Raw genomic sequence first — 71,957 nt, 5'->3', positions numbered from 1 at the left:
CAGTACAGTGTGAGACAATTGAGGACAGCCATAAACATCTGGGCTCTGTGCTGTGAAACAAATTCAACATACTCAGAATAACTTTCAGTTACCTGGATTTATGGCTTTACCCTACCCTAACATCATCAGTCAGACAAAGAGGCCATAAGAAAGTAGGTATCAACATTAAGTTAAACCAGGTTGGTCTAGGTACAAGTGCTGTAAAATGACAAGGGTGGCTTTGGCAGCATGTGACCAATTTGTAACATGGAATGAGTGTAGAAGCAGCAGAGAGACTGATTTTGCAAAGAGAGAAAAAACAATATGAAAGAAAGAGAGACATCTAACAACTATGCTGACTACAAGTAAAAAGATCTCTAAAGAACTCTATCATTAATGCACAGGAGAATCTGATGAATTCTAATCAACAGTGTTAGTTGTTTCAGCTGCAGCCCTGATAGTGTTTAAAAGTCTGAGAGTAAAGGTTAGAAAGAATTCAAAACTGAAAACTGAGAATTACCCTGAAGTTAAGTTGCTTTTGGAACTGTGTCTTCATTCCACCTATTTCACATACCAGGGTCAGTTCTACAGGCAGAAACATGGGTGTGCCATGGGTTCACCAGTTCCACCCATCGTGGCAAATTTGTACATGGAAGAAGTGGAAAAGAGGGCTTTGCTATCCTACCATGGAACTCCACAAAGTCATTGGTTCAGGTATGTGGATGACACCTGGGTGAAAATCAAATCTCAGGACGTACCATAATTCACGGATCACATTAACTCGGTGGACCGACACGTCAAATTCACCAAGGAGAATATGAAAAGTGGCAGGTTAGCCTTCTTAGACTGTGAGATTTCCATCAGTAATGGGGGACATTTAAAAGCTGATGTGTACCGGAAACCTACGCATACAGATCAGTATTTGAGGTTTGACTCTCATTATCCACTGGAGCACAAACTGGGTGTCATCAGGACGTTACAACACAGAGCGAACACCATCCCCACTGACACAGTGGCCAGGAAAGCAGAAGGACATCACATCAAGAAGGCCCTGAGTAAATGTGATTATCCCAGCTGGACTTTTGTCAAAGCTGGGAAGGTGCCAAAAGAAAGCTCCAGCCAACTGAGGAGAGAAGGACAACTGCCACCTAGGCGAAAACCTGTAGTGATCACGTATGTGTCAGGAGTATGGAAACAGTTGAGACGCATTTTTTTCTAAACACCGGGTCTCTGTGGCTTTTAAACCCCAAAACACACTGCACCAAAAACTGGTCCACCCCAAGGATCGGGTCCCCCGACACAAGCAGAGTAGCATAGTGTACGCTGTTAAGTGCCAGGAGGATTGCCAGGATTTATACATCGAGGAAACCAAACAACCTCTAGCGAAGCGGATGGCACAACACAGAAGAGTTACCTCATCAGGCCAGGACTCTGCAGTCCAGGGGCGATTCTAGGATCAGAGCTTTGGGGGTGCTGAGCACCCAGAGAGCTGTCCAGCCAGGCAAAATAAACTTTACACGTCACGATGAGACTTCTTCCCTGTCTCTGTTAGTCCCTGCATCCTTAAATGTCTCCAGTTGTCCCGAGTTCCCTCTGACTGTCTCCTTGGTGCATTTAAACCCCTGTTCCTCCCTGTCCTCATCGTCTGTTGTCTTCATCTCCATTATCAGTCATCATAATTTTACCATCTCTGTGCAAGTCTGCAAATTTCTTTATTAAATCATAAGATTCTTAAATTCATCAAGTCTCTCTGTGCCTGTTCCTCGTCACAAAATATGACATCACTGTTTTGTACATTTTAACACAATTTAATCCTCACATTTGTGAAAGAAAAGCAAAACACTTTTGAAAAGTCTGTAACAAAATCATCAAATCTGATGAAGTTTATTTAAATGCTGCAAAAGAAGAATGGATTGGAATATAAAAAAAATACATATCCTAACCTTAATTACTGGGGGAGAATAATGAATGATGCTCATAGTGAGTAAAAAGTAAACTGAGTGCATTTTTTGGACAGAGATTCACTTTTAATGTGTATGTATAATATAATACAGATACATAAAAAATACTCCCAAAACAGAATAAATTATTACAAAATATTAATAAAAAAATATAAAAATGGAGGCAACTTTGCCTGTGGTACAGTGTATACAATGTATGTAAAAATCTTTACTGCAGATACTAATTTGACTAATTTAATAATACTAATTTTGTGTTGTAAGATTTATGAGTTTCATGCTTTCATAGTGGTACTTGGGAGAGCTTGACATTTTCCCAATGGTACACACTGTAAAAAGTTTGAGAAACTCTGATAAGTGTACAGTATGTGTGCTTTTGGAAAACATTTAAAGCTGCTGTACAGAATCTTTGAAACAAGCTTAAAACAGTTTTAGAATATAAACAGAGCACTCTGCTTCTCTTTACAGCTCCTCACTCCACCAGGGCTGTTTGGCACTTTCTGATTCAGTGCGCAAATGTGGTGCACGTACTGCAGTCATACAGACAACTGGACGGTCCAAAAGTTGGCCTACCTCTCCCCAATCAATGATAATGTTATGTTGTTAAAGAAGGTCAAAAATGTTTCAACCCAGTTTGTTTTGCAGATTCTGTATAGCAGCTTTAATATAGGGAGAACGCAACTTCCTGATTGTGTGAGTGAAATCAGGTTTTTCCTCTTTGTCAGTTTAACAGTTTCTGTTTTGCCTGTCACTGTTCCCTGTCTGTTTTCTTACCTGGTTCTTCCTGACCTTGTACTTTCTCCTCACGTTCCCTCTTTCCTCTCTCCTTCTTTGGACTGACAATCATACACAAATAGATTGTATTCAATTAGATGAAAAAATTACATTAATATGAAAAAAATACTATTAAGATCACTAATGAAAAGTCCTCTCTCAGTGTACTTTCAACCAAAAGGCAAATAACCAAACCACATGAACATCTAATAAAAGATATAAATATTGAAACACTGATCCAACATTATCCTTTATTGACGGATCATTTGATCTTACACTTTTACCTGAATGTTGCACCTTTTTTTGAAAAAAAACTTCCTAATATCCATTATGAACCTGGCTGTCTCTCTGTACACACACACACACACACACACACACACACCACACAACAGGAGTTATAAGGTTAATGGGCATTCAGTCAGTTAGCTAGTTAGTATCCATTTACAAAAACAGGACAGTGGTAACAACAGAAGCTACGGACAATTTTAAGTTTTAGATTTTAAATAGGCTGTATACATTTCAAAGGGAACAACAGGACGGTCAAATGTCGCTGATTTTACTACAGAGCAGGACGGATTGTAGGGTAGCAAACATCGTCGGAAAACAAGTTTTCAACACTGCAGGTTACCTGGGTGTAATGTTTTTCAGCTAAAAAGAAACATGGTCTGACTCCTACCTAAGTATATAAAGAATAACTGCAGGTTAAATGTAGCTAATATGTCCTGTTTTCAGCCAGTCACTTACACCTCCGCTCCGCTGCATCTCAGAGTAGGGGAGAGGCGAGCTGGAACAAACAATTTTGGGAGGGGGGGGGGTTATCTATACTTTTGTTGTTAAAATGTTCCGTCTCAATTAAGTACTGTATCCTTTTTATATTTTTAGTAGTGTGTCACAAAAACAGCAAATATTGTCAAAAAAAGTAAGAAATCTTTGGGGGTGCTTTGATTCATTTTGGGGGGTGCTGATCGATCTCTCTTCAAAGTTCTTTTCAACTTTCCCTTACGGTACTTGTCGTCTATCGGTCTCGTGCGATTTTAGCCCCCAAAATGGGCTAAAATCGCCCCTGCTGCAGTCTATTTACATCTACAGGCCAGTGGACACTCTTTCAATGATGAGGATGTACACATCCTGGACAGGGAGGAACGCTGGTTTGAGCGCGGAGTCAAGGAGGCCATTTACGTGAAAAGGGAAGGACCATCTCTGAATTGAGGAGGGGGCCTAATGGTGCATCTTTCACCATCTTACAATGCTGTGATTGCAGCCATTCCCCAGCTCTCTGTGAAAGGTACTCATGGCCATTGATCAGTGTTCTTTGATCAATGAGCTTTGATCACTGGTCATGAGAATTTGCATAATTATGTTGAAGGAACTGACCTCCCAGCCCATTGTTCCTTCAGTGGTGCTAGTTTCAGTTATTATGCAAATGTACTATTTATAAGGTTGGGGAAACCTGCAGTCAGCTGAGACTGAAGAAGTCACTTGGATGAGTGACGAAACGTTTCTCCCACTGAAAACGCTACGTCCAGATGAACAGAATCAACTTTTTGGGACTTGGAGTTGATGTTCTTCGCTTTTGCCTAATAATGATTTAAATTTCAGGTGTAAGAGAGGTTGATCCGAACATGGAAGCTTTTTTGTTCCATTTAACTCGGAGCAGTGGGCAGCCACCAGCATGGCCAGTATTAGTGGTCATTACTTTATTGAATGTTTTCTCTGTACATTTGAATCCTGGGTTAAATTGTCCTAAAACAAAATTCCCCTACTGAATAAACTTGTAAACTGGCTCTAAATTATTAGGTGGGTGTCAAATGTAAAGCTCGAGGCTCACAGTCGGCTCATAAATGTTAGATTTTAACTGTATTTTCATAAGTTTTACCACTTGTCCCGCTGATAAAGACCTCCCCCATGTGCATTCATACCACACTAAAGTAATTAAGTAATAGATAAAAAGTTCAATGACAGAAAAGTTGCATTTTCTCTGTGTACTATAGAAATCTCTCTGTTATTTATTTATTTATTTAACAATGGGCTCACAATAAAAAAAAAGGTAGAGGACAGTGAGCTACCAGGACGTTTTACAAAATGATTGTTTAAAGGTTAAACCCAAAGAGTCGCGCTGACAGATTTCTTTCATAACTACATCAGCATTTCTCTATCATGTAGAAAAAAAAGACATACGATTGTAGCAACACTTCTTTTTCACCTATTAAGATATCTCATGGATTGCAGTTAAACTTCTGTACAGTGACAAAAAGGGGGGTTTCACCGGTCAGGCCCACTTAAAGGCAAAGTGGGCAGTGCATGGTCCATGATGTAAAATGAGTTTGACATCACTGCTGTACAGTATTATGATGTTTCTATTATTTTGACCTGTTTTTGATGAACACATGTTACCTTTACCTTCACCGCTGATGACTGTAATTCCTTGGTCGCAGTTTTACAATAAAAACAAAAATGACATTAAAAGTTTGCAGATACTGAGATTTACCAGTGGCACTTCAGGTTTCACACTGTGCACCTTCCCTACAGTAAATCACACCATATTTATTAATTTAGCACCTTTTACGAAGGTGGACTGCAGTTCAAAGTCCTTTATAGGTAACTTATGAGCAAAGACAGTCGATACAGGAACTTTTTCCTGAAAAAAACGTGCAGTAAAACAATCATGTGTTATATGATCTGGTGGCTCATTGTGAAGCAGAATAATTCAGCTGAATGCTTTCATGCAGACTCACAGAGTGGCGTCTTTAGAATATGTAAACTTTTATCTGATCTGCAGCAGCTCATCATCATGAACGGCTGGGTTTGGCTCGTTTTCGCTCTGGGTAAGAAAAACTGAATTTCTGTGATTGTTGCTGGCATTTCTAGAGCTGTTAGTGACACACAGTGTGACCTAAGTCACATCATATGACATCATAAAACACAATTACTACTATATTTTTTTCTTGACAACAATAACTATTATTTTAGTCATCACTGAAATCTCATCTAAGTCAAACTTGATTTTTCTTAATTTTAGATAAATAAGGTTTAACTAATGTTTACAGTATGAACAGATAAGTTATGCATGCAATATATACAATTATTTATATAATTTGTCTATGGTTTTTTTTTTTTTTTTTTGCTTTTCTCAGACTTAACCTAACAGTTAAAAAAATCTCAGCAACAGAATGGAAAAAAAAATGTCATTTAATTGTTTTGGTTAATTTTCTTTGTCATTCCCCAAAAGTTGATTCTGTTCATCTGGACGTAGCGTTTTCAGTGGGCAAAACATTTCACCACTCATCCAAGTGACTTATTTAGTCTCAGGTGACTGCTGGATTACCCAGCCTTATAAACAGTACATTTGCACAATGACTGAAACCAGCCCACTGAATGAACAATGGGCTGAGAGGTCAGGTCCTTGATCATGAATATAAAAATTGTGAGACTGAAGAAGTCACTTTGATGAGTGTCGTTTCTTCCACTAAAAATGCTACATCCAGATGAACAGAATCAACTTTTTGGGATTTCCTTACCTGAGCATGTATCAAGACTTCTCTTTGTCATTATCTTTATAACTAGCAAACTCGGTGATACACGCAGGAGACGGGAAATATACATATGCAATGCTATTATACATTATGTTGTGACCAACAATATAACTATATAACTAAATATAACAATATAATTATCATATATATATATATATATATATATATATATATATATATATATATATATTATATATATATATATATATATATGTATGTGTGTATGTATATATATATATATATATATATATATATATATGTGTGTGTATATGTATATATATATATATATATATATATATATATGTATGTGTGTATGTATATATATATATATATATATATATATATATATGTATGTGTGTATGTATATATATATATATATATATATATATATATATATATATATATATATGTGTGTGTGTATATATATATATATATATATATATATATACACATATATATATATGTGTGTGTATATATATATATATACACAAGTGCAGAATTTGTATTAATTATTTTTCTACATCATATAGATGTTGATGCTCACAGTGATCTATGCAGTGTCTGTTAAACACTTTTTTTCCCTATTTTTTATGTCACTGCTCCAGATTAATTGTTTGCAAAACTATGACTGTTATGTGTGTCTTCCTGTCTGCAGAGGTCTTTAATGTGTTAATCATATCCAGGTATAACCCTTTTCTGGTACAGGAATGAGAGATAATATTGACTTATTTCAGTCATCACAACTGAGGTAGTATCAAGCCCTTCCCATAGCCATAATCAGCAGTGCCCAGCTATAAAACATAACAGTTCATCATAAAACAGCCCAGATTTACTCTGGGGATCAAGCCTAGGCATCATTATCAAGTAAAGAGTTATTAATTGGTTGGAATACTAGATTTTAGACTTGTACCTAATTGACACAGTGGAGATCACTGGTGTTTTTCTTAAACAAGTAGAAAGTGGAAGTGTTACACAATAAATCGTTCACTATTACCTTTCAGGAGCTCCATACTAATACACTTCAGTACTGAATACATTTTAGTCATTCAGAGTTTTATTTCAGACTGAAAATAACATTACTGGATATCAGGGTTCAGATGTTCATGTCCCCTCAGGGTGAAATTGAATGACCTGAGTAGTCCTGATTCTACCTGCACTGCTATCATCAGATCAACATTTTAATGTGCAGTACCTGTAAAACTATCTGAATCAGCCTAAGCTGTGCATTGTGTTTAATAGACACACTAGGGTCATGGTAAGCACAGGAAATACTCTACATTTAATTTGTAGTGCTTTTATAGTATTTTTTATATATATCACTACTGCTGACTATCACTAATTACAAACCATGTTAACATTGCTAATGTCAAACTGATCATTGTAATGCTGATGTGTTTTCCACAGCTGTTCCTTTAGCCTCCTCCACAGCTGGAGCAGAGTTCGCTGCAATAAGAGACATCCCTGATACTGCAACTACTGCACTCCTGCCTACTGCTCTTCCTGATCATTCTACTACCTCACAAAATATTACTACTACACCAAGCTTCACCGCTTCACAAAGCATTACTACTGTATCAAGCATTACTACTACACAAAACATTACTACAACTACACAAAACATTACTACTGCACCACACATTACTACCACTACGCAAAACATTACTACTACACCACACATTACTACTGCTACACAAAACATTACTACTGCACCACACATTACTACCACTACGCAAAACATTACTACTACACCAAGCATTACTACCGCTACACAAAACATTACTACTGCACCACACATTACTACCACTACGCAAAACATTACTACTACACCAAGCATTACTACCACTACGCAAAACATTACTACTGCACCACACATTACTACCACTACACAAAACATTACTACTACACCAAGCATTACTACCACTACGCAAAACATTACTACTGCACCACACATTACTACCACTACACAAAACATTACTACTACACCACACATTACTACCACTACGCAAAACATTACTACTACACCAAGCATTACTACCACTACGCAAAACATTACTACTACACCAAGCATTACTACCACTACGCAAAACATTACTACTACACAAAACATTACTACCACTACGCAAAACATTACTACTACACCAAGCATTACTACCACTACGCAAAAAATTACTACTACACCAAGCATTACTACCACTACGCAAAACATTACTACTGCACCACACATTACTACCACTACGCAAAACATTACTACTACACCACACATTACTACCACTACGCAAAACATTACTACTACACCAAGCATTACTACCACTACGCAAAACATTACTACTACACAAAACATTACTACCACTACGCAAAACATTACTACTACACCAAGCATTACTACCACTACGCAAAACATTACTACTACACAAAACATTACTACCACTACGCAAAACATTACTACTACACCAAGCATTACTACCACTACGCAAAACATTACTACTACACAAAACATTACTACCACTACGCAAAACATTACTACTACACCACACATTACTACCACTACGCAAAACATTACTACTACACCAAGCATTACTACCACTACGCAAAACATTACTACTACACAAAACATTACTACCACTACGCAAAACATTACTACTGCACCAAGTATTACTACAGCTACACAAAACATTACTACTGCACACAACATTACTGGTGCTACACAAAACATTACTACTGCACCAAGTATTACTACCACTACGCAAAACATTACTACTACATCAAGCATCACTACTGCTACACAAAACATTACTACTACACCAAACATTACTAGTACTCCAAGCACTACTGCTAATACTACACAAAAAATTACTGCAACTACACAAAACATTACTACTGCAGTGAACATTACAACTGCTACACCAAACATTACAACTAGTGCACAAAACTTTACTACTTCCCCAACAATTCCTATTACTACATCTAAAACTTACACTACACCTCCTACTTCTACTAGTACTACATCTCCAACTTCAGTTACCCCGCCTACCACCACTGCCCTGAAATGTGATAATGGAGGGGAAAACGTGAACGGTGTCTGCCTCTGTCCTGATGAATGGACTGGAGAGACATGTTCAGAAGGTAAGAACAAACAAACAAACAAAGAAGATTGAATTTTTTGTTCACTTTATAAGATTAGCAGAAAACAGCAACTATGTGATGCTATTAGCCGCAAGCTGGCGTTTTGTGTCAGTAATTTACTTTTATATTTGCTGTTTCATTAAAGTTTACAGGAATTACTTTTTTCTGTGATATAAAGATGTAGGAAACCACAGCCAGACCGTTAACTGGAATAGATACCTAACCAACACTGTGAGCAGTCATTACATGTCCAAACTTAAGATCTTCAGGGCTTTACTTTACTGTGTGATCCAGCTTTTAAACTACAAAAATCCTGTCTCAGTTATAAAAAAACAATAAGTGATGGTTATGCAAATGCCATTTTAAAAGAAAATGCCACTGGAGTCCGCTCAAATGTGATTGGTCAACAGTCAACAGCATTCAGATTGTAAATAATCACTGAAACTCAATTTCTTTCTCTGAGCATGGATCATTGATTTGTTTTTCACTTTTGTATTTTTATATGAATAACTAATTATATATTTTTTCTGCCTATATTTTAATACCTTTGTCTTCTTAGTAAATTTCTGCGCAGCCCAACGATTTGAAGGATTCAGGTTCCCCCGTACACCCATTGGTTGGTTTGCATATTCTGTTGAAATATGTGAAGTGGGGACAAGTGGCGGTAAGTCATCCCTTCAGTCCAACATCACTTTGTCAGGTACACCCCAATGTAGTGATATTTCTCTTTCTATCAACATCCCCACTCAGCTGGTAAACCTCAGGCTTCAACCAGATGCTTGTTCATGAGCGAATCACCAGGTTTCAACACTCTACAGATCTTCCAGTGTAACCTGACACTCAGTGACATACAACAAAATGTAAGAACTGTTTTTATTCTTCTGAAGACTGATGACTTGATGGTCTTATACAGTTGCAGCTTGAAATGAGTATTTTATGTAATCCGGTAAAAAGGCAGCAAGACATGCACAGGATTACACATTCATTTAAGGACCACAAAAAAAAGAAAAAATGTATTTCTTCCACTCAGCTGACAAGTCCAGCTGATTTAGAGATGCTGGCAACCAGCACTCAGATTCTGACATCCAACCCAGAAGAGCTGACGGCCGAAAATGTTACAGCAGCAGCTGAGATCGCCAACACACTGCTGCTGTCTGCAAACGCCACAGAGGTACAAACATTCAACAAATCTTAATAAAAAAAAGAAATGAAGATTTAAATCAGTGTTAACAAGGGTTTGGTCATCATTTAACAGATCATTTAATGAATGCAAACATTAATACATTAATTATTCACTCTTTATTTTATACCCTGCTGTAGCATCAGTAGTTACTGACTGTAGCATCCTGGTTCATGTTTGTGTGGCAGAGTGTCAGAGTGGCAGCAGTAGCAACGGTCAGTCAGCTGCTGAACACCACTGTATCAGATGACACAGAGGAAAACAACACAACTCTGGGGTGAAGTACTAAGAATAAAATATGAATCTATTAACTCACATGAAGTCTTCGATTGTGTTTAGCTTAAATTAGCCACTTTTCCTGGTTCAAAGCAACTATACTCACTAGGTACTTCATTAAATACACATTGATTGCTGCAGGTTGGACTGATGCTCTTTTAACTTCAGAACTGCATAGATTCAACAACGTGCTGGAAATATTCCTCAAATTTTGGTCCATATTGTCATGATAGCATCGCACAATTGCTATAGATTTTTTGGTTGCACACCCATGAACCCTTTTTCAGGCTGTTTTCTGTAAACTCTACATTTACAGAGAACACCCGTTTTGAGCAATCCCAGCAGATCATCAGTTTCCAAAATACTCAGACCAGCCCATCTGACACCAAAAAACTACATTCAAAGTCTCAACCTGTCCCCATTCTAATGATCAGTTTGAAATTCAAGATGGTCATCTTGACTATGTCTATACCAGGGGTCGGCAACCCGCGGCTCTGAAGCCGCAGGCGGCTCTTTAGTCCTTATAGTTCGGCTCCGCGTGGTTTGGGAAAATAAATTAGAAGTATTTAGCTGAAGTGTATTTTATTTATGTTAATTCTTTTTTAACTTGTAGTTCTAAATTGGAAGATTATTTTGATATTGAAATATAAAAATAAAATTATATTCTATTATTTTTTCATCGCTCAAAATAAGCGTCACACTCGCGGAAGCCGGTGTACCCGCCGAAACGCCGTGCATTTATCGAGACTTTCAACCCCAGGTAGGCCAATTATGGATCTTCGGATCCACATTATGTCAGCAGCTATTCTCCAATGTGAACTATGTTAAAAACAAACACCGCTTATGCCTCACAGATGACAGCTTACAGTCCTGCGTAAAGATAAAAGTGACTTCGTACAGCCCCGATTTGCAGACGCTGTGTGCAGAGTATCAGGAGCAGAAGTCTCATTGTAAACACATCACGGCAGACCCGACGATGTTTCCATGAACACGCTTTTCAGCATCTCTTTATTGACCACTTTTCACACACGGTTGCTGTACGCATACAGCCGGCTGTAGCTTTTCAGCTCACAGCCCAACGTATACCAACAACAACACAACAGCATAGATGGCACAGACGTTAAGACGGCCAGGCGTGATTGCGGGTGTCGCTCAGGTGCGTCCGCCTCCCCTGCAGCGGCGCTGAAGACCACGCCCCGGCACACACATTAACCAGGTAAAATACATATTTAGGCAGAATTTTGCAAATATCTATTTTTCATTTTTCAGCAGCATAGAGCTTTTTTTCCAATTATTTTTTAAAAGTCAGGTCAAGGCTCCAACAGGCCAAAGGCGATATAAGGGTGGCGGCTCACAACAGTTTTTGTTTGCTACATGGATCATTTTAGTTCAGCTGGGTGTCTTTCCTTTTGTTATATTTCTTTAAGAGTTCAAAATGTGTTGATTACATAAATAAAATGTAATTTTCTCTGTAGCACTTCATGTATTTCATAAGCAACACACCTTAGTTGTTCACACAAAGCATAAAGGTAAAGAACAATATATACAGTGTTATCTTCATTTTAGATGTCAAAAAATATTTGCGGCTCCCAGTGTTTTCTTTTGCGTGGAAACCGGGTCCAAATGGCTCTTTGGGTCTACAAGGTTGCTGACCCCTGGTCTATATGCATGCATGTACTGAGTCACTGCCATGTGATTCGCTAATTAGATAATTTCATTAATGAGCAATTTTGTAAATGTGTCTAACAGACCAGTGAGTGTAAGACAGCCTGTTTTGTGGTTGCTTTTTGTTTATGTCCAGGCTGACGGTGACTCTGGACCAGCTCTCTGTGAACCTCAGCCTCAGTCTCAATGCATCTCAATCCCAGGTGGTTCAGCCAAACCTGGTGGTCCAGTCAGCACAGATTTCTGCTGCACAGACTCAGGGAGTCCAGTTCACTTCTCTTAGAGGTCAGTGAGAAACTGTGTTATAGAACAGTAATCCTCCATTTTATTGCTTTTTCATCCCTTACATACAGTTTGGGTCAAATTTGACTAAATTTGACAATAATAAAAATACGCTAATAAATCTTTTTACATTCAAGGCGTATCTGTTCAGATAGATATTAGATCCACCGGTGTGCGTCAAATCAAGAAATATTGTGGTTTTAGGGAATCTTTAAACTGTAAAACTGTGTTGAAGTGGGGACAGTTAACAGAACTGTTTGTGTTCCCACCACAGTTGCCCAGGTTCTTGCATAGACAGGCACCTGCAGGTCTCCTTTCAGAATATCATGATGTAGTGGAACAATTTCAATATTTGTAGCTTTAAGATTAAAGATCCAGTGGTAAGGTTCTGCATTTTTTATTATGTGATCACAAACAGCTCACTTCTTTTGCTGCTACAGGGACGTCTGGCAGTTTTGTAGCTGACAGAATTCAGCTGAACACAAACGCAACACAGGTTGTGGTGGAAAGTGGTTTCATAGCTGATGCCCTCATTTACGTACGATTCCCTCAAGGTGAGTTTTCTGGACTTACTCAAACTGACATTCCTGGGAGGGAACAACAGAACTTGTTAAGATGCTTAAGGTGTCACTAAGAGGTATTTAAGAGAGCTGTTTTAGTTTGTTATTAATAAAAATGGAGCACTTGTGTTTCAGACATTGTCAGTTCTTGTTACTCCCACACAAAAGTTTACCAACTGCAGTGTATTTCTTTCTCTCATGTCAGCTGAAGGTGCCAAAGGTCGTCAGACAGACTCAAACATCTCCCTGGGTTTCGTTCTCTATCAGAACGATCGTTTCTTCCGTTCAAAACTCTACACGAGGCGACGGGCCACCATCAGGGTCCTGTCAGCAAGCGTCAGAGGGCGGGAACCCAACGTGGTGCCACAACATGTGGAGATGATATTCAGGCCAAGAGTAAGAAATCCAGCATTTCTATGATAATTAAAGTCAATTTTGATATTTGTTGACCTCTTTTAAGTCATTTTTATCTTCAAGATTTCAGATAATGGTGACCACTGGACAGCTTTTCCTTCGATAACTTGTGATCTCACCTCACAATGTATCTATAATTATATTTGACCTTTATCTGTAGGTTTAGGGCACACAGATACTGATGTTTATGTTGTTTATGACACAGATAAATGAATAAACTTGCAGTAGCTGTAGCAGCTGTGATAACGGTGTAAAAATAGAACAATACCAATATACACATCACAAAGTAAAATATTCATACCTTACTTTTAACCAGTTTTGTTTTTATTGTTAAAATGGTTCCGTGTTATTTTCAAAGAACTGCATATGTACTATAAACTCTAAAAATATGAAACATACCATCTGCTTTTGAAAGCAATATTTTATGTTTAAATGTAAATCAAAGTTGTGGATTTCTGAGTAAGGCTGTGTGTTTCTGTTTCAGAACATCAGTGGGACGTCTCTGTACGACTTCTCCTGTGTTTTCTGGAACTACAGTCAGAAGGACTGGAGCACCAGTGGCTGCTCTAAAGGAAACACTTCAGATGGACTCATGAGATGTTTCTGTAACCACACCACCAACTTTGCTGCTCTCTGGGTGAGTGTCACAACTTTGCACGGCAATAGATGAGGCTACAGTGTTGGGTCGCAAATTTTGAAGCCTATATGATAACCTTCAGATCCAATTAAAACCAAAACACTCAGAAAGATCTTCTGGAAAAGAGTAGAATTCTTGGAACAGAGTTTATTAAACAGTGTCATATGAAGAGCAGAACAGTACATTTACAGCCAAATTACACATGGAAAGCGAGCAAAGCGAACCCTGGGGTGTAGAGCCTTAAAGCACAAACAGCAACAACACACAAAATGACAGAAAGGAAAAAAGCAGCAGTCCGGGGCATATTGACCTTCCTCTTACATAGGATCAGTGACCCCTCCTCCTGCTGTTGGGTAAATTTCCACCCTTTGTTCGTTCTTGGTCTATTCTTCTCAACTCTACAAATGTCAATATTATCTCAATTATCGATACTTTTCCCCAATCCATTGTTAATCATACTTGCACCTCGCTCCTTTCTTTTAATCTTACACGTATGTTACATACCTTTCTGACCCTACCCCATAGCTTACCAAGCACCAGTCTTACATCCATCATTTTGAAATGTGTCCCTTTGTCAGTTTTATGGCCAAAGTGATGCCAAAAGTTTGCAAAACGGCAGTTAACAGTTAATCAATTTGACAATTTTGTCGGGTGCACTTGTCAGAGGTAAACTGGTATCTATGCTAAAAAAGGGTTTTTCTCGCCTTCTGGCGGCTGATGCGAGAAACAGAATTCAACTGGTAATGAAAGGGCTGGACACAACATGGGCAAAAAAAGATGAGTGCAGAGAAAAGGGGTCCCAGGTGCATGCTTTAGCAGTGCCAAGTTTAATTAAACCTATGTGTGGCCATAACACAATCAATCGTAATTAGGATCACAATCATGATCCTAATTACTACATTTTCAAACAGTATTGATCAACATGTGTTCATACAACAAGTGGCACAAACTTCATTAATATAATTGGAGATAATATTTTACCTAAATATGTGGGTCTTGTGATTTTGAACATGTAGGTTAAATGCACAGTGATTTCATTATATAAAATACTCCAGTGTAGGTATATATATATATAGTGTATATGAGTATATATGATTACATAGTATATATGTGAGTATATGTCCAGTGTATACAGGTATATATGTCATATATATCATAAAAAAATCCTCAACAACAGCTTGTTAAAACTTGGTCATGACATAGCTCCAAATGTAAATCTAACTCATCACAGATATTTTATGAGTTTAAATTTGAATCCTGTTTGTTTTTCAGTCATACAGAGAGAACTACGAGTATGCAGAAGCTCTGGGTGTGATCTCCATTGTGGGACTTTCTCTTTCTATTCTGGGTTTGGTTGTGACGATCATTTATCACATTAAAGAAAAGTAAGTGTGGGTTACTTCAGATTAGAAGTGATGTTTAATTATGTTGCATTAAGATTCTCTCATCACATTTACCAAACACTTCTAGTTGTTATTTCACAAACTGAAACTTGCTTGGATGCAACAAATAGTTATTTTCATTTTACATTAATGTTTTGATTATTTTATTTGACCTATAAAGTCTAAAAGTAGTAAAATTGCTGTCTGTCTGTTTTTATATATATATTTTTGTGGTGTTTTTCTTTAAGAAATACAAAAACTTAAAAGATATTAAAGCTTCTTTGTTATTTTTCTCTCTGTAGCTTCTTCGGGAAGTCTCATGGTCAGCCAAGTAACCTGAATTCAAAGCTGGCTCTGCTGTGCATCTACCTCAGCCTGCTGGCCTTCATCATCACCTTCCTCTCTGGAGTCCAAAACTCCAGCAGACAGATCGACACTGAGGTGCAGATTCACAATCGGACCAACGACATCCTGAACTCTGATGAACGCATAGAACCGGACAGCGGCTCGTGTACAGCTGTAGCAGCTCTGCTGCACTTCCTCCTGATGGCCACCTTCATGTGGAACAGTGTATACAGCACTCAACTGGTGCTGCTGGTCCGGTCAATGCGCCGCAGCCTGCCAACACACTGGACTCCACTGAGTGTGACTCTGGGATGGGGTAGGACATTCTGAGAGAAAACAAAAATGCCAAATTTGAAATATTTTAGAAGAACTTTAAAGTAGTACAATTAGAAGGAAAAAAGTCATTACATTAAGTAATGCAGATACACAGCACTATGCAAAAGTCTTGAGCTTTTTATCATTTCTTTTAGTTTAAAACAAAATTAAAATAAAAAACTGAAGTGAAACTAAACATTTTCCAGTGATACACAAATGCAACAGATAACAGTGAACCTGCTCTTGAAATTAACAGAAACTAAACTGATTTTAAAAGCAAACACCCAAAAGTTCTTCTTTTAATATTTACTGGGAAAAAAATCAAGAAAAAGTTGCAATACTTTTATAAAAACCGTATATGAGTAAAAAATGTTGACTTTAATATCTGGCACACTTAAAATGTTGACTTTAAATCTATTTCAACTGCTGTTTCGATTTATTGTGTCCTGTTAGGAGTGCCAGCGTGTTTCATGGTCATCACACTGGGGGTGAGCTACAGGGTGGACAATCCACTGGGATACAGACAAGAGGAATTGTGGGTAATCTTTGAAATTCTCTGCCCTACAATGACCTAAATTCCCAGTTTGGATTATAAAATAGTTTATTTGTGAAATTTATGGAGGAGCACAAGAGCCACGCGCATCAAAATAAAGAATTCTGTGCTTAAATAATGAATTGTAGAATAAATTCTTCATTTGTAAATTCATTTTTGAATTCCACATTAAAAAACTGATTTTCAAAATGTTTTTTAAAAAACTTCATTTCAAAAACCTTTTTCGAATTCCAATTTAAAAAACTTAATTTCAAATTTTCAAATTATTTTTAAAATGGCGATTCCACTCCTCATTTAAAAATCCATTTCCCTTTCCTGTTCACTCACGGATTATCTGAGGGATTAACATTTGGATTAGCAACTTCATTTTAAAAATCCTGCTGCAATGCAAATTAGCCTGGATGCTCCCTGATGCAGTAGTAGATTTCACATTCTTAAACAAAAAGAACAAGGAGAGGGATTTTATCTTAAATTCACATACAGCACAGGAATATATTAATCAGTATTATAGTTATGTCAAAATGTACACAGATGCATCAAAGAATACAGCCAACCAAAGTGGGATAGCATTTATAGTTCCTGAGTTTGGTATCAAGGTAGGGAAAAGGATCAGTGATGATTTATCAGTATACACAGGTGAAATGGTTTCAATATTGTTAGCAGTCCAGTGGATTGAAGAAACGAAACCACTAAGATCTCTGATATGTTCAGACTCGAGCTCATCACTGGCCAGTCTGCAAGACAGTCACTCAGACTGCAGACCTGACATTCTGATAGAGATCCAGCAAACATTGTTCAGAATTATTATGATGGGGCTTGTGGTCACATTCTTATGGGTACCAGCGCATCATAGTTAAAGGAAATGAAATGGCAGATAGGACAGCAAAAGTCGCAACAAGGAGATTGATGGTAGACATGGTTATTAGTGTGAGTAGGATGGAGCTCAAGAGCAGAATACGACACAAAATGAAGGAAAGGTGGCAAAAGCAATGGGAGGAAGAGAGGACAGGGCGATGGTTTTACAAAATCCAAAGGAAAGTGGGGGAAATGAGAAGTACAGGACGAAACAGGAGAGAGGAGACGATTATATCTCGACTGAGATTCGGACACACTGGTTTAAATAGCACATTATTTTTAATAGGTAAACACAGTACAGGGGAGTGTGACTGCAGTAGGGAACAGGAAACAATAGAACATGTTTTGTTGCATTGTCAGAAGTATGATATTGAAAGGAGACAACTGCACTGTAAAATCTAATTAGTTCCCAGAACTCAAAAAAATTATGGAAACTCGTTGCCTCAAAAAAATTGAGTAAAGCTTAGCTAAAAATGACTAAGTTAGGACAACTTATTTACTTTGAGTACTGTGTACAAGCTCATTTGTTCCCAGAACTCAAAAAAATTGGATCAAGGTTACGTAAGATGACCAAGTTAGGGCAACTTACTCATTCTGAGTACACTGTACAGCCTTGTTAGTTCCCAGAACTCAAAAAAATTATGGAAACTCGTTGCCTCAAAAAAACTAAGTAAAGCTTACTTAAGATGACTGTTAGGACAACTTATACACTGCAAGTCTGCAGTATTAACAATAACTTGATATTTCTGACTGTACAATACTAATTGTTTACCTACTGACAAACATGTTAAGTTCAACTAAATGAAAAAACAATTTGTGGTACCATGAATATGATTAAAAATAATTAACAACAATTTTTGTAATGATGTTAAAATGAGCCCAACTTTTATTTTCAAACACAACAAAGTACAACAGCCAACATACTGGACACTGTTTTGCTGAACAACAAACAATTATATTGCCATCACTGTTATAATCTTACAATGAAACAAAGTCTCAGATTTAATTATTCTGAAAATAAGTTTAGGTCTACCACAGTTTGTTTTGTACTTACATTACTTATATAATCAATATAAAATATTTATTGTTCTGTCACAAGTGCAGTCTCTAATTTAAACAACACATTTGTTTTCCATTCCAACACATGAGCTGGAATGTTGTAATGTTTTAAGGATGCTTGTTTCCAGTCCAGGCATTACTGCCTGAATGACTGTCATGGATCGAGGTGATCCAAATGTAGGTGCAGAAGAAAGTCTTTAACTTCCCTTAAGTACAGTGGCAGTGGATGTGGGTTGGAGATGCAATGAGCTTGAACCTGCAGGCGACCATCTTCACTGACCACACCATCTGTGACGGAGGACTCATCTCTCCTGTTGTCCTGCAAGCAAACAATCATATTTTTGGAACATGAACTTAATTGCTTTCTTAAAACATTTTTTTCTGCATTTGGTATAAAACAGACTCCAATTTAGACAATCTCAGGCTCCCTCCCCACCGGAGAGATGACATTCAATGTCCCAAATTGTCAGTCTGGATAGCCCTGACCACCACCCAACACACAATAATGTCATGAAAGCATCATTTTAAAAAAGGGCTATGCAAACATGGCAAATAACTTTCATTCTAATGATGTGCAAAATGATTTTGGGCACAAAACAGATTTTGCTGTTAGAAAACTTGCAGACTTCACTATATACAGTGTAGACCCTCTAAACTAAGTTTGGGGGATGTGATCTTTCAAGAAATGCAGACCAAACTGTTGTTGTTTGTTTACTTACACAGCATGTCTTGTAGAATTAACTGTGGTCACCAGCAACAGCATAGTGCAGTCATATCTCAAGTCTAATAACAGAAGACAGGAAAAGATCGGTAAAGAAACAACTTCCCCAAACCAAAGCACAAATAAAACAATAAGTAAAACAGGCTGATCTAAAGTATGATTAAAGTTCAGCCTGATTAATATAAATGTCACTGACAGTTGCTAATATATTGGAAAACCAAAACACTTACCACTGAGTTGATGTCTTTCTGTCCAACAACAGGAGTGCTGGTCCCGAGCCTCAAAGACAGTAAGAAGCAAGCAGAGGGAGAAAAAACAGAACATTTTTCAGAAACTGATTTGATCTTTAATGGCTGTGCAATCATTGTAACATAGAGTTTGCTTATGTTGTTAAATAAAGGCTAGATTTGACATTAATAGATGCCACAGATGTTCTAAAGCTGCCACAAAGCATGAAAAAAAAAAAAAATAGACGTCTCCGAAAACGTCGGAGCATTTTTGCAAATATGTGATGTCTTGATAAATCGAGCAGATATTTGAAATTTACACAGCTACATTGTCGCCTGAAAATATCTTAAAAGTTTATTTTGTGACCCAGAAAAAGTAATAAGTTTTTCAGCGGCGCTCCTCCGCCATTGCCGCGCTTACAAGTACGCACAGGCTCCGACAACCGTGGCCGACAAATGCGATCCTCCTTTTCCCCAGACTAACCTTTCTGGGTCACAAAATAACCTTTTAAGATATTTTCAGGCGACAATGTAGCTGTGTAATGCTCAAATATCTACTTAATTTATCAAAATATCACATATTTGCAAAAGTGCTTCCACGTTTTTCGGAGAGCTCTGTTATCCACCCCCCACACCCTACCCCACCCCTAACGGCTGCACCTCCCGAAGTATTTTGTCTGGGCTCTTATCTCACTTATTTATTTCAAACAATCAACAGAAAATTTCACCACATAGTTTTATGTAAGGTTTTTAAGGCTGTGGTGTTAATTTTTGAGTAACATGAGCCCAGCGGCAGCAGCAACGCTAGGCTAACACTAACTAGCTAGCAAGATTTTAAACCTGGTGCTAAACTAAGAGAAGCCACAAAATCAGTTTGAATAAGAGTAAACATTTACTCACCAAGTCAGTGTATCAGGTAAAGATCCACAGCAATGACAACAATAATATCTTGAACTGACGCTTCTCCAGGTTTGCTCAACATATTCCATAAAAAATGCACCGTGAACATGCGGACTGATCCGCGAGGGAGGAGGACGGTAGTCACGTGGCATTTTCAAAACACATCTTTCATCCTTCCGCACTGAGAAGCAAAACTTCCAGCTTACTTAGTTTTTCCAAGTTAAGACAACTCAAATAAATGGAGTTTATCAGCGTTTTTGCATAAAAAGTACTGGTAACTTATTTAAATTGAGTTCTAATAACAAATTGATAAAAATTGAGTCCAGCCTATTTAATATTTTTAATTAAACACAATATTACATTTTACAGTGTGATCAAAAAGCTGAATGATATGAAAGTGAAGTTGGACTTGATTGATTTATTTTGCATGAGCTCTATAAGTAAAAGTTATCAGGCTGTATTTTGGTTTTTAAGGCAGACCCATTTGTTCGGGAGGATTTGAATACTTTATTTTATGCATTTGTTTATTTATTTTTTTTGTCATTTTGGTCCACACTCCACACCAGTTGGTGGCGGTAATGCACCATTTTGCTGAAGAAGAAGAAGAAGAACGCAAATTAGTATAATATTTATAATTTCCACAATACAGGGGCCAATGGAATTAAACACGCTAATGAAAAGTGAGGCAGGTAGGACATCACGGGGGCTTGAAGTCTGTTTTATATGACAAAGTAGGACTCTGATGTCCTGTAATGTAACAGGAGTAAAAGAGGACCAAGTATCAGAGGTGAGCAAATTGTAAGTCTGACACTGAGAAGATGAAGGAGAGATATTTGACCTCATGGCAGTGACCTTATTTGTGAAATAGTTCATAAACTCATTGCAGTCAGACGTTGAGTAAACTGGTGCACAAGGAGCATCAGGAGAAACAATAGTCTTAATTGTATTAAATTGGAATTTGAAAATGGATTTTGAAATGAAGTTTCTAAAAAGCATTTTAAAAATCAGTTTTTTAATGTGGAGTTCAAAAATGAATTTACAAATGCAGAATTTATTCTACAATTCATTATTTAAGCACAGAATTTTTTATTTTGATGCGGGTGGCTCTTGTGCTCCTCCACAGAAATTACATCCACTGCATAAAAAAATTGTAATCTTCAGTATATAAAGTATTTACAAAATTTTGATCAACACATAGACAAAAGTGTTTTTTTATGTTCTTTTTATGGTCTTTTATGTTCTTTTCCCCTAATTTCCTTCGGGATTAATAAAGTATTCTGATTCCGATTCTGATTCTGATTTTCCTCTCGCTGCAGTTGTTGGCTGGCAGCGTTGGATAAGAACAAACAGTTCAACTTTGGAAAACCGATGTTTTGGGCTTTCCTTCTTCCTATCGGCCTGATCCTGATTTACAACATCGTCCTGTTGGTTCTCACCTCCATGACTACATGCAAAGTTGAACCCAGACTGACCAGGTAACATCTAAAGCTGCTGTTTTTTCAAAAATATTTAAAAATAAATTACCCAAATTTAAAGGGGTGTAAAAAGGTGCAATTCTCAGATGTAAATATATTAAGAAAAACAAATGTTAAAAATGAGAAATAAAAAAGAAAAACTTTGACCACAATTTAACTGTGAGCAAAACAAAATGACTTTATTTCTTTTTGTTAATAATAACAGTAATAACTAATAACACAATAATGCTCCATCCTTGTCTTCAGGAAATGTGTATCAATGCATACACTCCATTTTCACTATATGATGTAAAAATTACACAGAATCATTTCTGACTAGCTTCCATGTGGATTTTAACTCTGTTTTTACTGCAGCAACAAGAAGTCGTCTTTAAGCAAGAAGTTCCTCATCAGTTTATCTCTGGCGGTGTTACTCGGTCTGTCCTGGACTCTGGGATATTTCGTGCTGCTCAGTTCAGAAAAAACACACCAGATCTTCAGCATTTTGTTCTATATCTGTACAACCACACAGGTACGACTCCTTCCACTTCATTCTAAATGTGAGATTAAAGGTTTCATGAGCTTCTCAAACTTCAGGTAAACACATAAAATGCAAAAAATCAAAAACAAACGGGAGGTGATTGTTGAAAGTTTTATATTTCATTTATGGTATATCGAAGGGAATATATCTAGCTCCTACTTTTGGTCACTGTGTCTTCCCTGTTCTCCATGTTGCATATCCAGTCATTCATGTCTCAGTGTCAAGTCCTTGGCTGTATCCAAATTCAGGGTCTGCATCCTCGGAGGACCCCGCCTTCGCGGTCTACGTGGGCTGGGTCTTCCGAAGACCGAGAAGGCCCGAAGTGCCAGTCTTGTAAAATGGGACCGTCTGGCCTCCATTGCGCTGCTCAGGTTGCCTAGGAATCATGATACTAACCGCTGGAAACGTTTCATACAACTTTGTTTGACAAAAATGAAGGAGAAATTTCTTTTGTTCCTCTGTTTGTTTTTACATGAGCTTTGTGTGATTTGGTAAGTATCTGAGGCTGAGACCACAGGACTGTAAAACATGATTGTTGGGCTTCATGTCTGTACTGAACAGTCATTTAAAGATTAGCTGGTAAATAACAATTAGCTAATGTTGTTCATGAGACTAAAGTCATCTCACTGTGGTAATGTAAATATAATATGGCCAATATTAAAGTTATTATTATATTAATCATTATTATTTATTACAGCAGTGAACTTGAACTCTGTGTCAAATACTGCGCTTCAGTTTGCAGTTATTTATATTTCCTGTCACCTTAAATCTTCACTCAAAGACAAGTATCTTTGACAGTGTATCTATAGGTGTGACACAAATATTGTTCTTTTTATATGTTGGCATTAGTAAATCTGTCTGAATCCTTACATATATGTGCAAAAAGAAAATGTACGAGCTGTGATAACTTTTTCTGATAGAATGAAGATCAGACTGATATATTAAATATTCCTTCATTGGGTGAGAAAATCAGACCATGTCATAACTGCTTTAAGTCAGACAGAATAGATATCAGAGCCTTAAACAGGCCGACTTCTGCTAAATGGGTCAAACTGGGCAGAAAGTACACAAACACATAACATCCTTATAGAATATGATGTAACACTATAGATCAACTTACCTCAGAATATATAAAGCATATAAACAATTACAGCAATATGATACAACAAACACAGCAGTGCTACTAATCCAAAATACTCAAAGCTTCATAGAACTGAAACAAACATTTATTTTTAGCTCCATTCTGCTGCTGATACATACTTTAGGTTTCTGAATATTAAACTTGTTTCTGCCTTTCATAGTGTGTAACTTGAAGGCCCTGAGTACTTTCTCCCACACTGAAAACACTGGGATGATATAATTATTTGAACATTTCCTAATAAGACTGATTCAGGACAGACAATTAATTATTTTAAACTTTCCTAGCAGTCCTTCACAAACAGGGAACAGTCTGTCTATTCTCTCCATCTGTCAGCTGCTGCTGGCTCTTCCTCCTCCTCTTCCTCACACACTGCTGAGTTTGTCCTGGTGGATCATCAGGGGTGCAAAGCCTCACAGATGATGTGCAGCAGTGGGTCCCTCAGTCTGTCCTCACTCTGGACACTTGCAGTTGTCACACATGGAAATCAAATGTGTGATAAGCTGCAGGATTCAAACACAACTAACTTATAAATACATGCCTTCGAATTTGGGCAGCCTTCGTTGTGTTGCTGTGACATAATCTGCCTTCAAATGCGGCCTCTGAAGGATGAATTGGGATACAGCTCTTGTCTCTGAGTCTGTGTCTTTGCGAATGTCTTGTGCTTCTTGTTTTAATTTGAAAGTTCTTGTCTTATGTCAGTATATTCTGCTTTGCTACCTTTGTCTCGTTATGTCTGATTTGTCCCAGCTGTGTTTCCACTTGTTCCCGATCCTCTTGTTGTCCTGCCTGTGCATTTAAGCCTTGTGTTTTCCTTTTCCCTTTGTTGTGTCTTACCCTCATCGTGCTGTGTTTCTCATTGTGTGTTCCTGGCTAAGTTGTAGTTCTCAGTTCCTAGTTTCCAGTTTAGTTTGTAGTTTTCATTTTTGGGGTTTAGGTTTGTTTCTTTGTGAATTTATTTTATGGAAAATCTTCCCAGGAATAAAGTTGCCACTTTAAGTTTTCATTCTGTGTACAAGCCCTGCATTTGGGTCCTTCCTCCTGCCTTCCACAGCACACACCTTGACAATTTCAGCGTTTCAAGTAAATGACGTTCAGGCTAATATGTGAGTTTTTTACTTAATATGAATTTCTGGGTATGTAGAGAGCAACAGATTTGCGATTTCTGATGACTTGCCACAGTTAATCATCATATTGCACCAAAGTGATTGCATGTAATTGTTAACTCTTAATAACTAAATGGCAATAAGTCAGTGATTGGTCTTGAAACACCAAAAGTCTCTTTGAAGAAAGCACCTAACTGTGTTTGCAGACCTCTTCCCCATCTTCAAAGCAGCATTTTCCATGGCAACACAATTGCAAGTTTCTTGCACACAGCGGCAACAATTCTGGTTGTCCTGTGGTCCTGTTTTCTTTAGTTTGATTCTAACATTAGGCAACCAGAAGTTGTAAAGAAAAAAAAGAAAAAGCTGTTTTTTTTAATCAAATGTAATATTCTGAGAAAATATAAATGTACATTGTAGATAACAACTTTAGTTATTTTTAAAAGTCAAACTACTACAAAAAATAAAATGGATAATGTTTCAAAAATATTTTTAAAATAAACCATGTGTCAAAGTGGTGAAAATTGTTCTACAAATAATGTGGAATTTTTTTTAATTTCATTTTTATTCTTTTTAAGTAATTGATGGAGTATTAGGACCATGGTCTGAAAAGTGTCAGAAATCTGACATACATAATCATACACAATATTAAGGGGAACAGTTGACTTTCAGAAGAACTGTTTTCACATGATTTCACAGTGACAGTTCTAAAAAAAATAGGAGTGTCATCTATAGAAGGAATATTTTAAAAATCACGCAAAATAATTTCAGGTACTTTACTAATAACTATAAAGAATAATTCAAACATGACATTACTAAGAAAAATAAAGAGAGTAACCATCATCTTTCCATTCTGTTTTTAGGGTTTACAGATTTTCCTCCTCTTCACAGCCCGAACGCGGGCCTTCAGAGCCTCCATCTCACGGTCCATGCGGTACATTTCCTCAGTCAACATCCCTTTGACCAACACAAAGTACAATCTGTGGAAGAAGTGGAATACCTGGAATATGAGCCAGTCGGAGACCTACAGGGATCTGAGCGACATCGAAATGACCACCAGCAAAACCCTGTAGTACCTGAGGAGGACATACAAAAAAGCCTCTTGCAGTAAAAACTTGTCATGTTGACAAGGATTACATGCATACATCACAATGAAAATTCATATTTTTCAGTGTAAGCTAATGGCTGGGAATATTGCTGAAGTGTCCTGGATGAGCTTCTGATTTTTTAAGTGTATTTTTGACTGACTGAACTGCATTTCCAAGAATTTACAACATGCTGTTCTGCACTCAGAGGAAGAAGCGGTTGGATTTCCTGACTGCTTTGACGGTCTCTCGCTCTCTACATGATAGCCGACAGAGATGACATAGATTATAAAGACTGCTCTTCTACGCACTTTTTATCCAAAATTATGATCCCAAGTTGGCATTTTTCCTTCACTGCTATCTGTAAGTTCACTGTATCTTGTGTAGAAGACAATGTTTTGTTCATCGCATCAATAGGCAACATAAATAAATATTTGTTGTCAGGTGATAAAGTTCATATTTTGTCCAATTCTTTACTTTCCACCTCTAAATTAGACATAGAAAAAATTGAAGGCTCTGAAAAAGCGCTGAGGTTTGTTCATGCTTTTTGTACAATACTGCTTGTCATGGTCCTGGGTCGGTGACCCAGCGCTTTAATTTTATTGTTATCCTTTCTGGTTTATTCTGATTTTGTATTTGTTCTTAGGGTTTGAGTTGTGTGTTTCTTTCATCCCTACCTGTATCTCTCCTCTGTGTTCTGTTCGTGTCCCCAGTTGGTTGTGTAAAACAGTCTGTGAGTTTCCTGTTTTACTTTGTAGGTTTGTGTCTCGTTATGTCCATCAGTTCCAGCTGTGTCCCCTCCTGTCTGCCATTTCCTAATTACCTGGTGTGTGTATTTATACTGTGTGTCTGCCTGCACTCCTCGTCGCGTCATCTGTGTTCATTCCCTATGTTTCTCTACGTCTCCCTGTTCTGCCGTCCTCATCTGCCATCTCTGAGTTTCTCCCGCTGACCTTATGTTCCAGGTTTGTTTGTTAGTTTCATCCAGTTTAGGTTTATGTTCAGTCCTGCCCTCACTTCTGTTATTTTCACTGTAAATAAACCTCCACTCGCATCTCCATCACTGTCTGCATCTTGGGTCCTCATTTATTCATCACACGACCGCTGCCCCAGTCGTGACAGTACGACGCGACCACAAGATGGACCCAGCAGCACTTAACCCTTCTAAGGAGCTACGGGAGAATCTCATCGATGCCACACAAGAACTCATCGACCTGTGGCTGGAAAACCCGGATGACAAGTCCCAACGCGCTATAGAGAGACGGCTACAGCGTCTGGTGACCGGTCTCCCATGGCTTCTGGGCTCGCTATATCCGTGGGAGCAGGAATTTCTTCTTTTTAGGACTTCATCCCCCATCTGCATTCACTTTCGAGCAGCCAGATGCGGTGAGTGAGCGGGATACCTTGGCTTCCCCAGATTCCGGGACTTTGTTTTCTGGGGCTATTCAGAGTGGGATGAGAGACAGTCTGTGTAGATTACCTACCTTTGTGGTAACGGACCCGTCCCAAGTGGGTGTCTATAAACCCTCGGTTAAACCTAAAGACCGTGTCTCTGCTGCTCCATCCGAGCCTGGACTTTATTGCCACTCTCCAGCTCAGTTTTGTGTTCAGCCGTTAGCTCCCCAGTCAGTAGCACAGCCATTTGCTTCCCATTCTGTAGCTCAATCGTTAGCCTCCCTAGGAGCACAATTACCTGTTCTGCCAGCCACTCAGCTACCATCACCACTAGCATGGCTAGGACCCACATTTCAGTCCATGGCTCAGTCACAATCTTCACTCGCCCCTCTAAAGGAAGCTATGCCCATGCACCCCTTAAAGGACTGTGTTTCCACCGCTGTTTCTGTGCAGGGAGACAAACTGTTTCAAAATGGACCTGTTCCTCTAAAGCTGACAACATTAGAGACTGTTACTCACTCCAGGGCTTCCCCAGAGGCTGGGTTACAACCCTCAGCTAACTCTGGACCCCTGGAGGCCGAGATGCCAGCTAGGGACTGCACCCGGCTGTCGCTGCCTGAGCAGGGTCAGTGCTCTGCGCAGCTGCAGCCCTCTTTATGTGTACCAGAGGCCCACTAGCCTGCTGGTTTTGTTTTGTGTATGCCAGGGGCTCCCATGCCTGTTTTCGCTGGGGGGACCGAGGAGCCCGTCCAGCCTTCACTGTCATCAGCAGCTTTAACTGAGGGGTCTCAGGAACTGCTTCAGCCTGCTGCTTTCGCTGGGGGGACCGAGGAGCCCATCCAGCTACCATCACCGCCTGCAGCAGCGGCTCCATCACCGCCTGCAGCAGCGGCTCCATCACCGTCGCCTGCAGCGCCGCCGCCTGTGGCTCCTACGCCGTCGCCTGCAGCGCCACCAGCTGCAGCCTCATCATCCTTGCCAGCTGCAGCTTTTGCTTCTGCCTCCGTGCCTTCGCCTGGGCCAGCTTCAGAGCCTTCAGCATCACCTGCTTCAGCTTCAGCCTCCGTGTCTGCATCCTCGTCTGGTCCAGCCTCCGTGTCTGCATCCTCGTCTGGTCCAGCCTTCGTGTCTGCATCCCCGTCGCCTGGCCCAGCCAGCTCATCGGCTTCAGCATCCTCGCCCGCAGCAGCCGCCGCTTCAGCATCCTCATCCTCGCCCGCAGCAGCCGCCGCTTCAGCATCCTCATCCTCGCCCGCAGCAGCCGCCGCTTCAGCATCCTCATCCTCGCCCGCAGCAGCCGCCGCCTCAGCATCCTCATCCTCGCCCGCAGCAGCCGCCGCCTCAGCATCCTCATCCTCGCCCGCCGCAGCCGCCGCCTCAGCATCCTCATCCTCGCCCGCCACAGCAGCCGCTTCAGCCTCATCCACGCCTGCCGCGTCAGCTGCATCAGCCTCATCCACGCCCGCCGCGTCAGCTTCAGCGTCGCCTCGCCCGGCCTCTGCTTCAGCTCCACTCCTGCCTGGTTTGGCTTCAGCAGCAGTTTCTGCCTCATCCTTCTCCTCATCCTTGCCTAGTTCCGCTGCTGGCATGCCGCCATCGGGTCCACGTCTAACACCTCATTTTCGCCAGCCATTTTCTAGGCCGCTGGCTGGTCGTCACTGCCATTGTGGATGCCCTCCCGAACGGGGTTGTCGCCACCACGGCCTTCCGCGTGGCCGGCCTCCGGACTTCTGTCGCCACCACGGCCTTCCGCGTGGCCGGCCTCCGGACTTCTGTGGCCGCCTCCGCCGCCTTCATGGCCGGCCTCCTGAACTGTTTGCGCGCCGACATGGCCTTCTTCATGGCCGGCCTCCTGAACTGTCCCGTCCTGGCCTTCTGTGCTATCGGGCCCCAGGCCGGCCACCTGAACTATGCTTCGGACTCTGCTCCCCTGTGTGTTTGTGAACCTTTTGTTTGGGACTCTGGGGCCTCCGTTTTGGTCCTGGTCCGGACCCTCCGTCCTGGGCCTCCCACCGCCCGCCCGGGCTTGGTGGTTCATTTGTGTTTTGGGGCTGTCGGGAGCCAGCCCTTGAGGGGGGGGTACTGTCATGGTCCTGGGTCGGTGACCCAGCGCTTTAAGTTTATTATTATCCTTTTTCTGGTTTATTCTGATTTTGTATTTGTTCTTAGGTCTCCAAAAGTTGATTCTGTTCATCTGGACGTAGCGTTTTGTGGGAGAAACGTTTCGTCACTCATCCAAGTGACTTCTTCAGTCTCAGCTGACTGCAGGTTTCCCCAAACCTTATAAACAGTACATTTGCATAATGACTGAAACCAGCCCACTGAAGGAACAATGGGCTGTGAGGTCAGTTCCTTATTCATAATTATGCAAATTCCCATGACCATTGATCAACAATCACTGACCAAAACCCACTGCTCAAAGAACACTGATCAATGGCCATGAGTACCATTCACAGAGAGTTGGGGAATGGCTGCAATCACAGCATTGTAAGATGGACGTACTATATTTCACGGATCACATTAACTCGGTGGACCAACACATCAAATTCACCAGGGAGGATATGAAAAGTGGCAGGTTAGCCTTCTTAGACTGTGAGATTTCCATCAGTAATGGGGGACATCTAAAAGCTGACGTGTACCGTAAACCTACGCATACGGATCAGTATCTAAGGTTTGACTCTCATCATCCACTGGAGCACAAACTGGGTGTCATCAGGATGCTACAACACAGAGCGAACACCATACCCACTGACACAGCGGCCAGGGAGGCAGAAGAACAGCACATCAAGAAGGCCCTGAGTAAATGTGGTTATCCCAGGTGGACTTTTGTCAAAGCTGGGAAGGCACCTAAAGAAAGCTCCAGCCGATCCAGGAGAGAAGGACAACCGCTGCCCAGGCGAAAACCTGTAGTGATCCCGTATGTGTCAGGAGTATCGGAACAGTTGAGACGCATTTTTTCTAAACACCGGGTCTCTGTGGCTTTTAAACCCCAAAATACGCTGCGCCAAAAACTGGTCCACCCCAAGGATCGGGTCCCCCGACACAAACAGAGTAACATAGTGTACGCTGTTAAGTGCCAGGAGGATTGACAGGATTTATACATCGGGGAAACCAAACAACCTCTGGCGAAGCGGATGGCACAACACAGAAGAGCAACCTCATCAGGCTAGGACTCTGCAGTCTATTTACACCTACAGGCCAGTGGACACTCTTTCAATAATGAGGATGTACACATCCTGGACAGGGAAGAACGCTGGTTTGAGCGCGGAGTCAAGGAGGCCATTTACGTGAAAAGGGAAAGACCATCTCTGAATCGAGGAGGGGGCCTAAGGGTACATCTTTCGCCATCTTACAATGCTGTGATTGCAGCCATTCCCCAACTCTCTGTGAATGGTACTCATGGCCATTGATCAGTGTTCTTTGAGCAGTGGGTTTTGGTCAGTGATTGTTGATCAATGGTCATGGGAATTTGCATAATTATGATTAAGGAACTGACCTCACAGCCCATTGTTCCTTCAGTGGGCTGGTTTCAGTCATTATGCAAATGTACTGTTTATAAGGTTTGGGGAAACCTGCAGTCAGCTGAGACTGAAGAAGTCACTTGGATGAGTGACGAAACGTTTCTCCCACAAAACGCTACGTCCAGATGAACAGATTCAACTTTTGGAGATTTACTTTCCTGGATGATTGAGAATGCATCAAGATATTTGTTCTTAGGGTTTGAGTTGTGTGTTTCTTTCATCCCTACCTGTATCTCTCCTCTGTGTTCTGTTCGTGTCCCCAGTTGGTTGTGTAAAACAGTCTGTGAGTTTCCTGTTTTACTTTGTAGGTTTGTGTCTCGTTATGTCCATCAGTTCCAGCTGTGTCCCCTCCTGTCTGCCATTTCCTAATTACCTGGTGTGTGTATTTATACTGCGTGTCTGCCTGCACTCCTCGTCGCGTCGTCTGTGTTCATTCCCTATGTTTCTCTACGTCTCCCTGTTCTGCCGTCCTCATCTGCCATCTCTGAGTTTCTCCTGCTGACCTTATGTTCCAAGTTTGTTTGTTAGTTTCACCCAGTTTAGGTTTATGTTCAGTCCTGCCCTCACTTCTGTTATTTTCACTGTAAATAAACCTCCACTCGCATCTCCATCACCGTCTGCATCTTGGGTCCTCATTTATTCATCACACGACTGCTGCCCCAGTCGTGACACTGCTGCACTTTTATTTTTAGTGTTTGTTTTTGTGCTGTTATTTATGTCCACAGAAACTCTTGTTTCTGGATTCATTATGAATTCACGGTGCTGTGCGTGTGTCCAAGCAGCTCTTCATACTGATCTGAAGTGATTAATGATGGTGAATGTGTCTTTTTAAAAACTGGTGACCCAGCTGGACAAAGCAGTGATCATTGCTGCCTCCAGGTGGCGACAGTTAGTTTGTTTTGACTTCAAAGTTCACAGCAGATCTGAATGATAAACGTTTTATTTTACCAGAGAATAATGTTTATCATCATTTAAATTGTACTGGAAGCTTTTGAAATGTTGGAAATGTCAACCCTTTCAATTTTTAAATTGCACTTTTTTTCTTTAATGAATTGCAGTTATTTGTATTTTAAACTTTGGCTTGGCTTGTGTCTGAAAACATTTAGCTGTCCACTAATTTCAGAATTGTAGCCTAAAAAGATATTATCAACACTTTGAAAGGAGCCACTCTGCACTTCTACTCAAACTTTTGAGCCTTTAATTTGTCATTTTAATTTAAAAAGATTTGGCTTCAGTGGATTATTGTTATTTTGTTCTGTTGGCTACTAATCCAACAGCTTGTGGTTTAATATGAAATGTGAAGTTTTTGATATGGTTTTTGTTTTGAACAACTTTGTGACAGAAAAATGACACTTAATTGGTGAACATAGTTCTCTTTAAAAACTGATTTCCACTTTAAATAAATTTTTGTGTTACTTTGTTTGCTTTCTGTATTATTTTCTTTTTTAAACTCTAATCTGGTCTTCATGATTTAACAGTTTACTGGCATAAACAGGTTTTTCAGTGTTCTTTAATGAAAATGGCAGAAATATTCTTTTTTGCATTATATGTTCTTATTTTAAAAGGTCTAAATTATTTCTAAATCTTCTAAAGTTATTAGTAAAAACATTTATTTAAATAATTCCTCCACGGTGCTGTAAGACACATTGCCAGTTATTGCAAATGCTTGATTGCAGTCCTTGGTACTAAAACCAGTTATTAGGTGCAACCAGTTATTAGGTTTAGGGGACAATCACTTTTTCACACAGGTCCCTTAATAAATGCCTTCATTTAGAAACTGGATTTTTTTTTTTTTTTTTTTACTTGTGTTATTTTTGTCTAATATTTAATTTTTTGATGATCTGAAACATTTAATTGTGACAATATATATACAGAATTATGGTATAATTCTGAAAAATAATTCTGATTGCAAAATACCCATATTATATGGGTATTTTGCAATCAATACATTTTTACGTTTACATATTCACTGGTATGTAGTAATATAACCGCAGTACTGCTGTATATCAAATGATCAGCAGATTTCAGTACATCATGCATTGTATGAGTTACCTTTCGATGGGAAAAAAATTCACAGGCATTCATCACACTATCACTAGTTGTGAGAGTCCCAGTCTCCAGGGGCAAGGATTTCCTCAATCCACAGTTTCCAGTAGATGTCTGTAGACGATGCATGTCAGACATGATCACTTTTGTAACACTTTTATTCTCGGTTGCTGTTCTCTGTAATATTCCTCGGCTGCAGCGTTCCAGCTGCCAGCCACACATACACCAACAACAACTTCAGTCAGGACCCAGTACAGACTTAAATGCAGGGGAAGCGTGATGAGCTGATGCAGCTCCGCTGTGTCTGCCTCCCCACAGCTGCGCCACAGACCCTGCCCCACCAAAATGTCTTAAATAGAGAAGGTGCTGAAGCTTTGCTCTGATTTCAATGAAAGTGTTATGACCCAGGTCATGATTTTGTGTTGTTTTTGCTCGCCACACCTGAGGGTGGCATTATTTGTTCTCTGTCTTGTTTGTGCTTGTGTAAGTTCCAGGTGGAGACTGACCATTGGTGGAAGACTGAATAAGGCCTGTCCAGACCGGCAGCCCCGCCTACATCCTGCTTCAAACGAGCTGTGCATTTAGCCCTTTGCCCTGTGGTGTGCTGTGTGAACGTGTTTCTGGGATGAGAAGAGCTTGGCTGCATTGTATATATTGTAAATAGTATGAATAGACCTCTTTTGTTGAACTAGTAGCTGTAGGGGTGGGAAGCCATTTTCTTTTAGAACGTTTTTCTCCTGTTTAGGTTAGAGAGACAGGTAAGAGGCCCGTATTTTCTTTTGGGTTTCTCATTATAGGTAAGTCAGTTCTGTTTCATGGCTAGAGTGTTTTGTTTGTTGTTTTGGCCATGCCCACCCCCGACGCGCGCTACCTTTTGAGTTTAATAAAATACCTGGTTGTTCTAAATGTAGGGGGGACCTCTCCCTCTGAGCTCTGTAAAAGTTTCCAGGCAACAGCAGGAACACAACCAAACAGTTCACTATAACAGGTTATCACACCACAAACATAACAGTTTCTTACAGAAGACGATTGGAAATCATAACATCCATCAGTATGTCCGCAGCTAAAAAAAATCTCGATGTGACGCTGTCCTTCACTTATATTTGGGCTTCACTTTTTGTCACTTCTGATATGAAGTAATCCAGTCAATGAGATGATGTAAATAAAAAAATGATGCAAACTTAATTTGTTGTTTTATGGCAATCCTTTCAAAATCTGAAATTTGAAACTCTTTTAACTGTCCAGTTCTTGGTGTGTGTGCCTGTTTTCATAGTTGAAGTAATGGATTTTAATGTCCACATGTTGCATTCAGCTAGAATGCAAAGAGAACAACCTTTTAATAATAAATTAACAACAGCAGCTGGCATCTAATTTCACGTTTGCTGTTTATAAGTTCCTGATAATTCCCTGTGAGCTTCAGCTGTGGGAAACAGACTCTGTTTGGGTCATGACCAACAAACTGTGGACACCAGGGGGCGCTGTGGAAACAGCAGTAAACTCCAAACACAAACTGAGAATGAAAGGTTAATCAGTGATCAGCTGATTTGCTCAGGGGGAAATCAATCACTATGTCTCAGGGTGAGATTGGGAGATAAAAACACTCGCAGCATGTATTTAAAATAATTTACATTTTTCCTTCTCCTGCTGTAGGGTGAAGAGATCTATAAGTTAGGGTTGATGGCTGATGAAACAGTGGGAAACCACTAACATGGTCAGCGTGTTTTTGCTGCTAACTAACATTACAAACACTGAGTACTAGTTTATTGAATGTTATCTCTCTATGATAATAAGATAAGATAAGAAAACCTTTATTTTTCCCACAGGTGGGAAATTTGTTTTGTTACAGCAGAAAGTGGACAGTGCAAATTTAGATAGCAAAAATTAGAAAAACACTGGAATAGGATAAGAATAAGAATAAGATACTGTACACAACAGAATAAAATAAAATACTATATACAATAGAATAAAATAGAATACAAATGCTATATACAACTAAGTAAAGTACAACGTTGTCAGAAAAAGAGTATTGCACTTAGTGTTATTGCACATGTGTGGATGTGTGTGTTTGATCAGTTGAAGTCTTTGTTGTAGAGTCTGACAGCAGTGAGGAGGAAAGACCTGCGAAATCTCTCCGTCCCACATCGTGGGTGCCACAGTCTCCCACTAAAGGAGCTGCTCAGTGCTGTCAGAGTCTCCTGCATGGGGTGGGAGATGTTGTCCAACAGGGATGACAGCTTAGCCGCCATTCTCCTGTCACTCACCACCTCCACTGGGTCCAGAGGGCATCCTAGAACAGAGCTGGCCCTGCGGATCAGCCTGTTTAGTCTCTTCCTGTCCCCAGCAGAGATGCTGCCACTCCAGCAGACCACACCGTGAAACATGGCTGAGGCCACTAGAGTCATAGAAGGTCTTCAGGAGTGGGCCCTCCACTCCAAAAGACCTGAGTCTCCACAGCAGGTACAGCCTGCTCTGCCCTTTTCTGTAGAGGGCGTCTGAGTTATGAGTCCAGTCCGTTTATTGTTCAAATGAACACCAAGGTACCTGTAGCTGTCACAGCCTCAATGTCCATGCCTTGAATGTTTAGTGGTTGCAGTGGAGGATGTTTGTGAGATAAGAAAGAAGCTCAGAATGAGCAGAGCTGCTGCAACAGGCTGCCACACATGGGGGGCGCGGGAAGTGGTTGCATATGAATACTGGCTCAAACTGTCCTTCATAAGCTAAAACAAAACATCCCCTAATGAATAATTTAGAGTGAGAATCAATTAATTAACAACAACCTTTCAGTTTGATAATTAAGAGACAGTTTTGGCAGTGAGCTGCCACATTTCTGTAATTTTAAACGTTGATTTCTTAAAGTTTAACCCCAAAGTGTTGTGCTTACAGACCTCTTTCATTACAGGATCATCAATGGCATATTATTGTAATTATGCTTCTTTGTTTCATATTAAGATATCTGATGGAGTGCAGTTAAACTTGTGTACAGTGAGAAAAAGGGGAGTTTCACTGATGTGGCCCACTTAAAGTCAAAGTGGGCAGTGTGTGGTACACAATGTGAAACGACTTTGATATTTCCGCTGCAGACTTTAATTTTTTTGCGAGACATGTGTTACTTTTACCTTTATGGCTCTGATTGCTTCTTTTTTGGTGATTGATGGCAGTTTTAAAATAAAAATAAAAACAATATTAAAAGTTTGGAGAAGCTTAGATTTACCAGTGACACTTCAGGTTTCACTCAATGCACATTCTGTACAGTAAATCACACCATATTTATTAATTGAGCACCTTTTACAAAGCTGGACTGCAGTTTGAATTCCTTTATAGGTAACTTATGAACAAAGACAAGGAACCTTTTCTTGAAGAAAACATGCAGTAAAACAATCAGGCGCTGTATAATTTGATGGCTTATTGTAAAGCAGAGTAACTCAGCTGAATGTTTTCACGCAGACTCACACAGTGGCGTCTTTAAAATATTATAAACCAGACAAATAGGAAACCTGATGTGCAGCTGCTCATCATCATGGATGGATGGCTTGTTTTCGCTCTGGGTAAGAAAAACTGAGCTTTTCTGATTGTTGCTGGCAGTTCCTTAATTCGTCACTTAAAACTAAACTAACTTAAACGCGACTCTCCTTAATTTTTCATAGATAAGTTTGAATTAATGCGCATAAACAACTGAAATATACACACAACGTATCAAATAACTTATGAAATGCATTGCCTTTCTTTGTCATCGTTTTTTCAGACTTAATAATACAGTTTTTAATGATAATTATCTCAGTAAGAGAATGTTAATAGTGGTAATTTCATTGTTTTAGTTATTTTACTGTGTCATTGTTTTTATAATTAGTATCAGTAGTAGTATGCTATGATACATTGTGCTACAACACATCACTCTAATCTGACATACCTTTTCATAGATAAACAGTTACTTTTTGTTCCCACAATGGACATATATTAAAGTCAACAAAACACAACAAATGATAACTATACAATGAGAGAGTGCTGCAATTTACAGTATATATTTACAACAGTGATAAAACCCTCCCAAAGAAAAACAGTAAAAAAACAGTAATTCAAAACAGTCAGTAATCAAGTAAGACTGACGTCGTTTCAAGAGGAAAGTGCAAATTACATTAATGAATAATATGTACAGTATAAATGTAAGAAAAACAGCTGCATCAAGGTATAATACAAATATATGTTTAGGACCTTATGCCTGACAGGTGTGCTCACCTGTAACAGAATGAAAAGTTATTATACAGATTTGTAGAAAATAGTAGGAATGATTTCCTGAAGTGTTCTTTTTGGCAGTGAGGTTGTGTCCGTCAGAGGGAGAGTATGGAGTGCAATGGGTGTGATGGTTTATCCATGATGGAGAGCAGTTTGTTCAGTGACCTCTCTCTCAAATGCCTCCAAATTCTAATTAATGATGTTTCCAAACTTGTGGATTTGTTTGTTGATCCTGCTGGTATCTTTGGCACTGATGCTGTCCCACCCAGCAGACAACAGCAAAGTGGTGCTTGTTTGAACTGTCAAATGTGCAAATTTATAAGATCGTGACATTTGTATATATTATATTATATTGTTTTATACGGCATATAGATGTTGGCGCTCATAGTGCCCTAGGCAATGTTTATATAAAGTATCATCAAGATTTTCCACTCGACTAGGAGGACAACCTACAAACATGCACTATGTCTATAACATTCATAGTTTTGCATACAATTAATTTGGAGTAGTGACATCATACTGTAATGATCAAAGTATCTAGAACAGTGAGTATTTTTTATGGACTTCTTTTCCATGACCACTGACTGCACATAAAGTAATGCACCCATCACCCATCGGTTTACAGCTGCCTGCTATCACTGGAGAACATTCCAGGATCTGGTTATGAAGGTTGACTTAAATGTTTTCCCTCTTTATCACATAAAAGTCAACACAAGTCTGTGAGCTTCACTGATGTTTGATGTTCTCCAATTATCACATTGGTGCTATGTTTCCTTGTTTATAGAGGCCATTACTCTGTTAATCATTTTACTCTATAACATCCTGAAGGCACAGAAAGGACAGATAATATTGACCTCTGACAATATCCAGCTGCTGCTTGTGAGCACAACTCCAGGTACTGTTGACATTTAGGTCATTGCATAGACTACTCTGGTGTGGTTCAGAATGTGCACCTGTGCTTATTTCCAGCTGTAGCAAGCCTGCTGTTTTAACCTGTGTTGCTGATCTGATTCCACTACAGAACCTTTAAAGTCAAAGTCAGCTTTATTGTCAAAGACCATATATACAGTCTCTAACAACCCTTATTGTGTTATAGCACCACTGGGGGGGCTACTATTGTAGTAGTTGGGGGAGTCTCCTAGTGGGTGTGTGTGTGAGTATAGCATGGCAGCCTTTTCATGCAGCTCATGTTCTGTTCTCAGGAAAGACCTTACCATTGTAACGGCCTGGCGCCGGCAACTACCGACATGTATGTACGGACGGAGTAGAGCCGTGGAGACCTGGCTTGTATGGTCTTATGTTTCTGACAACGAATAAAGGTCTGTTGCTTGATTTAACTGACTGGCTTCGAGTTTTCGGCTAACCTCCACACCACATGCTCGCTGGACCTGCTAGCCGCTGCTTCTTCACCAGACTGCTGTTACAAGTCATACAGAGGAATTTGAAATTGCAATGCTACCATGGCTCTCTCCCTCCTCTCTCACACATAAACTCGAGACCTGCATTCACCTCTTCCCTCTGAACCCCCATACAAAACTGAACCACCACTATTGGCTTTTCACTGACTGCCCCCCCCACCCACTTGCACATGAACTTGCTATAATTGTATAGTATTGTATTGTGTTGTACATAAGACTCCTATTTTATTTTTATCTTTTATCTTTTTTATCATTATTTTAGTGTACACTGAGGGCTTTGGCAATTTCAAATTCCTGTGTATGACTGTACATATGGTCTTTGACAATACAGCTGAATTTGACTCTAGCTTGAACAACTATCACTGCTCACATGAAAGCCACCTGTAGTCAGAGTCCCACCCCTTCATCAAATACAGTCTGTCTCAGAAGAAGTCAATGAGAAAACTTTATTGAGACTGCAGGGGAGGAGAGTTGTGCCTAACCCATTCCCATAGTCATAACCAGCAGTGCAATGCTATAAAACATGAAAGGTTAATTTAATATAGTTCAGACTTTCTCCATTGGTCCGGCCCAGGCATCATCATTAAGTAAAATTTTATTAGTTGGTTGCAATTCCACTTAGAAAATCTGAGGATCATTAGTCTCATTCTCCACAAGTTACAGTGACATTTCAGGAGCTCCACATTGACATACTGTGAAATGTAATGACTTGAGTAGTCCTGATTTTACCTGCACTGCCACCATCAGATCATTATTTTAATGTCCAGTACCTGTAAACTATCTGAATCAGCCTCAGCTGAGTATTGTGTTTAATACTACAGATGAGATAGTATAAGTTCATGCCAAGTACAGTAAATATTCTACATGCTAAACCAAAGCATGTTAATATTGTTAGGTTCAAACTGATCATTGTAATTCTGATATTTTTCCCACAGCTGTTCCTTTAGCCTCCTTCACAGCAGGAGAAGAGTTCACTGCAACAGCAGCCATCCCTGATACTGCGCCTACTGCACTCCTTCCTACTGATGTTTCTGATCATTCTACTACTACACAAAATATTACCACAGTACAAACGGTTAGAACAGAGGGTACAACTATAACAGTTCCTAACAATACCACCTTATGTAATACTTTTAATGTATGTACCAGTCCACCAGGCACTGATCCAACAGCTGACTCAGAGCATACTTTAATAACAGAATTTGTCACATCAGAACATCCACAAACTACTCCTGCTACCATTACCAGTCCTGCTCTTACAACCACAGATTTTACCAGCCCTGATACTACCTCTAACCCCATGACTGAGCAAATGCCTACTACTTACTATGCTCCCACTAATACTACTTCTAGCACAGGTCCATACACTAACACGACTTTAACTCCTACAGCTAATACTACTGTAACTCATGAAAATACTACTACATACACCTCTCCTGATACTGCTTCCCCAACAATTCTCACTAGTGCAGCTAAACCTCACACTATACCTTCTACTACTACTACTACTACATCTCCAACTACGGTTACCCCTCTTAGCACCACTTTCCTGAATTGTTCTCATGGGGAAAACCTGGATGGTGTCTGCATCTGTCCTGATGAATGGACTGGAGAGACATGCTCAAAAAGTAAGAACAAAATAACAAAGACTGAATTTTGTTACAAGGTGACAATAGACAATAACTTTGGTGTCATTATTAAAAATATTTGGAAACTGGTTGTTGGCACTAAATTACGTCTTTTATTGCAAGGTGTTGTGATTTGTAAATTAAAAGTCTGTGTAGTGTAACAAATTATATTGTGTTTGTATTTCAATCTCATTTATCCAAAGCGTATGCTACAAAAATGACTCAAAATCCCTTCAGTCTGATTACATTACTGTCATCTTGGATTAATCTGCAGCCAAATTTATTGAAAGGTTTTTCTGTTGACCAATACATGGTTTTATAACAGATCTGATATTTGAGAGAACAGTACCAATGAAGCAGTTTTAATATGTTGTTTCCTTAAACTTTACATGAATTATTTATTTCAGTGATGTGAGGATGCAGGAAACCACCATCAGCTTGTCAATTGCACTGTCTTGACTTTATTGTGAGACACAGCTTTTAAACTAGCACAGACCCATCTCAGTTGTAAACAAACAATGACAGATGGTTATCTGAATGCCAATATTCTTTTGCTGTTGAGCATGCATCATCCATTTGTTGTGATTTTTTTTTTTTTATAAATCACTACGTATTGTTTTCTTTTCAGAGTCAGACATAATTCTCTAAAACACAGTTTGTATTTTTATTGACTTGTATTAGACAATTCCTGCGAAAAACAGACGTTAGGACAATTCACGTTCAACTCTACACTCAGTGGCCGGTTCGCATATTCTAATGAAAAGTGTGACGTAGGAACAAGTGGCGGTAAGTCATGCCCTCAGTCCAACATCACTCTATCAGGTACAGCACAGTGTAGTGATGCTTCTCTTTCTGTTACTATTCCCACTCAGCTGGTAAACCTCGGGCTTTAACCAGATGCCTGTTCATGAATGGATCAGCAAATTTCAGCCATCCACAGATCTTCCAGTGTAACCTGACACTCAGTGACATACAACAAAATGTAAGAAGTGCAGCTTTTTTTCATGTGAAGGTAGATTGAAAGTCTTGTATAACTGAGGTTTAAGAATATTGCTTTGAGGCAATCCTGTGGAAATGCAGCTTTGAGATCCCATGCAGAGGAATCCAGATTCAGAACAACAAGAATAAAATCATGTCTTTCTTCTTTCAGCTCACAAGTCCAGCTGATTTAGAGATGCTGGCAGCCAGCACTCAGATTCTGACATCCAACCCAGAAGAGTTGACGGCTGAAAATGTTACAGCAGCAGCTGAGATCGCCAACACACTGCTGCTGTCTGCAAACGCCACAGAGGTACAAACATTCAACAAATCTTAATAAAAAAAGAAATGAAGATTTAAATCAGTGTTAACAAGGGTTTGGTCATGCTTTATAATCATGTAATATGTTAATCTTAGTTCATATTTGTGTTTGTGCAGAACGTCAGGGTGGCAGCAGTAGCAACAGTAAGTCAGCTGCTGAACGCCACTGTGCCAGATGATACCAAGGCAAAAAACGCAACTCTGGGGTAAACCAAACAAATAATAAAATCTATATCGATGGGTACAAGGTTCCTAAGTTCTCATGTCTCATCGTATCTGTGTCATCTGATCTTACTTATATGAAGCTTCCTATTGTGTTTGGTTTAAATTAGACCCTTTTCTCTTTTTGTGGAACAATTGTTTAAACAACTACAGTCACTGGACATTTCATTGAGTACAGCTTGAGTGTACCAGGTTGGACGGTCTTAAGAACTTCATAGATTCAACAAGGTGCGGGAGATTTTGGCCCATGATGTCATGACAGCATCACAAAGTTGGTGAAGAGTTTTTGGTTTCACACCTTTAATGCAAATTCCAAAGGTGCAATATTGGTTTGATGTATGGTGACTGTGGAGGCCATTTGAGTACAGAGAACTGAATGAATTGAGCTTTGCACATTATCTTACTATAGGCAGCAATCAGAAGACGGGTACATCAGAATCAGAACACTTTATTAGACCCAGAGGAAACTATGTACTTAGGGTAAATATGCATATTATGGTCATAAAGGGATGGTCATGACTAGTAGCAATACCAAACTCTGACCCTGCCATCTAAATGTCATCAAGACTGATCAAAACAAATGAGATCTTTCCAGCATTCTGTCGTCCAATTTTGGTGAGTTTTTGAATTGTAGCCTCAGTTTCCTGTTCTTAGCTGATTGGAGTGGAATCCAACGTGTTCTTCTGCATACCCTGGTTGTAATGACTGGTTATTTGACTTCCAATCAACAAAACCCATAATATATCAACCGAAAACAAAGTTACACAATTTTGGGGGCGATCCGTTTTAAAAGAAGTGATTTTTTTGTATCGTAATTTGCTGATAGGATTCAAAGTGTATAGATATCTAATTGTAAACAACTGTTCTTTTTGTTTGTTTTGGTTTTTTTGTTTGTGTATTTGTTGTTTTGTTTTTTGTTTTTTTTGAATAGCTAAAAATAAACCTGGTACTTTAAAATGATTAGGTATTACATTTCAGAGGGACTGGCAGCTGAACATTAGAAATGACAATGCTTTTTGTATGTTATCTCCAGGCTGACGGTGACTCTGGACCAGCTCTCTGTGAACCTCAGCCTCAATCTCAATGCATCTCAATCTCAGATAGTTCAGCCAAACCTGGTGGTCCAGTCAGCACAGATTTCTGCTGCAGGCACTCAGGGAGTCCAGTTCACTTCTCTTAAAGGTCAGTGAGAAACTGTGTGTCAAAAAACCCAGCAAAGTGTGCTGCTTTTTTATCACAGCATATTCCACTAGGTAACCCTAACATACAGTTTCAGTCAAATTTGACACATTCTGACAGCAGTAAGAATACTTTAATAAATTTAACATTGAGGGCATATCTGTTCAGATAGATTAAAGATCCACAGGTGTGTGTCAAATTAAGGAACAATTGTGGTTTTAGGGAGTCTTGAAACTGTAAAACTTTGAATGCCGTGTCTGTGTGTATTTTTTTATGGGACAGTGGTGACAGAGTTACAAATGGGGACCTTGATTTTGTCAAGTGTCACTGTGACCGCCAGGCAGGATAGACTCAACAGGCAGAACTTTACTCAAAACCACACCTTTATTGGTGGACAGAATAAATAATAGAAACTAAAGTGGGAAAACCTAAGAATTTCACTGACAAATAGAACAGACAGCCAGAGATGAGGGAGAATGTGATACCGAACAGAGGGAAATACAGACACTAAATACAAGAAGGAAACAGGGCAAGAGGAAACACCTGGGAAACACGGTTCGCAACTAATAAATCATTTTGAGGTCAAATCGAAGTTTTTCTCTCCAACAGAATGCAGTTTATTTCAACTATTATATGTTAGTTTTTTTAGTTTTAAGAGTATGATCATGATAAAAAAAAATATCCAATGCTGGTTTATTTCTCACAACAGTAAAGAAAAGGGATGGTTGATGTTGGATGACCTGTATAAACTTTAATTAATGTCTTTAAAATGATGGCAGCACAAACAAAAATTTTAGCAGCACAAACCAGCACAAACATAGCACAGTTGACTGACACCAATTTTGTTTGATTTTGTTGATATGGAGGTGCTAGTTGACCTTGTATGACCAGCAGCAAGCTTTTCTACAACTGAGTTTCCAGTTTCTCTGGATCTATTTTTGTAAAAGCAGCAGTGAACCCCTCTGCCTCCAGGATGTCAGTCCCATCTATCTATTGTTTGCAAAAACAAAAAAAATTATGGACAGTAGGTTGCCAGTTTGTGTATCCCTCCTTACCTAAATGCAGCAGCATGCTTTTCTGTCCCCTGAATGCCAGGTTGTCTGCCATCTATCATTTGCCAAAAAAACTGCTCTACTATCTCTCATTTGCAATACGCAGCAACAAATGGATGCCAGGTTCTCTTTCTCTTTCCCTCATTCGCAAAATGCAAAAGCATGTTTTTCGATCACTGGGATGTTAATTTTCTCTCCATCTCTGCATCAAACTTTCTTTTTTTCTTCCCCTGTGCCATTCATTTGCAAACACAACAGCAAGCATTCCTTACACTGGGATGCCACTTTCTACGATATTGTTTCCTTCTTTGCAGAGTGCAGCAGCAAACCTTTCTTGCACTGGCTTTCTGGTTTATCTGCCATTTGTCTATCATTTACAAAATGGAGCAACTATGAACATTACTGCCACTGGGCTGCCAGTTAATCGCTCCACTAGCCCTTCTTTCCAATAAACAGCAGCAAATGTTTCTTGTCACTGGGTTGCCAGTTTCTCTTCCATCATTCCCTCCTTTGAAAATGCAGCAGCAGACCTCTTGGGACCGGGGTACCAGGGCAACTTCCAGTAACACATGGCTAAGTTTTACAGCTCACGATCCTTCTTTACAACCATATGGTCTTCATTCCTCCAAAGCTTCAGTTCAGAGTCAAGCCACGTCGCTATGTGATTAGGGTTCTCTCACTCCTTTGTCAAGGTCTCTCATCATCTGGAATTTCCTTTGATCTCTTCTCACACCATTCATTCCTAATTTTCCCAGCTCATCTGGTCCACTTAGTGGAATCCTTGTCCACCCTATTTAGGCATGGGTCACTTATTATTGCAAGCCTGCCTACCAGTTATATTTTTGCAACCATCTCTGACCTTAGTAATTCTAGGGGATGTCTTATTTGGAGATGTGCCCAGCCTGGGAGCTGCTGCCAGTCCCCTCTTAAGCCTTCCCTAAACTGCAGCCTTAATTCATGTTCAAGCCATCTGCCTTCATCCATTGAAAATGCTGTCAACCCTAAAATGAGGATGTTGGCCAAGCTAGTGGAGATACTTCATTGGTAGTATTAAACATAGCCACTAGCTGAGGCTGATTCAGAGATTTTTGCAGTAACTGTATATTATAATGATGATCTGATGGTGACAGTACAGGTGAAATCAGAACCACTCAAGTCATTACAGTTCATTTCACCAGTAACGGTCAACGTTTTTCAGTCTGAAACAAAGCTCTGCATAAAATGACTAAAATGTACCCAATACTGAAATGTATTTGTGCGGAGCTGATGAAATGTCACACCAAGAGATTTTTTGAGTAACACTAAGTTTTTTCGGTAAGTTGTGGAGAACAAGACCAATGATTCTGAGGTCTACTATGTAGTGTTGCAACCAACTAAAAATATTTAACTTAACAATGATGCCTAGGCCTGACCCGCGGAGAAAGTCTGAGCTGTATTATGATAAACTTTTATGTTTTATTGGATTGCACTCTTAGTTATTATGACTACGGGAAGGGGTTAGGCACAAGTTTCCTCCCTTGCAGCCTCAATAAAGGGCGTTTCTCAATATGCGTACTTGTGCGTACTTGCGTTCTCGTGTACTCGTGATACGTCATCAGTCGGAGACCAAGTACTGTTCCAATTCGAAGTACGCATCAAGCCGAGAACGCGAAAAAGTCCCGGATGTGTTCTCGCTCCGCCCGTTTTATCGAGCATGCATCGGTGTGGACTTGGTACAGCTAAATATCCCAGAATCCATTTCGTCCAAAACTCAACAGTGGACTCCCGGCACATCGTTTTCATCGTTTTTCCACTGACCGCTGCAGCACACCTGCACCACGGCAAACCTCCGCCTGCCCCACTTCTGCTTTACAGGTGAAAATAGAGCAACAGGACCGCTAGTCTTTGATTTTATTTATTTTCTGCTGTGTTTTACTTGCATCTATTTGAAAGACTGAGTGTAAACACAAAAACCTATTTTATTTTATGTGCAGGAATGTGCAGAAAATAGGTTTAAATGTTAAACAAATTTCTTCCAGTCAGAGAATGTTGCATATAATTTAGTTTTTGCTTGATGCATAAAGTTAAAAGATTAAAACTAATAAAACAAATTTTAAAAAGAGACTTTTCCATTTGATTACATTTTATATGATGGATTAGGCAGAAAGTAGAACTGGGCTGAAAGATCTATCGCTTTATCACCTATTCAGTTTGTAAATCATGTTTTTAAAAACTAAGTAACAAATTACTTTTGAAAATAAGTAATCAGTAAAGTAACGGGATTACTTTTTGGGGAAGTAATCAGTAATTAGTTACTGATTACTTTTTTCAAGTAACTTGACCAACACTGCATACACTACTGAAACGCTCTCACATACACTACTGAAACGCACTCACACACTCCACTGAAAACCAAGGCATTTCAGCTGAACAGGAAGGCGCTTCAGCTGAACAGGAAGTTGTTTCCTGACAAGGAAACTGAAGAAAAAAGTGGTAGATTTCAAACAAACCACTACACAGATGTCTACTCAGCAACCTGCTAGTAGCCTAAGTGAAGCAGCTGCATTACTTAACAATATATTAGCTTCAGCATAAATCAAAATTTAGAATAGCAGGAGACGGGCAATATCAGTATCAGTAGTTTTGTATCAGTACAAAAAGAACACTGATCCACCTCAAAGCCAAATCTCTTTTTTAGAAATTCTGCCACAGAATTAATTTTGCTTATGACTTAAAGTGTGTTTCTTTAACTTTAGGTAGAATAGGCCATTTCATAAATTTCAAGTATGATTTATCCAGTGTATCTGAAATAACTAAATTAGAACCATGCCATGTAACCATTCTGTCATAACTATGACATATTTTGTCTTTGAAGAAACTACTAATAAATTTATCACTGCATTTTTATCAAAAGGCTGACATTGTCCTAGCAATAAATTAGAAAACACTGATGAGAAATTATTGTATATCATAAAGTTTTTAATCAAACGAAGCAGAGGCAGTGGGATCAGTTTACAAATTTGTTATATTCTCTTTGAGAACAGTTTAGACAATATTTTTCTGAAAAGTCAGTGTAACTTAGAATGACACCGTTATCATCCAACAAATCTGTTATAAATATAATCTTCTTGTTAAACCAGTCGCTCTCGAAAATTGATTTTTTTGATTAAGTTTTATTACCCTATTATTCCATAAGGTTGAATTATGAGGAGAGAAGTTGTGGGTAAATAACATTTTACTTGTGCAATATCATTGCAAAGGCTGTTTGGGAAAGTTCGATATCTTGATCAGGATTTTATTTACCTCAAAATCACATTTCAAAATAAAGTCTAATCCTCCTATTTATTAAACAAGGATCGTGGGATGTGGAACCACATAGAGTCTGGCTGTGACAGACAGGATTTTAACCATTTAATTCTAAGGGTGCCAACCATAGATTCAAATTGTGGAGCTTTGATACCACCTTTATTGTATTCCTTCACAAGCTGAGATCTTTCAATGTAATGGGTTTTATTCCTCCACAAAAATTGGAAAATAATTGTGTTAGCCTTATTAATGTTTTTAGAGGAGATATATAGAGAGTGAAAAGGATAAATCAATTTGGAGATGCCTTTAGCTTTAGATAGGATGTTTCTGCCAAAAATAGTGAGGTCTCTGGTTAACCAGTGGCTAAGTGATTTCTTCATCTCCATGATACGGTTAGAAATATTGGTGTCTTCTCTTCTAATTAGGTTTTTAGATATTATCAGCCCTAAATATTTAACTTTAGATTCAACTCTAACCGAAGCTATTGAGGAGTCAGAGCTTGTATGAATCGGGAGTAGTTCACATTTTTTGATATTAAGAGATAAACCAGAAGCTTTAGAGAAAATTGAGTTTTCTCTACCACTGATTTATCTTTCAAAAAAATAGATGTATCATCTGCGAATTGACTTATTTTGAAGTCTTTATTAAAAATTGATATTCCTTGTATGTCATTAGAATTCTTGATCAACATCCTTGCGAATTCCGCGTTGCACCTTGAAGCTAATATATTGTTAAGTAATGCGGCCTCTTCACTTAGGCTACTAGCACAGCGGTCCCCAATCCCCGGGCCCTGGACTGGTACCGGTCTGTGAGTCGCTTGGTACCGGCATTGACATTTATGGTTTTCAGGGTTTTTATCATTTTTTTATCGTTATTTTTATATCGTTTATATTGTTAACTCAGTTTCCCTGGGTCTTTTCCCGTGCGTGAGTGCATTTCAGTAGTGTGCGTGAGTGCATTTCAGTAGTGTGTGTGAGAGCATTTCAGTAGCGTGTGTGAGAGATAAAATTTCAGTAGTGTGCGTGAGTGCATTTCAGTAGTGTGTGTGAGAGCGTTTCAGTAGTTCAATTCAATTCAATTCAATTTTATTTATATAGCGCCAAATCACAACAAAAGTCGCCTCAAGGCGCTTTATATTGTACAGTAGATCGCACAATAATAAATACAGAGAAAAACCCAACAATCATATGACCCCCTATGAGCAAGCACTTTGGCGACAGTGGGAAGGAAAAACTCCCTTTTAACAGGAAGAAACCTCCGGCAGAACCAGGCTCAGGGAGGGGCGGACATCTGCTGCGACCGGTTGGGGTGAAGAAGGAAAACAGGATGAAAGACATGCTGTGGAAGAGAGACAGAAATTAATAACAGATATGATTCGATGCAGAGAGGTCTATTAACACATAGTGAGTGGCTGGAAAGGAAAAACTCAATGCATCATGGGAATCCCCGGCAGCCTACGTCTATTGCAGCATAACTAAGGGAGGATTCAGGGTCACCTGGTCCAGCCCTAACTATATGCTTTAGCAAAAAGCAAAGTTTTAAGCCTAATCTTGAAAGTAGAGATAGTGTCTGTCTCCCGAATCCAAACTGGAAGCTGGTTCCACAGAAGAGGGGCCTGAAAACTGAAGGCTCTGCCTCCCATTCTACTTTTAAATACTCTAGGAACAACAAGTAAGCCTGCAGTGCGAGAGCGAAGTGCTCTAATAGGGTGATATGGTACTACAAGGTCATTAAGATAAGATGGGGCCTGATTATTTAAGACCTTGTATGTGAGGAGCAGGATTTTGAATTCAATTCTGGATTTAACAGGAAGCCAATGAAGGGAAGCCAAAACAGGAGAAATATGCTCTCTCTTTCTAGTCCCTGTCAGTACTCTTGCTGCAGCATTTTGGATCAGCTGAAGGCTTTTCAGCGAGTTTTTAGGACATCCTGATAATAAAGAATTACAGTAGTCCAGCCTGGAAGTAATGAATGCATGAACTAGTTTTTCAGCGTCACTCTGTGACAGGATATTTCTAATTTTAGAGATGTTGCGCAAATGGAAGAAAGCGGTCTTACATATTTGTTTAATATGTGCGTTGAAGGACATGTCCTGGTCAAAAATGACTCCAAGGTTCCTCACAGCATTACTGGAGACCAAGGTAATGCCATCCAGAGTAAGAATCTGCTTAGATACCATATTTCTAAGATTTTCAGGGCCGAGTACAATAACCTCAGTTTTATCTGAATTAAGAAGCAGGAAGTTAGCAGCCATCCAGGTCTTTATGTCTTTAAGACATTCCTGCAGTTTAACTAATTGGTCTGTGATACCTGGCTTCATGGATAGATAGAGCTGCGTGTCATCTGCATAGCAGTGAAAATTTATGCTATGTCTTCTAATGATGCTGCCTAAGGGAAGCATGTATAATGTAAATAGAATTGGTCCGAGCACTGAACCCTGTGGAACACCATAATTGACCTTAGTGTGTGAAGAGGACTCTCCATTTACATGTACAAATTGGAGTCTATTAGATAGATATGATAGTGTGTGTGAGAGCATTTCAGTAGTATGTGTGAGAGATAAAATTTCAGTAGTGTGTGTGAGAGCATTTCAGTAGTGTGTGTGAGAGCATTTCAGTAGTGTGTGTGAGAGCATTTCAGTAGTGTGTGTGAGAGCGTTTCAGTAGTGTGTGTGAGAGCGTTTCAGTAGTGTGTGTGAGAGCGTTTCAGTAGTGTGTGTGAGAGCATTTCAGAAGTGTGTGTGAGAGCGTTTCAGTAGTGTGTGTGAGAGCGTTTCAGTAGTGTGTGTGAGAGCATTTCAGTAGTGTGTGTGAGAGCGTTTCAGTAATAATGTCCCTTACGGCACACAACAATAAAATAAAATAAAATAAAACTCAATTAAATCACATCCATCTATTCATGGCCAGTTTAGAGTGAGAAATTAACCTAACATGCACGTCATCTTGTGAGTCTGCTAGAGTACCTAAAGAGAGAGCCCACACTGGTCCAAAGGGAACACACAGAAAGGCCAAAGAAACATCTGGATATAGGGTTAATGGCACTAACCATTCCACCACTGTGTCACTTTATTTCTAATCTCATGTTTGTGTTAAGGCATCCTCAGTCCTCAGTATGACCTCTGTTCATTTTGTGCAACATACACTATCATCTTTGAAAGTTTTCACTCATCCAGGTCATAATAAGCAAAGGAGCTTGGAAAGAAAAGTAACTGGATTTTTTTGTTTCCTGAAGACACTTCACCTCTCATTTAAGAAGCCTCTTTAGTTCTAAGACCAGTTGGTGGAGAGTCCCAGATTTAAGCACTAATGGAACTGTCGCAAAGGAGGGTCATTAACCCACTATCTATCATCTGCTTACTCAGATTTGCCAAGTTGTGAAAATGGGTGTGGGTCATTATCAGCCAAGGTTTCGGGTGAACCCATTGTGAGACCTTGCCCCACCCTATCGTGTGACTTACTGAAATCAAATGTCCCAATTGACTAGCTTGACACACATCCTCATTTTAGGTTTGACAGCATTTTTTAGTAGATAAATGTAAACGGCTTAAACATGAATGAGCTGCGGTTTGAAGAAAGGTTTTGAGGGGATGGGTGGTGGCTCCCAGGCCTAGCAGATCTTGATGTACTACTGAGAAGTGAAGAAGTGAAAGAATGGATAAAAGGCAGGGAGGGTAGGGCATGGAAATGAGAACGAACAGCTTGTAGAACTGGGTGGTCATATATAGATAACAACTGGAAGGGGCATGTTTCGAGGCGTGGTCCTGCTCCTGAAATTCATATATATATATATATTTCTAACAGTAAGCTAGTCAGTGCTAAAGATTAACAATGACTAACACTGAGCAGTGCTGATTTTCTATCACTGGAAAATAACTAAAATGCTAGTAATATTTCAGTGTTAGAAAAACAACACTGCTAATGTTAGTCATTGTTAATCTTTAACACTGACTACTGGTAGAAATATAACACTGTCAAAAGTGTTAATACAACACTGTCAAAAGTGTTAATTTCACACTCAAAAGAGTGGACACATACAGACACTTTCTAGTGTCAATTTAACACTGGAGATTTTGCAGTGTAGCTGGGCCAACATCTTCATTTTAGAGTTGAAAGCATATTTTAAGTACATAAAGGCAAATAGCTTAAACATGAATGAGCTGCAGCTTGGGGAAAGCCTCAAAGGGAACTGGTGCCAGCTTTTGGCCTGGCAGATCCCCAAAGAAGGCATCCCTTAGAAGTAGTAGTAACTGTGTTATGTAGGTCAAAGACCTCTGCAGTAATATAACCGGTAGGCAGGCTAGCGAAGATAAGTAGCCATGGCCTCAATAAGGTGACTGAGAATTCCATGGAGTAGAGTAGATAAGCTTGGAAAATTAGAAAAACATGGCAAGAGAAGAGATCAAAGGATATTCCGGACAACAAAAGACCTTGATAGATGAACGAGGGTGACCCTCGATCAGATAGACACGTGACTTGACTCTGAACTGAAGCTCTGACAGTGACGCATGCAGGGATTTTAAGACTTGAGGTAATGGCTTGACAGCTCGTAAATGCTTACATGAAGTTGTGTTTGAATAGAAGATGGAGAGGGGGTGCCTAGATGGTTAATTAACTTTGGGTACGGTAGCCATAATGTGCCGATTTCTGAAGCGAACAGATGAGATGGTAAGCAGTTTTGGAAGCGTTGGTTAAACTGAAAGACTGATTAGAGGAGAACCGCTTTCCATAATGATAACCCACAAAACTGGCAGAGAGCCAAGTATAATGTCACAGTATGCAGAAGCAGGCTGTATGTATTGTGAATAGTGGACCCAAATGCAGAAACAAAGGAACGTGGAACAAAACTTGAATTAACAAAAAGCGAGACACTTAATATGGCTGATGGAGAAATACAAAGCATTGCACAAGGCAAACAAAGAGGAGAATAAACAATAACTGGGAAAACTAAAAATAAACATAAAACCCTAAACATGAAACTTGATGTGGATACAAAGATACCTGTAACATGGAGACATGGCGCAAAACACAACAGATGACCTGACACTGAACAAAGGAGGACAGAGGGCTAAATACACAGAAGGGTAATGAGGGAAGTGGAAACACCTGGGGAAACACCTGATTAGAGTGAACATAATGATTCCACAGGGGAAGTGAAACTAAACACAATGAACATGAGACCTTATAAAAATAAAACAAGAAACGATGAGAGACTTAGATATGGCACACAAACTTGACAACATGAAGTATGCAGACAAGAAACACACGACATATTGACACTGAAGACAAGAAAAGATTTATAAATCAGGAGTTATAGAAGAAGTAAAACTAGAAAAAAACTCAACTAAATCCTAACTAATAGTGGCAACACAAGAACATAAGATATAGAAATAGAAAACAAGTTCAAAACTGCTGGGTCGCAGACCCAGCCCCTGACATAGAATTCCACCAAGCGGCTAAACCTCATCGAAGATGATAATACCATTTTTGGTGTTGTCAGAACCACAAGTCACCTTTGATAGTTGTCTTGCATAACTGTGTCAAGGAGGGAGGGTTTAGATCAGTGGTTCTTAACCTGGTTTCAATTGAGCCCTAGGGCTTCGGTGAGTCGGTCTCAGGGGTTCGGCAGAGCCTCTGCGGTGACATGCATGGCTCATTTTATGCACCGGTAAAAAACATATGTATGTCTTGAATTTGAAAAAAATCATATTTTATTTTTCACTAAAGAGGGGTTCAGTGAATGCGCATATGAAACTGATGTGGTTCGGTACCTCCAACAAGGTTAAGAACCACTGGTTTAGATGGTGCTAGTCAAAGCACATGAGAAATGAAGGGACACCTTGAGGAATTATGTGCACGGCGGTGTCGGGGGTCTGGGTCTGTGACCCAGCATTTTGAAATTATAGTCCTTTTGTGAACTCATTGTGTTTGGAATGTTTTAGTTTTTATTATTTATTAGTTAGTATTTAGGTATTCTTTGCTGTGGCTGAATACTATTACATACCAGTTCCTAGTACACCTAAACCTTACACTACGCCTTTTACTACTACTACAATAGTATTTTGTTGGTTTAAAGCTTACATTTGGAATTTTAAAATTAGTGATCCAGTGTCGAAGGTTGTGACTGATTTTATGTGATCACTAACAGCTCAGTTTTGTTTTTTTGTTTTGTTTTTGCAACAGGGGACTCTGACAGCTTTACAGCCAACAGAATTCAGCTGAACAGAAATGCAACACAGGTTGTCATGGGAAACGGTTTCGAAGCTGATGCCCTTATTTACATACAATTCCCAAAAGGTGAGTTTTCTGCATTTCCACCTACTGCATTCCTGGGAGAGAACAACAGAACTTTTGAAGAAGCTCATTGTATTAGTAAGGGGTATTTAAGAGAGCTGTTTTAGTTTGTTATTAGTAAAAATGAATCACCTGTATTTCAGACATTGTTAGATCTTCTTACACCTACACAAAAGCTTCAAATTTCAACTAGTTTTTACTAACTACAGTGGATTTCTTTCTCTTATGTCAGGCGAAGGTGTCAGAGGCCGTCAGACAGATTCAAACCTCTCTCTGGGTTTCGTTCTCTATCAGAACGATCGTTTCTTCCATTCAAAACTCTACACGAGGCGACGGGCCACCATCAGGGTCCTGTCAGCCAGAGTCAGAGGGCAGGAGCGCAACATGGTGCCACAACATGTGGAGATGCTATTCAGGCAAATAGTAAGAAATTCAGCATTTCTATGATAATTAAAGTGGGATAACATTTATTGACTACTGTTTTTTTTTCCCTCTGGCTATCAGTTTGATATTTCCTGGGTATCTCAGGAGGATTGCTTTAAATCCAAATGTGTGTTTCTAAACCACATAACTTCCTTATACATGAAATAAGTTTGTTTTTTTTTCACTTTAAGCAATGTCATTGTCTCACATTAAAAACAAAAACATTTTTCATGGTCCTTGGACCAACTGGTCTTTGATCCAGTGGTCTGAGTTTGTTCTTAACTTAGGATTTACAAAGGGGGTTATATATACAATTACCTGTTTTTCAAGTATCTTTATAACTCTGTGTTACCTACATTATAACCAATCTGGTCCTTTTTGGCCACTTAAAATATGTTTACAAAACTATTGTTTTATTTGTTGCATTTTTTTCTGCTCTTAAAGAAGACATTTTTTTAACTGTATAAACAAAGGATATAAAAAAGTCACTGCCAAAACTGACTGCAGCTTCTGCCTTGTGACAGGAATGTTGTTGGTGGCTCAATATTACTTGATATAATTCATGAGGGATAGATTTGACATATGTTTCAGATATTATAGACCAACAACTTATTTATAGTAGTTTAAATACAAGCAATCAGTTTATTGGCACAACCAGCTGGGTAGACACAGGGACCGTGACAACCTGATTCAATTTAAGGAACTGAATCATTGGTGCGATTTGTGCTGTATTTTGGTGATTTGTGCGAGAGAGCAAACGTGTGTGACATAATTAGAGACATGGAGCTGGGAAGAGAGGACACTCTGCTTATTCCTAAACAAAAAGTAGTTCATCAGCAATTCTGCTCCCAGGTCAAAAATGTATAAAAGAAATACACTATACATATAGTTAGAACTATAGAAGTTATAGTATATTATATATAAACATGCCTGTCCGCTGGTTTATTACATAATCACGTGGAGGCAGGGGCACAGCACAGCACAAGCATAATCCCAATCCATTATAAGATTGTGTTGTACATTGTTATCTCTCTCTCTCTCTCGCTCGCTCGCTCGCTCGCTCTTGATAGATAGATAGATAGATAGATAGATAGATAGATAGATAGATAGATAGATATTATTAGTAAAAAAACATCAAGAGATCTAAAAAGAAAAAAGGAACACACCATGGCACATGTTTAAAAAAACATTAGGACCATTCATCAAAGTGATTTATTATTAACACAGACATAACATTATTTTTTACTAAAAATACGTTCAAAGCACCACATCAACCTGATATCTGACAGAACTGTCACATGATTTTAAACAGAAGCTGTTGGCTCAGTTCTGTAGAGTGGGAAATCATAATGAAGAAGTTCATTATAAGTTGTAGATTTAATCTACTCTTCATATTTTTGGCCACCTGGTGTCACCAAAGAGAATTTTTGGCCATCACTAGTGTTAAGTGAGTCTCATCTCAGTGTCATCGCTTTATGCGTTTGCATCCTTCCCTGCATCAAGCTGTATGTCTGGAGTCTGGGTCTCTGTTTCCTGTCTTATTTTCATAGTCTCTTGTCCAGTGTGCATTGGGTTGAGCTTTGCTTCCCCTGGCGTTAGTCAGATTTAGCTCACTTTTGAATTGAATTTGAAAAATATGATGGATGATTGTTACAACCAAACCCAGAATAGACACTTTGTAACTCAAAGTTGTGGATTTCTAAACCTGTGTGCTTCTGTTTCAGAACATCAGTGGGATGTCTCTGTACGACTTCTCCTGTGTTTTCTGGAACTACAGTCAGAAGGACTGGAGCACCAGCGGCTGCTCTAAAGGAAACACTTCAGATGGACTCATGAGATGTTTCTGTAACCACACCACCAACTTTGCTGCTCTCTGGGTGAGTGTCACAAGTTTGGAGGTTCACAGCTATAAGGCTACAGCTTGCTTAACCTTGTCATGAACTAGCTCCAAATGTAAACTATTTATATTTTATGGTATGATTAAATCCTGTTTGTTTTTTAGTCATACAGAGAGAACTACGAGTATGCAGAAGCTCTGGATGTGATCTCCATTGTGGGACTTTCTCTTTCTATTCTGGGTCTGGTTGTGACGATCATTTATCACATTAAAGAAAAGTAAGTTTGGGTTACTTCACAGATTAGAAATGATGTTTAATTATGTTGCATTTAAATTCTCTAATCACATTTACCACTCATCACTTGTTATTTCACAAACTGAAACTTGCTTGGATCCAACAAACAGTATAATTATAATAACAATAAGGGTTGATTATTTTCTTATTTTATCTGACTAACTAAAGTCCTAAACTGGTAAAACCGGTGTCTGTAGAGTCTGTAGTAAAAGCAGTATTTTAAATTCAGGAGAATTTTAGGAGGGATAATTGGGGTATGTTTTCCCACTTGTAAGACCTGAAAACCAGTAGTAACCAATAAATTTTTATTGTTTAAGGTTAGTTTGTTTAAGTAAGAAAATGATTATATTTTCAGCTAAAAAGAAAAAAATGTTTGTGTGATTTTAAGCCTTAATATCAAAGAAAGAAGTTGCAATGTCAATTCAAAATATGAAAATATATTATACTGACCAAAAAATCAAAATATATAGAGAAAAATATCTATAATAACAAATATTTTTCATTACATTTAAAGCAAAAAGATGTGCTTAAAACCAAATATGATTTCGTTGACTGTACGGGCTTTACAAATGGGCTTACATTTTTCTTTTTGATTTTCGTGTTTTTCTTTTAGAAATACAAAAGTTTAAAAATATTAAAACTTTGTTGTTTTTTCTCTCTGTAGCTTCTTCAGGAAGTCTCATGGGCAGCAAAGTAACCTGAATTCAAAGCTGGCTCTGCTGTGCATCTACCTCAGCCTGCTGGCCTTCATCATCACCTTCCTCTCTGGAGTCCAAAACTCCAGCAGACAGAATGACACTAAGGTGCAAAGTGATGATCGGACCAACAAAATCCCGAAATCTGATGAACACATAGAACCGGACCGTGGCCTGTGTACGGCTGTAGCAGCTCTGCTGCACTTCCTCCTGATGGCCACCTTCATGTGGAACAGTGTATACAGCACTCAACTGGTGCTGCTGGTCCGGTCAATGCGCCGCAGCCTGCCAACACACTGGACTCCACTGAGTGTGACTCTGGGATGGGGTAGGACATTCAGAAAGAAAACAAAAATGCCAAATTTGAAATATTTTTAAAAATACATTAAAACAACAAGGGTATAATTGGCTGTTTTTGACTACTTTAAATTTTCCCTCTACATTTCACCTTTAAAAACGATTTACTTTGCCTTGTTTGGTATCATTCTTTTCAGCACAACCTCACGCGTCTGAATTTACAGTTATGTTTCATTTTAACATATTGTATTAACAGAATTGATCTAAAATCAGACAAAAAACATAAAATCCGAGAAGAAAAAGTTATATTTTTTACTGTAACAACCACAAACACATTTATTGAAACATAACTTTAAATGCAAATATACATTTTTAATTTTAAAATCATATGACTACGTTTTGCAAGCAAAGCTATGTGCAGCCATTTACCTTTAAAAAAAAATTTCAAACTATTTACATAACAATCAGGTGTTCTGCATTCAGTAAGATGCCACACAAATTATTTGTACCACTCCAAAAAAATAATTTCTGTCCACTATAAAGGAAAACATCACAGCCTGATACCTGCAGGTCTGACTGCAGCAGGTGTATGACTTCCCCCTCTTCCTAAACAACCAAATGTCATGTTGACATATCATTTTTTGATTGGTCGACATGGTACATTTTGCCACCAACACGAAAGGGGTGTTTTTTGTTTAGTTTTTTCTTTTTTGGTCATAAGCAGAGAGTGCTTGCTAGCGCTGTCCTTGGACAGTAAATGTGATGAAACTATTGAGGAAAAAACAGTGTCCAGTGCCCTGTAGGTGTAAATAGACCTGATGAGGTTGCTCTTCTGTGTTGTGCCATCCGCTTCACCAGAGGTTGTTTGGTTTCCCCGATGTATAAATCCTGGCAATCCTCCTGGCACTTAACTGCGTACACTATGTTACTATGTTTGTGTTGGGGGGGGGACCCGATTCTTGGTGTGGACCAATTTTTGGCGCAGCGTGTTTTGGGGTTTAAAAGCCACAGAGACGCGGTGTTTGGAAAAAATGCGTCTCAACTGCTCCAATACTCCTGACACATATGGGATCACTACAGGTTTTTTCGCTTACGAAACGGTTGTTCTTCTCGCCTGGATCGGCTGGAGCTTTCTTTAGGCACCTTTCCAGCTTTGACAAATGTCCAGCTGGGATAACCACATTTACTCAGGGCCTTCTTGATGTGGTGTTCTTCTGCTTCCCTGGCTGCTGTGTTAGTGGGGATGGTGCTCACTCTGTGTTGTAGCGTCCTAATGACGCCCAGTTTATGCTCCAGTGGATGATGAGAGTCAAATCTTAGATACTGATCCGCATACGTAGGTTTACGGTACACGTCAGCTTTTAAATGTCCCCCATTACTGATGGAAATCTCACAGTCTAAGAAGGCTAACCTGCCACTTTTCATATCCTCCCTGGTAAATTTGATGTGTCGGTCCACTAAGTTAATGTGATTTGTGAAATGTGGTACGTCCTGAGATTTGTTTTTTTGACCCAGGTGTCATTCACTTACCTGAACCAGTGACTTTGTGGTGTTCCAGCGTAGAATAACAAAGCCCTCCTTTCCACTTCTTTCATGTACAAATTTGCCACGACGGATGAAACTGGGGAACCCATGGCCCACACATGTTTCTGCCTGTAGAACTGACCGTTGTATGTGAAATAGGTGGAATGAAGACACAGTTTCAAAATCAAACACACTTAGTCGATGCTGAGAGTGGTCCTGTTGCTGAGGTTGGGGTCATCCTGTAATCTCTTACGAATCTCCAACGCTTCCGTGACTGGGATGCAAGTGAAGAGAGATTTAACATCGTACGAGAACATGGTTTCATCTGCCTCCATAATGACATCTCTCACCTTCTCAACAAAATCCAAGGTTTTCTGGATGTGGTGTTCAGAGCTGCCCACCAGCGGGTTGAGGATCGAAGCCAGAAACTTAGAGATGTTATAGGTGACCGGGTTGATCATACAATCGGTCTTAAAGGTGCATCCTGTTTATGTATCTTCGGTAAACCATACAGACTTGGTGTAGGCTCCCCTGGGTATAGCCTGTATTATGAGGTTCGTTCAATAGCATTGTCTTGTTCTAACTGCTTCAGACAATCTGTCACCATCTTCCTGTACCTGAATCCTTATTTGACTTATCTAAGAGTCTTAAATCTGGCAGTGACAAATAACATCTATGTTTAATAATTCAAAATAAAAACTGAAGTGAGATGAAACATTTTCCAGTGAAAAATCCTAAACCAAAACATAGTAAACCTACTCTTGAAGCTAACCGAAACAAAACTGATTTTAAAAGCAAACATTCTGCTGCAGGACAGATGGTGGTCTGCCTGTCTTCACCCCAGGGAAAAGGGTAAAATCTCATGGGTCTAGGGGTGGATTGCCCTTTTGATGGCAATGGTACCTGGACCTGAGGTATAGAGTGTGTTTGGGGAGTGTGAGTGTGTGTACAAATCAAATCAAATCAAATCACTTTTATTGTCACATCACTGGTACAACACATGCGAGTGAAATTCTTGTGTGCAAGCTTCACAAGCAACAGAGGTGTGCAAAATGCCATACAATAACATCAGAACGAGCAGAATATAAGAATGGGTAATCTGAGGATTATAACAATAAATATATGTACAAATTTAAGAGTGTATGCGCATTACTGAATATGTATGCTAAATATCTATATCTATATATATCTATATATCTATATCTATATCTATATAGATAGATATAGATATATAAAATTAAATAGAAATAAACATAAACAGAGGTCAGTTGTTGGAAATGTGCAAAACAAGTGGCATTTGTGTACAGTATAATGTGCATAATGTTGGAGTTCCAGTAAGGTGTCTATGAAGTGTTCAACAGTCTGATGGCCTGATGGAAAAAGCTGTCTGTCAGTCTGCTGGTTCAGGACCGGATACTGCAGAACCTCCTGCCTGATGGAACTAGTTTGAGCAGCTTATGGCTGGGGTGACTGGAGTCTTTGATGATCCTCCCCACTTTCCTCAGGCACCGCTTCCTGTAGATGTCCTGGAGGGAGGGAAGCTCACCTCCAATTATCCTTTCTGCACACCGCACCACTCTCTGGAGAGCTTTGCGGTTGTAAGTGGTGCTGTTGCCGTACCAAGTGGTGATGCATCCAGTGAGGATGCTGTCAATGGCACAGTGATAGTAGGTCCTGAGGATGCGGGGGCTCATGCCGAATCTTTTTAGTCTCCTGAGAAAGAAGAGGCTCTGCTGCGCCTTCTTCAATGTTTTGTTTATGTGTACTGACCATGTGAGATCCTCAGCCAGATGTACACCAAGGAAACGGAAGCTGCTCACTCTCTCCACAGCAGCTCCGTTGATGGTGATGGGGGTGTGTGCTTGTCTGCACCTCCAGAAGTCCATGATCAACTCCTTTATCTTTGCAACGTTGAGGGTAAGATGGTTGTCTTGGCACCAGTGGGTCAGGGCGCTGACCTCCTCACTGTAAGCCGTCTCATCACCTGTGGTGATAAGACCCACCACTGAAGTGTCGTCCGCATACTTCACAATGATCTTAGAGTTGCTAGTGGCTGTGCAGTCATAGGTGTAGAGTGAGTACAGGAGAGAGCTCAGTATGCACCCCTGTGGAGCACCCGTGTCCATTTCTGTTTGGCTCCAGGTTGGGCAAATGTCAAGTATTTGTATATGTGTGCATGAGGGTGGGAATGTATGTTTGTATCTGTGTGCCTGTTTGTCTATGTCTATGTGTTAGGTCGGGTCCTAGACTCCACCTCTCTGGGAGCATCTCAGGCCCCCTCAGGTGTGGGGGCCTAGCTCCCCCCACCACACTCCCTACCGGTTGTTGATGCCCTCAGGCGTCAGTGAATTGGCTGCTTGGCAGGACCTGGTGCCTGTGGCTCAGTCGGGCCCCTTCCTGGGGGCCCTCAGGCCTCTGGGCCTGGGGCTCGGTCCGCTCAGGCATGGCTGGCTGCTGGCAGAGCTCGTGGGCATATCACTGCTGTGGCTTCTGCACAGTGTCTGCTGGGTGACCCCATGTCCAGGGTTCTCCTCAGCTCTTTCCAGGAAGGTGGCGCGACTGCCCCCGCGATGGTCCTCCTTGGGCTCTCGCTGGGGGCCTCTGGATCTCCTCCATGCCTGCTTCATGCCCTGGGGAATGGGGCTATGGCTCCCTACACCCTCTGGCAGATTGTTACATGGAGAAACCTTTTGAATACAAGCGCGCTCACGCACACAGGTGTGCACACGGGTGCTCACAGACACAAACTATTTCTTCCTTGGCTGCTACCTCAAAGCACAGCGTGTGCTGTCATGCACTTGGTGCTGCTCAATAACATTCAATATTTAGTATTTACTTTTAGTTACACTTATCTAGGTTATTGCTGTAGTCTCCCTATTGTGTTGCTCTGTTTTTGCTTGTTGTCTTCTCTCACTGTCCCTCTTCCCCTCTGTTTTTCTTTCCCTCCCTTTCTTTCTTTCTCCCTTTCCTATCCCCCAGTCATGTCTGTCCCATCTGTAATAACTTAAAGTAAAATGAAATAATAATTAAAAAAAAAACAATAACAAAGGTAAATCAAGTGGACCAATACGGCAAAGCTAGAATGATCCACTTTGTACAATAAATCCGTGGGCATCTTTCTTAGCCTTTAGACAATAATTCTGATTGCTAAAATACCAAACAAGACATGCAAAAAAATAAAATAAAATAAAATAAAATCAAAACACCCCAAATAAAAGTTAAAGTTCTTTTTTCAATATTTACATAAAAAATAAAGAAAAAGTAATACATTTATAAAAAAAAAAAACATGAGTAACAATGTTGACTTTAATATCTGGCACACTTAAAATGTTGAATTTAAATCTATTTCAACTGCTGTTTTGATTTATTGTGTCCTGTTAGGAGTGCCAGCCTGTTTCATGGTCATCACACTGGGGGTGAGCTACAGGATGCACAATCCTCTGGGATACAGACAAGAGGAATTGTGGGTAATCATTTCTGTGATCATTTCTATTTATTATTTATCTATTTAATATCTGCTTTGATTACCACTTCAGTCATCGCCTTGTCCAAATGTTTCTGACATTTCTATGAAATTTGCCACCTCACAGTTTAATTTATAGAACAGTTTATTGTTGAGGTGTGATGTGGCATTAGCATACCAGAGCACCAAAATTCAACATCTTCAGTTATAAAGTATTTATAAAGTTTTGATCAACATAGACAAGAAGTATTTTTCTTAATGCTTCTTTTATCCTCTCATTGCAGTTGTTGGCTGGCAGCGTTGGATAAGAAGCAACAGTTCAACTTTGGGAAGCCAATGTTTTGGGCTTTCCTTCTTCCTATCGGCCTGATCCTGATTTACAACATTGTCCTGTTGGTTCTCACCTCCATGGCCACATGCAAAGTTGATACCAGACTGACCAGGTAACATCTAAATCTGCTGTCGTCCTCTCACTGCTGACTTCCAGCTAATTAAAAATGATTCCATGAAGAAAGAAAAAGTCAGAATATTACTAGGCTTTTGAGTATAAACTCATGAAATACAAAATTTGTAAATAATTAGTTTTTTAAATTGTTAAAAAAAAAACATGGCAAAGTTTTTTTACTTTCATATTAAGTTGATATTTTCAATATTTTGTCAAAATAGTAACATTGAAGAAATACATGAATACACAATTTTAAGTAAAATAAATGTTTTTAAATGTTTGTAAACAATGCCACTATAATGCTCCATTTTTGCATCTTAATAGGCATGATGTAAAAAATTCCACAAGTGAATCATTTCTGCCATGCTTCAGTTTGGGTTTTAACTCTTTCTGTTTTTACTGCAGCAACAAGAAGTCGTCTTTAAGGAGGAGGTTCCTCATCAGTTTGTCTCTGGCGGTGTTACTCGGTCTGTCCTGGACTCTGGGATATTTCGTGCTGCTCAGTTCAGAAAAAACACACCAGATCTTCAGCATTTTGTTCTGCATCTGTACGACCACACAGGTACGACTCCTTCCACCATATTTTAGAACTGAGATTAAAGGTTTCATGAGCTTCTCAGACTTCAGATAAACACATAAATTACAAAAAAACAAAACAAACGAGAGGTAATTGTTGAAAGTTTCTTTAAACCTGTTTCTTCCACAGGAAAATATATTATATATAGTGCCAACTTGATCCCCTAAATAGCAATAGGTTGATGAACGGTCCTGACACATCAGAGTTTCTTTGAAGCTAGCAACTGACTTTGAGTGGCTGCAAATCTGGTCCCCATCTTCAAAGCAGCAATTTCAAGGGCAACGCAACTGCACAGGGATTTACTGCACATGGAGGCAACCATTTTTGTTGCACTGGGGTGTCCAACTGTTTTCTTTAGTGCTAATGTAACATTAGGCAATCTGAAGTTGATAAAATGTATTATAAGAAAAAGCTGATTTTATTAAATGTAATTTTCTGAAAACATCTTAATGTATTTTGTAAAAAATAACAGTAGTGATTTTTTAAAAGTCAAAATACTCCAAAAAATAAAACAGACATATTTCAAAAATAAACTATGACAGAAGCAAAGTGGTTCAAGTTCTACAAGAAGTGTGGAACTTTTGTTTATTTTTATATTTATTCTTATCAAGTGAAAAATGAAAATGCTAAAAGAATTTAAGAATTTCATCATCCTCATCATCTTCCCATTCTGTCTTTTAGGGTTTACAGATTTTCATTCTCTTCACAGCCCGAAGACGGGCTTTCAGAGCCACAATTTCACGGTCCATTTCCTCATTCAACATCCCGCTCAACAGCACACAGTACAATCTGCAGAGAAAGTGGAAGAACTGCAATATGAACCAATCAGAGACCTACAAGGATCTGAGTGACATCGAAGTGACCACCAGCAAAACCCTGTAGGACCTGAGGAGGAATTTTTTTTCATGCAACAGGACAAAGATCCTAAGTCCAGCAGAAAATCTACAACAGTAAATCAAGATGTTGCAATGGTCCAAAGTCCAGACTTTAAGTCGGCCAAAATTCCTCAACGGTGATGTGAAGGATAGACAGTTGTTATTAAAAAATAGTGATTTCATTTTGTTTTTTTATTGCAATTATCAATGTTTTATGATTTCATGATTTATAAAGTGACGTGGAAGATTTCCATAATCTTTTGTCTTTTAAAACAAAAACAAATAAAATAAAATAACTTTTACTGACTTTTACTTTCACTTGTGGCAACAAAGTGAAACCACTAACCTAATTTTTCAATTTTCAAAGCTTAATGCAGTAAATGCAATTGAATCATTATTTTTGCTTTATTTTTTAAACATTGTTCATCTGTGTACATCTGCAACAGTTTGACAGCTTGATGTTTGCTATCAGTAGCTGATACTGTAACACATTCAGTGGATATTTAAACCTGTGTATGTGTCTGCCGTCACTGATCCACTAGAGGGCACCCAACCTCCACACAGTTTGCTCTCAAACAGACAGCAGTAGGGAACCATTTCACATTCCTCATTACTCTTAATTTCCCCCCTTTTTTTGTATATGCCTGATCTTTGCTTTGGTTGCGTCATCTCTTACTGTTTGTTTCAGTGTGTTCTGCATTATTTTAATTTGTGTGAAGTTTTATGTCTAAATCAGCATCAGCAATTCAAACATTTCTATTCAGCTAAATAAAAACGGAAGATTAAGAACAAAAATATATGCAGAGTCCATGTCCAGTCTGTGTTTCTGAAACAAGAGCCTTTCTGTTTGAAAAGGCTGATGAGGGTCTTTAAAGGCTTTAACAACCACATGTCCACGTTTTATTATCTGTCATTAGTGTTCTCCTGCCTATACTTACAGTGTGGACCCTCAGTCTGAGGAAAGCTGCAACTCAGTGCTGAGAGTTCAGGAGGCTGAATCCTGATGCAAACCTTATGTTAAGATACAGCTTTAATAATTACAATGATAGAAGAAATGTGTGGAGATGAGCACAAAAATGGTGGAATAGTACTTTAATGATGAATAATACTCCATAAATTCAGATGCAGTTATGAAAACTGTTTCCAGGGCTGAAGATTATAAAACATCCAACATGTGGGAAAACAACAGGTTTCCACGGAAGAAGCAGCAGCTGTTCATCCATCAGAGTGGCTGCAGCTGATCCAGAGTCACCGCTGATAAATCATTTTGGAAGGAATTAAAGAGTCCTTCAAATTGAATTAAAAAGACTCTGTGGTGTCATAATGCAGGTAAAAAGAGTAAAGGTTCCTATTATTTCTTCTTGAAAAGTCACCAATTGATGCCTCATAATTCAACTTCTGCAAAATTCACATTCCTTAGCTTTCCACAAAACGCATTAAAAACCACTTAACAGTTCCCAGATTCATGAGGAAGTAGAGGAAACTTAAAACAAGCCAAAGAGATTTAACAAAATAAGAAAAGTGTCTTTGCAAAGTTGTCAACAGACATTTGATAAAAGAATTAGTACCATCTGAAGAACCGAAACAAAGTTTTCCAACTAAACAATCATAGTTTCTTTCCTACCATGTGAAAAGAGTCATGAGTCTACAAGTCCAGTTGTAATCTGGAGCATTTTAATTTTAATTTCATTCACTGTTTTGGTTGAGTTAAGGAAAATATCTTCACCCGTTTAAAAACTGACCTCTTCACAAGATTAAATATCTCAGACAGCTCAGTTTTTAACTCTTTGCCGTACAAAAATGAAATTTGATGACCTCCCCTTAATGACTCCTCAGTATATATCAGTAAAGATTTAGTTTGATTAACCTTACAATTGGTTCTGGGCTTTTCCAAGGGTAGTCCTAGAAAGCTGCATAAGCAAAGATCACCCTCACCAACTTCTCATTTTGTTCTGGAAGAAGGGCTGAAATAAGGTAGAAATGACTCGGTTAAGAAAAGCTAAACAAGCAGAGAAAGCTTTATAGTTATCAGAGTTATACATCACAGAGGTCATGATAAAAACATTACATGTTCACCTCCTACATCGTTCCCTCGCTCACCTGGAGACCGCTGGGAGCACTGTGAGAATCATGTTCTTTGATTTCTCCAGTGCCTTCAACACCATTCTTCCCTCGGTTCTGAAGGACAAGCTGGAGAACTCTGGAGTGGACCATCACCTCACTACCTGGATTTTGGACTACCTCACCGACCGACCACAGTATGTGAGGACTCAGGGCTGTGTGTCGGACAGGGTCGTCTGCAGTACGGGGGCCCCACAGGGAACGGTTCTGGCTCCGTTCCTCTTCACCATCTACACTGCAGACTTCTCCCACAACTCCACCCAGTGCTTCCTGCAGAAGTTCTCTGATGACTCTGCAATAGTCGGCCTCATCACTGATGGGGACGACAAGGAGTACAGAGGACTGACTCAAGACTTTGTGGACTGGTGCCAGCTGAACTACCTCCAGATCAATGCCAGTAAAACCAAGGAGCTGGTGGTAGACTTCCGCAGGCACAAGCATCCTCCACTGCAACCACTGAACATCCAAGGTATGGACATCGAGGCTGTGGACAGCTACAGGTACCTTGGTGTTCATCTGAACAACAAACTGGACTGGACTCATAACTCAGACGCCCTCTACAGGAAAGGGCAGAGCAGGCTGTACCTGCTTCGGAGACTCAGGTCGTTTGGAGTGGAGGGCCCACTCCTGAAGACCTTCTATGACTCTGTGGTGGCCTCAGCCATCTTTTATGGTGTGGTCTGCTGGGGCGGCAGCATCTCTGCTGGGGACAGGAAGAGACTGAACAGGCTGATCCGAAGGGCCAGCTCTGTTCTAGGATGCCCTCTGGACCCAGTGGAGGTGGTGAGTGACAGGAGAATGGTGGCTAAGCTGTCATCACTGTTGGACAACATCTCCCACCCCATGCATGAGACTGTGACAGCACTGAGCAGCTCCTTCAGTGGGAGACTGCGGCACCCACGGTGTGGGACGGAGAGATTTCGCAGGTCTTTCCTCCCCACTGCTGTCAGACTCCACAACAAAGACTTTTGCAGCTGATCAAACACACAAACCCACACATGTGCAATAAGACTGCTATACGTGCAATTCTTCTTCTGACGAAGTTGTGTTTTTGTATTTTCCTACTCAGTTGTATATAGTATTTGTATTTCTATTTTATTCTATTGTATATATTATTCTATTCTATTTTATTCTATTGTATATAGTATTTTATTTTATTTTATTGTATTTTATTGCATTCCAGTGTTTTCTAATTTCTGCTACATAACTTTGCACTTTTGCTGTAACAAAACAAATTTCCCACCTGTGGGACTAATAAAGGCCATCTTATCTTATCTTATCTTATTACTTCCTGATCTCCAGGCAACCAAAGTAGCTTATCTACTAATTGTAGGCAACCTCAAGTTGCTCTCTGATGTATCCACTGGAGTGTGAATATTAGATAGAAAACATTAAGTAGAAAAAGAACAGGTAAAGTTCTTGTATCAATAGATGAATGTAGCATGGTACATAAAGCACAGCATAAACAATCCCAAGTACTGAGTGCTCAAGCAGAAAAACAGTATATAAGAACCAGTCCATTCATCACACAATTTCTCAGACAACCACTAGGGGTCACACTCAAAATGTGACTATAGATTGCAATATTAGCTTGCACAAAGAACTTGTTTATCTTTGTTTGTTTTTGTTTTTGTTTTTTTAAAGACGACATTGTTGAAGAGCAGGACTACAAGGAGAAGGGAGTGTTAGTCAGTTTTAGAAGAATCATATGTCAAGTATCTGGCTGGTCCTTCTCATTGTTGATGGGTAACTGGTTGTTTGCAGTGTGGTTGCTTTCACCATGATGGTTTTTGTCGTGCATATGTCCAGAAAAAATAGAGAACATGTTAGGCTGTGGATCTGCTGCGTTAAAAGCAGCATTTGCTGCTAATATAATCCTGCCTGATACCACAAAAACAAGAATGTAGCCCAGATCTCAAAGAGTTGGACAGGACCTACTGCCTGTTAGGTAGATAGGTAGAAATATAGAAACCCATCAATCTGCTGACCTAACCAGCAGTGACAAAGTTTTTGGGAGCCAATATCTAAATCAAGATGTCATATTAAAGTTACTGATTATTATTTGTCTTTTTTAATGTTGCCAAAATCTAGCAAACATGTTGCCGTTTTCCGTCTCTGCATAATTTTTTTTCTCCCCCAATCTTGGACGAACCTGATTGGTTAATGAATTTCTGACCATAACAAAACAGCCTACAGAGTCATATGAAGGTGGCCTTTTACAGAGGACACACTGTTCTAGCTTTTGGTTTAATGACCACATGTATTTCCTTCTATTTACCTGCTGTATAATGACTTGTGTTTGCATTCCTTAATCAGTGCTGAGATGCAGTACCCAAACAGGTTTGAGAGAACAACAAGAACCCTAACATGCTGCTGCAAGTCAATCAGCATTAGACCTTACACATGTGACAAGGGTCTTTGAAGGACATCACTTTTCTATTGACTGGATATTCATCACAATGTGATGTAAAAAAGATGGACTAATGGTCCATTTGGAACCACATGAGTACAAATGTTTCCTGTTTAACCAGGACAGCAGAAACAATAGTGTTTTATCATACTTTCTCCCTTATTGTAGAGTCTGAGTCATCCTCGGGTCTCTGAAGGGTTCTGCACTAAAAACTGTCCAACAAGTTAAGATAAACAACAAGACCTCTTTACCTCATTCTCTTTGCCCAACTTTGAAAAGAATAAAACTTAAACAAATGGATCTGAATCAGATAAATGATCATTGGTCCCGGTGGTGTCATCTGACTAAAAAGTTTCATTACTTAAGCTCTTATTCATCTCTGATTAGGTAAAACTCCTATGTTGCAACCCAAGTAAGATTCACCCACATGCGTCATCCAACAGGATGACCATGGAAACAGCCTGGCAGCATCCATCGACAGCTGATGACAAAGACAAATAAGCTGGAAACACATTTGGGTGTGTCTTGTGTGCTGGTTCTTTGACGATGTTTGGTGAAGGAGATTCCTTAATTCTGGACCAGCTGAGTCCTATCATGACTCATCGGTGTGGGAAAGTCTCAAGACTCAGAGGGGTTCCCGCTGACTCACTGTTTGGCTCTCACTTTCTGTTTGTTGTGGATTCTCAGAGTTGGAAACACCAAACCAGCTGCAGCCAATCCACCATCAAAATACATGAGAAACCCAACAGCTGACAGGACAGTTTGTACGAATGGCGCTGTGAATAAATAATGTGTGTAGAAATCCACCAGGAACTCTGACTAACACTCATGCTCTGGAGGAAAATTCAAAGGCGCTGTATGAAATATCGAGTGTTTCTCTTTGTCAGGGCCTCATTTCACATCAGGGCCTTCAAAATCAAATTATATAACAAGATCATTTCTTACCAACCTAACATAATGCCAAGACACTGTGCAGGAATGTTTACCTGTTATATTTCTTTTAATTTATTATGAGATCACCATTGCAGATACATACTTTCCATATTAGCAGCTAATTTTTATGAGCTGTCTTTCATGTTCTGCAGAATTGAATGGTACTGGTCTGAGAGATACAGTTCAACCGCCGCAGAGTGACAGTCAGCAGTAGTTTGAATCAGTACAACAATGGAGGAAGAGTCATCCAACTGAGAAATGGTCCACAATTAGTCTGCTTTCATTTTCTCTTCTGTGTAGTCAGCAAAGTCACTGACAATGTAAAGAGGTGGCTTACAACACAGAAATACAAATAACCATTCAAACTCACATTCACACCTATGGAAAATTTAGAACCACAAATTAATCTTACCCTGCTAACTGCATGTCTTTGGACTGTGGGAGGAAGCCAGAGTACCGGAAGAGAACCCATGAAGACACAGGTGAGTTTCTGTTTATGTTGTGAAAAAAATTAACATTTTCTCTTTTCAGAAATGATGCAGCCCTAATAATCTGCCCTCTAGTAGATTAAATCATGTTGAGGAACGATGTCTTTGCCTTTATATTAGCAGCCAAAGAGTGTTTTGCTCCACGCACATTCCCTGCTGATGTTAATTTATAATAAGGCATTACATTATACGAGCAGTTTATATGTTTTGTAATGAATAAATCTTGGCATGAAATGAAAATACCTTAAGCAGCTGCTGAGTATTTTATGACACACATTTCATTTGCCTCTTCAGTGTGGATCCCCTTTGCCTTCTGCCTGTGTCTGATTTGGGTTGAATTTAGCATTGGGATAATGGTGAGGTAGATGTCTGGTTAACAGTAAAACATTTTTAAAAATCAGAAATATCTGAATATTATGAAATTAGTGTTAGATATTTATAGTAAGGAGGAGAAACAGATGATTTAAAAAGCTTTTCGCTTCCTGTTTGAATCTCCGATTGGTAACTGATTTCTCCAGAGTCTGCCGTGTTCCGTGAAGGCAGCAGCAGCTCTGACATTACACAGATGTCTCCTTCGAGGTGAGAAATGTTTGAAGTTATTTTGTTTTCTCACCACACATGCCTCCAACCCACTTCCCCACGTGACTGCACACAGAGGCCACGTGCCGACATTTTTACCACCAAACTGTGAAAGCTGAAGGAGGTCTGAGGCTGAAATTTCACAGCAGCCTTAGCCGACATTTCTCACTACGGGCTCATCAGCCAAAAGACAAATCTGTGGCTGATTTCACCCCAAAGTATTTGCAGGTTTGGAGCACATTTTATCTGAGTTTGTTTTTGTCATCAGCAGCTTCAATCTTGAGATGTCTAAAGTACTCAAAAATGATGTTTTTATTTCTTATTATTCAGTGAAAAACAGATACAAAGAATTTAATTTCTCCTCCAATCATCTGCTAGTCTTTAAACATTATAGAGGTCCATCAACATCTGTTGAGTAGCTCAAAAGTATTTAAAAGCATCAAATGTCAAAGGGAAGCTGAGAAGCATCTACCTGGATGCAAAGCTAATACTTATAAACAGCTCACAATTAAAAGAAAATGTTTTGGGAATTTCAATCTGCCTTATTAGATGCTTGTAAGGTAAGGACACGGGGATCTGAGAGAACTCAGCTTAAAAGAAACAACAACAAAAAAACAGAAAAAAAGCGCAGAGATACAAAGTAACTGCAACTAAAAAGAATAGGCATGCAAAAACCACAAAAAGTCACCAGGCCGTCACAAAGGAACATGATCCAATTAAAGAGGTACCGGAAGACCTCAAGGAGGCATGACCCGACCACAAAGAGGCATCAATCTACCACAAAGAAGGTGCACAAAACAACCGCAGACACGCCAGAATCACAGTACAAACACAAAAAGGCAAAAAGGGACCAACTACAGAGAAGCGAGGCACCAAACATCAAAATCATCCCGCTTGATGTTTTGTGTTTCCTTTAACAGAAATAAAAAGATGGTCTATTCACTAAAAAATAAAGTGTTATTGGCTAAATTTGACTAAAATATGACTAAAGTTGTCTTCTTTATATTCAGTTTAGTTCAAATCAACACTTCCAACCTCATGTACGCGCAAAGAAAGAAATTCTGGTTCTGTTTCTGACCTCTGACTTCTGCAAACACTGAGCCCCACAGACTGAGAGTGCACAGAGTGTACATTACAAAGGAAAATACAACAGGTCTTTATGGTGGTTATGTAACTTCATCGGGTCTGTAAAGTGCGTCATTGCTCTTTATACGAGCCATATGAAGCTCCACATGGTCCAATAAAATCAGCAGAGGTGACGTTTAATGTAAACAACAAACAAGAGGGAACATTTAGTCCCAGATTTCATCCCTAAAATCCCATTCTTTACGTCGTGTACCTGTAGATTCACACAAGCACACCTCTTCAGAT

General features: G+C 39.4%; 2 protein-coding genes across 4 annotated transcripts; both read left to right on the top strand.

The window, feature by feature from the left end:
• Window positions 1-5,397: 5,397 nt before the first annotated feature.
• Window positions 5,398-26,730, top strand: LOC102077510 (adhesion G-protein coupled receptor G7). Of its 3 annotated transcripts, none has more exons than XM_005462943.4 (16): window positions 5,398-5,536; window positions 9,243-9,367; window positions 9,927-10,031; window positions 10,118-10,227; window positions 10,398-10,538; window positions 10,736-10,824; window positions 12,625-12,773; window positions 13,211-13,324; window positions 13,536-13,726; window positions 14,229-14,381; window positions 15,654-15,766; window positions 16,066-16,424; window positions 16,877-16,958; window positions 22,055-22,213; window positions 22,568-22,724; window positions 25,838-26,730. In XM_005462943.4, exons 4-16 carry the CDS (start codon window positions 10,153-10,155, stop codon window positions 26,045-26,047), a joined length of 1,992 nt encoding a protein of 663 aa, XP_005463000.1. In that variant the 5' UTR covers window positions 5,398-5,536; window positions 9,243-9,367; window positions 9,927-10,031; window positions 10,118-10,152; the 3' UTR covers window positions 26,048-26,730. The 3 variants fall into 3 exon arrangements, with proteins under 3 accessions (XP_005463000.1, XP_019207790.1, XP_019207791.1); XM_019352245.2 differs by having other exon boundaries at window positions 7,649-9,367; XM_019352246.2 differs by lacking the exons at window positions 22,568-22,724; window positions 25,838-26,730 and having other exon boundaries at window positions 7,649-9,367; window positions 16,877-16,962; window positions 22,055-22,207.
• A 9,784-nt stretch (window positions 26,731-36,514) lies between these two features.
• LOC100710979 (adhesion G-protein coupled receptor G7) lies at window positions 36,515-64,836 on the top strand. Its single transcript, XM_005462909.4, has 16 exons — window positions 36,515-36,566; window positions 39,605-40,297; window positions 40,979-41,083; window positions 41,170-41,279; window positions 41,448-41,588; window positions 41,714-41,802; window positions 42,852-43,000; window positions 53,514-53,627; window positions 53,857-54,047; window positions 55,772-55,924; window positions 56,050-56,162; window positions 56,844-57,202; window positions 62,077-62,158; window positions 62,443-62,601; window positions 63,009-63,165; window positions 63,862-64,836. Exons 1-16 carry the CDS (start codon window positions 36,539-36,541, stop codon window positions 64,060-64,062), a joined length of 2,844 nt encoding a protein of 947 aa, XP_005462966.1. The 5' UTR covers window positions 36,515-36,538; the 3' UTR covers window positions 64,063-64,836.
• The last annotated feature ends 7,121 nt before the right edge of the window (window positions 64,837-71,957 follow it).

The sequence above is a fragment of the Oreochromis niloticus genome, linkage group LG23, assembly GCF_001858045.2.
Source record: "Oreochromis niloticus isolate F11D_XX linkage group LG23, O_niloticus_UMD_NMBU, whole genome shotgun sequence".
Lineage (NCBI taxonomy): Eukaryota > Metazoa > Chordata > Actinopteri > Cichliformes > Cichlidae > Oreochromis > Oreochromis niloticus.
The sequence above is the reverse complement of the archived record's forward strand: the minus strand, read 5'-3'. Positions and strand labels throughout refer to the sequence as shown.

Coding starts and splice junctions, on each gene's coding strand:
- LOC102077510 (XM_019352245.2), top strand. CDS start 5,503: ATGAACGGCTGGGTTTGGCTCGTTTTCGCTCTGG. Junction 9,368..9,926: donor TGGAGAGACATGTTCAGAAG/GTAAGAACAAAC, acceptor TTGTCTTCTTAG/TAAATTTCTGCGCAGCCCAA. Junction 10,228..10,397: donor TCAGTGACATACAACAAAAT/GTAAGAACTGTT, acceptor TCTTCCACTCAG/CTGACAAGTCCAGCTGATTT.
- LOC100710979 (XM_005462909.4), top strand. CDS start 36,539: ATGGATGGATGGCTTGTTTTCGCTCTGG. Junction 43,001..53,513: donor CCAGTTCACTTCTCTTAAAG/GTCAGTGAGAAA, acceptor TTTTTGCAACAG/GGGACTCTGACAGCTTTACA. Junction 57,203..62,076: donor GAGTGTGACTCTGGGATGGG/GTAGGACATTCA, acceptor GTGTCCTGTTAG/GAGTGCCAGCCTGTTTCATG.